Source organism: Heptranchias perlo, chromosome 2 (genome assembly GCF_035084215.1).
Source record: "Heptranchias perlo isolate sHepPer1 chromosome 2, sHepPer1.hap1, whole genome shotgun sequence".
NCBI classification, from domain to species: Eukaryota; Metazoa; Chordata; class Chondrichthyes; order Hexanchiformes; family Hexanchidae; genus Heptranchias; species Heptranchias perlo.
In genome coordinates, this window is record NC_090326.1 from 103077831 (window position 1) to 103149919 (window position 72089).

General features: G+C 43.8%; 1 protein-coding gene across 1 annotated transcript; it reads left to right on the forward strand.

Moving 5' to 3' along the window:
- The first annotated feature begins 371 nt into the window (after window positions 1-371).
- LOC137334130 (protein SPMIP7) lies at window positions 372-54668 on the forward strand. Its single transcript, XM_067998656.1, has 9 exons — window positions 372-1020; window positions 8456-8553; window positions 8692-8768; window positions 40407-40545; window positions 51371-51444; window positions 51758-51799; window positions 51886-51993; window positions 53492-53599; window positions 54545-54668. Exons 1-9 carry the CDS (start codon window positions 606-608, stop codon window positions 54666-54668), a joined length of 1185 nt encoding a protein of 394 aa, XP_067854757.1. The 5' UTR covers window positions 372-605.
- Window positions 54669-72089: the final 17421 nt, after the last annotated feature.

Here is a 72089-nt window from a genome sequence, read left to right on the forward strand (position 1 = left end):
CCTAGCAAGACTCTGTTGTCCAATACGAGCTAGTGACTATCATCCTTGTAAGCAGTTAGGGTGGCCATGGCTAGACAAGCAGTGGGCATTTACCCAGTGTTCTGGGTGGCAAGCTCTGCGGTTTTATCTGTTTAAACTCCAGCAGTACACTTATTCCTGGCCTTTGCCAACCTGTGCCTAAGCTATTTGGATTTAGCTAAGTGGAGTGAGTCCTTTATAGGGAGAGTTGTTGTGCACTCTCTTTTTCTTGCAATAAACCTCAGGTGGTTGAGGTTCCTCTAGTGCTACCGGTTGCCCAGGAGACGGTGTCCTCCCTCCTCACCTGCCTCTTGCGGAGGTTCCTTTATGAGCTCGGTTGCCTAGCAACGACACGACGCGCCGCTTCGCCTCAGCCTGGGTCCGGGGTACAGTCCAGGGACCGTCAGCAACTTTCACTCCGCTTTCGTGGTGTCTTCCCGAGGGAGCCTGAGCCGCGGGAAAGGTCAAGGAAAAGGAAGCGTCGAAACTTGCTGCTGCTGAGTGGACGAGCGGCCGCGCGCGGGTGGAATAAACCGTTAGCCGAACATTCCGAGCGTGACAAAGGGGGAGGGGGAGGGGGAGCAGCAATGGCGCCGGCCGTCAGGCTAGCCCGGCCGGCGAGGATGGCCCAAAACGTGATACCCTACGTGAGAGGGCCCGAGGACCGGCACTTCTTCACCAGCTTCCAAGACCAGAACAACGTCGCCTTCGCCAGGTGGAGTCCGGACGCGGTCGCTCCGGACGACTTGTACCCGCTGGCGCCCCACCGGCATGACGTGTCGTTGCTGGATGCCACCTCCGGCTTCAAGAGCCCGGGCGCTAACGTGGAGGCGGGCACCAAGAGGATCCCCAACCTGCCCTTCTATACGGTGCCCAGCGCGGACGGCAGAGCCCGCACCGCCATCCCCACCGGCATGCGCTCCTTGCTGCAGGAGATGTCCGACGAGACGCGCTGGAACTCGAGATCGGTGTCGGCGGCAGCCCTCCGAGCGAGGGTGGGAGGTACAGGAGGCTGGATGCTGGGGACGGGGGCGGAGGCTGGGGACGGGGGCGGAGGCTGGATGCTGGGGACGGGGGCGGAGGCTGGATGCTGGGGTCGGGGGCGGAGGCTGGATGCTGGGGACGGGGGCGGAGGCTGGATGCTGGGGTCGGGGGCGGAGGCTGGATGCTGGGGGCGGAGGCTGGATGCTGGGGTTGGGGACGGGGGTGGAGGTTGGGGCCTGGGAGTGAGGGGCAGTCTGTTGTATGTGAAGTTCGGGAAGTATTTATCTTCCTGAACGGTCGTTGTCTCATTCACCTCGAACCTTACCCCATTTCTCCAGATGGTGCCTCGTGTTCCCCACATTTGTTTTCAGCCTTCCAGTATTTGAGTTTATATTTATATATAATATGAGAGTTTTGGTTAAAAAAAATAATTCAGTGTTACGTGCAGATAATTATACCCTTAACTCCTATTCCTTTAATTTAGGACAGGGGTGGCCAAACTTTTTGGAGCCAGAAAAGGGGAGAATTGCCTCTGATCCAAGTGTCCTGAGCCATTTTACTGTCATGGCTTCATCCTGGGAATGCAAGGGTAAAAGTGGGACTCCGCTGCCACCGGCTTGACAGAAGTGAGGCCTTTTAGGTTTGGGAGTGCCTCCTTTTACTTTAAGGCACTTTTACCATGATGGACTGTAGTTTCATTGTTTTCATGCAACTAAGGATGTATGTATATAACATTTTCCTTGTAATCTTTGGCACACTTTTTTGTTGAATAGAGTTATGACTTCCAAAAAATTGCAATAATCCTAATAAAATTTGTCCGTGAAACATTGGAACATAGGAATTTCTAGATGAAAAAAGACCACGGTCCATCTAGTTTGCCTTCTACCATCCTGGTAGTTGTATGATACAATGATAATGGAGTTGTTGACTAATTATAGCAATCAATCTCAATCAATTAGTCTACAACAGACCCAGGCATGACACGAGCAAAACCCCAGCAGGGGAGAGCTTTGGGAACCGTAGGTCCAATGTCACGGAGAGGGTGCAGAACATTCTGTGGGGGGGAAGGGGAACAGCCAGAAGTCATGGTCCATGTGGGTACCCTGACACAGGAAAGAAAAGGGATGAGGTCCTAAGGACAGAGTTTCAGGAGCTAGGGAAGAAGTTAAAAAGCAGGACCTCAAAGGTAGTAATCTCTAGATTACCCCCAGTGCCACGTGCTAGTGAGTACAGAAATAGGAAGATAAGGCAGGTTAATGCATGGCATGAGGGAAGAGGGAAGGCTTCAGATTCTTGGGGCAGGAAGGACCTGTTCGAGACAGACAGGTTGCACCTCAACAGAGCTGGGACCAATGTCATCGCGGGGAGGTTTACAAGTGCTGTAGGGGAGGGTTTAAACTAATTTGGTGGGGGGGGGGGGAAGGGCCCCAGGATGTAGCATTAGAAAGGAGAAACAAGGTGCACAAAGGATTGGGAGAGACAGATAGCACTAGGGTAAGAAACAGCACAGTATTAGGTGGGATCAGACTAAGAGAGAATACGAGAAGGTCTAAGATAGGTTTAGATTGCATGTGTGTAAACGCACGAAGCGTGACAAATAAGGTTGTTGAGCTGCAGGTGCAAATAGCCACATGAGAATATGATGTAATGGTGATAACGGAGACCTGGCTCAAAAAAGAGCAAGATTGGGCACTAAATATTCCTGGATACAAGGTGTTCAGGAAAGATAGGGAAGGAAAAAAAGGACGGGGGTGGCAGTATTGATTAAGGAGAATATTGCAGTGCTGGAGAGAGAGGATGTACTTGAGGGGTCAAGGACAGAATCTATTTGGTTAGAGTTAAGAAATAATAAAGGTGGCATTACACTACTGGGTGTATTCTATAGGCTACCAACCAGTGGGAAGGATATAGAAGAGCAAATTTGCAGGGAAATTACAGAGAGGTGCAAGAACTGTTGAGTAGTGTTAATGGGGGACTTCAACTATCCTAATATAGACTGGGATAGTAATAGTGTAAAGGGCAAAGCGGAGAAGGAATTTCTGAAGTATGTTCAGGAGAACTTTCTTGATCGGTATGTTTCCGGCCCAATGAAGAAGGAGGCATTGCTGGATCTAGTTCTGGAGAATGAAGTGGGTCAAGTGGAGCAAGTGTCAGTAGGGGAACATCTAGGGAATAACGATCATAGTATCATAAGGTTTAGATTAGTTATGGAACAGGAGGAGAGGTCCATAACCAGGGGGCATAGATTAAAAGTAATTGGTACAAAGAATAGAGGGGAGTTGAGGAGAAATTTTTTCGTCCAGAGGGTCCAGAGGGTGGTGAGGGTCTGGAACTCACTGCCTGAAAGGATGGTAGAGGCAGAAACCCACATTGCATTTAAAAAGTACTTGGACATGCACTTGAAGTGCTGTAACCTACAAGGCTACGGACCAAGAGCTGGAAACTGGGATTAGGCTGGATAGCTCTTTTTTGGCGGGCACAGACCCGTTGGGCCGAATGGCCATCTTCTGTGCCACAAATTTCTATGATTCAATCGAGAGTAAAAATACCTAATTCGAGGAGGCCCAATTTCAGTGGGTTGAAAATGGATCTGGCCTGGGTAAATTGGAATCAAAGATTGGCACGCAAAGCTGTAATCGAACAGCCTTTAAAGAGGAGATGGCTCGGGTACAGTCTAGGTACATTCCCACGAGGGGGAAGGATAGGCCAACCAAAGCCAGAGCTCCCTGGATGACAAAAGAGATAGAGAGTAAGATGAAGCAGAAAAAGGGGGCGTATGACAGATGTCAGGTTGATAATACAAGTGAGAACCAGGCTGAATGTAGAAAATACAGAGGAGAAGTGAAAAAGAAAATAAGAGGGGCAAAGAGAGAGTATGAGAATAGACTAGCGGCTAACATAAAAGGGAATCCAAAAGTCTTCTATAGGCATATAAATAGTAAACGGGTAATAAGAGGAGGGGTGAGGTCAATTAGGGACCAAAAAGGAGATCTGCACATGGAGGCAGAGGGCATGACTGAAGTACTAAATAAGTACTTTGCATCTGTCTTTACCAGGGAAGAAGATGCTACCACAGTCACAGTAAAAGAGGTAGTTGAGATACTGGATGGGCTAAAAATTGATTAAAAAGGAGGTACTAGAAATGCTGGCTATACTTACTAGATAAGTCACCTGGTCCGGATGGGATGCATCCTAGGTTGCTGAGGGAAATAAGGGTGGAAATTTCAGAGTTGCTGGCCATAATTTTACAATCCTCCTTAGATACGGGGGTGGTGCCAGAGGACTGGAAAATTGCAAATGTTACAGCCTTGTTCAAAAAAGGGTATAAGGATAAACCCGGTACCTACAGGCCAGTCAGTTTAACCTCGGTGGTGGGGAAGCTTTTAGAAATGATAATCTGGGACAAAATTAATGGTCACTTGAACATGTGTGGATTAATAAAGGAAAGCCTGCATGGATTTGTTAAAGGCAAATCGTGTTTAACTAACTTGAATGAGCTTTTTGATGAGGTGACAGAGAGGTTTGATGAGGGCAATGTGGTTGATGTGTGTATGGACTTTCAAAAAGTGTTTGATAAAGTGCCACTCTATAGACTTGTCAGCAAAATTGAAGCCCATGGAATAAAAGGGGCAGTGGCAGCATGGATACTAAATTGGCTAAGTGACAGGAAACAGAGAGCAGTGATGAACGGTTGTTTCTCGCACTGGAGTAGTGTTCCCCAGGGGTCGATACAAGGACCACTGCTTATTTTGATATATATTAATGACTTGGACTTGGGTGTACAAGGCACAATTACAAAATCTGCAGATGACACAAAACTTGGAATTATAGTAAACAGTGAGGAAGATAGTAATAGACTTCAAGAGGATATAGACCGGCCGGTGGAATGGGTGGACACATGACAGATGAAATTTAACGCAGAGAAGTGTGAAGTGATACATTTGGCAGGAAGAATGAGGAGAGGCAATATAAACTGAATAGTACAATTTTAAAGGGGGTGCAGGAACAGAGAGACCTAGGGGTATATGTGCACAAATCTTTGAAGGTGGCTGGACAGGTTGAGAAAGTGGTTAAAAAAGCATACGGGATCCTGGGCTTTATAAATAGAGGCATAGAGTACAAAAGCAAGGAAGTTATGTTGAACCTTTATAAAACACTGGTTCGGCCACAATTGGAGTATTGTGTCCAATTCTGGGCACCGCATTTAGGAAGGGTGTCAAGGCCTTAGGGAGGGTGCAGAAAAGATTTACTAGAATGGTTCCAGGGATGTGGGACTTCAGTTACACGGATAGACTGGAGAAGCTGTGGTTGTTCTCCTTAGAGCAGAGAAGGTTAAGAGGAGACTTGATAGAAAGGTTTAGATAAAGTAAATAAAAAGAAACTGTTCCTGTTGGTGGAAGGGTCGAGAATCAGGGGACACAGATTTAAAAGAACCAAAGGCAACATGAGGAAAAACTTTTTTACACAGCAAGTAGTTACGATCTGGAACGTGCTACCTGAAAGGGTGGTAGAAGCAGATTCAATCATGGCTTTCAAAATGGAATGCGATTAATACTTGAAGGGAAAAAATTTGCAGGGCTAACTGCTTTGCTCTTACAAAGAGCCGGTATAGGCTCGATGGGCCGCATGGCCACCTTCTCTGCTGTAGCCTCTATGATTTTAGGTCAGCGAGCATAGGGGTGATGGATGAACGGGACTTGGTGCGAGTTAGGATATGGGCAGCAGAGTTTTGGATGAGCTCAAGTTTATGGAGGGTGGAAGATGGGAGGCCGGCCAGGAGAGCATTGGAATAGTCGAGTCCTGATGTAACAAAGGCATGGATGAGGGTTTCAGCAGCAGATAAGCTGAGGCGGGGGCAGAGACGGGCGATGTTATGGAGGTGGAAGTAGGCAGTCTTCGTGATGGAGCAGATATGTGGTCGGAAGCTCATCTCAAGGTGAAATGGGATGCCAAGGCTCCGAACAGTCTTGTTCAGCCTCAGACAGTGGACGGGGAGAGGTGGCTAGGGAACGGAGCTTGCGGCGGGGACCAAAGGCAATGACTTCGGTCTGTTAAAACATGCACTCTCTCCATACCGTGTCTACAATGTTTACTATCTACAGGATGCACTACAGCAAGACTACCTCAGCAGCACAAGGGCAGCAGGTGCATGGGACCACCATCACGTTCAGGTTCCTTTCCCAAGTCACACACCGTCCCGACTTGGAAATATATCATCATTCCTTCATCGCCGCTGAGTCAAAATTCTGGAACTGCGCATCTAAAAGCATTGTGGCAGTACCTTCACCTCGTGGACTGCAGCGTTTCAAGACAACACTCAAGAAGCTCGACACCATCCAAGATAAAGCAGCCCGCTTGATTGGCACCCCATCCACCACCCTAAACATTCACTCCCTTCACCACCGGCGCACTGTGGCTGCAGTGTGCACCATCCACAGGATGCACTGCAGCAACTCGCCAAGGCTTCTTCGACAGCACCTCCCAAACCCGCGACCTCTACCACCTAGAAGGACAAGGGCAGCAGGCGCATGGGAACAACACCACCTGCACGTTCCCCTCCAAGTCACACACCATCCCGACTTGGAAATATATCGCCGTTCCTTCATTGTCGCTGGGTCAAAATCCTGGAACTCCCTTCCTAACAGCACTGTGGGAGAACCGTCACCACACGGACTGCAGCGGTTCAAGAAGGCGGCTCACCGCCACATTCTCAAGGGCAATTAGGGATGGGCAATAAATGCCGGCCTTGCCAGCGACGCCCACATCCTGTGAACGAATAAAAAAAAACAAAGACCCACCACCAACTTCTCAAGGGCAACTAGGGATGGGCAGTAAATGCCGGCCTTGCCAGCGATGTCCACATCAGGGGAATGAATTTAAAAAAAAAGATGAAGATGAAGAGGAGGAGGAGGGGAGTCAAAGATTGAATCCATGGGGAACTCTGGAGGTGACTGTGCAGTGCCAGGAAGCAAAGCCATTATTCAGATGCATTGGCTGCAGTTGGACAGGTGGAAGTGGAGCCATACAAAGTCAGTCCCACAAAGTCGGATGACAAAAAAACAGGCAATTGAGGATGAAATGACACCGAATGCTCGACGAGGGATATTATACTACTGTCTCGGTCAATTTACATCATTTTTAATACTAGTCTGTCCAGTGATTATATATCCTTATTGTAACTACAACAAAAATACACATGCTTTGCCAGGTATATATATCAATGTGACTTCCACAATGCTTTGTAACTTTAAAGTTGTGAAAACAAAAATCCGAGCCATCAAATATTTGGAATGGGTGGTTATTACATTCCAAAATTTGCAATAATCCCAGTAACTAACACAAATTAACAAACAAGAAACAGTTAAGCAATGAAACAAAGCTACTACTAATGCTAATATGCTAAGAGATATTCTCACTGTAACGCCGCAAAAATAAGCTTGCATTGCATGCACGGGAATCAATGCTGCTTTTGACATACATTGGGCATGATTTTAGCTGGGAGCTGGGAACCTAGTCCACCTTTAGATATTCACGTGGGGAACCCAGAAGCCAAATGAGTGCATCGCAATCTGCGATCGCAACTCAATTGAAGGTAAGTATTTGTGCTTCCAGGTTTCCCACGTGCCAGGCAACCAGATTGATGGGCTGGGGAGGGAGAGGAGCCACGAATTGGAAAGGGAGGATCATCACTTTTGTCATTTAATTACTCCTGCCCTCCACCCTATTGCAGACCTTCCCTTTTGTCCTTTTCTTGCCCCCTTTTCCCTGGCTCTGTATCTGTTCATCTCTACATCTTCCGGTTCTGATGAAAGATCATCAGTCTGAAACGCTGACTCTGTTTCTCTCTCCACAGATGCTGCTTGACCTGCTGAGTGTTTCCAGCATTTTCTGTTTCTATTTCACATATGCAGTAAGGGTTCTGTTGACAATACATGCAGTGACAATTTTGCTAGGGCCGGGTGGTGGGGGGTGGGGATGAGGGGAAGAAATGGAGAGAGAATTTTGTTATGTGCAGCAGGCAGGGTTAAATAGTGGATATATGAAGATGGATAAATATTGTGGAGTTTTGTTTGATTATGTTTGGGGACAGGAATTGGTTATAATGAACTTTTCCTCAGGTGGTTAAGTAGGTGAGTTAGATTCCATAATAGAGTAAATTGCACATGGCCTGTTAAAGAGTGTGATTGATGGGTTGATTGGCCCTTTTTCATTCCATGTTTTCTTGTGTTCTCTAACCAAGAAAATTAATATGCAGGTTAATGGTTGAGAATCAACTTTTTAAATAATTTAATCAGCAGAATGCTTTTAATAGCTTCCATTCTCAGTGAGCTTCTCTGTTTAACTCTCCCTCAGTTCTAAAATGTAAAGCAAGTCCTCAGACAGAGAACTGAATGAAGTAGCAACACATTAGTAAAGAATTATTGATTAAATCAATTCTAAATTTTTTTGTTAGGTTGGACAAGCCCAGTCCGAGTGACACCATCACCGCACCGAGTTCCTGATTCTCTCAAAACCCATGCATTTACCTTCAACGTGGATCCTTCGGTTCAGGTATGACCAGTTGATGCAGTGTCAGAACACGGTACTGTAATGCAAAGTTTCCTTTTTGTTGGAATGTCAATCTATAATTATTCCTGCAGTTTTTAGTCCTTGTCTTTTAAAATGTGCAGTATCTGTATTGTATCATAGAATTCATGTGATGCAACATCTGAAAGTGCGAGAGATGCAACAGCGAGAAAATATATGTACACATCAGCCACTCAGAGGTGAGGAAATGTCAGTCTGTTTATCTATGATGATAAATGCTGTAGAAACTTTTCTGCTGAATTTGAAATTGTGGGACTGTTTAAATTCTGTAAATGCTCTTATTCAGGAATGTGCAGCAACATTAATGGCAAGCTGCCTTTTAAAAATAAATATATAGTTTACATAAATGCTCTTAGTTCCTCTGCAGTTTTGAAGCACAAATTAAACTAATTCAGTGTATGCCACCTGTGATGTGATTATTCTGCAGTTTATCACATTAGCTTTTCACACTGACCTTTTCAGTCTTCATTGGCCAGCTATCATAAAAAAGATGGTATACAATCTAAAACTAGTAGATATAAGCGAGTAGTGATGTTATAATTTAATCTTGGGATTTAGAAAACGATGACATAAACTATTTGAGCTGAACTAAGATACATTATTTTATCATCTGATGAATCCTTTAATATGTATTACAGCCAGGTTACCACTTCCAGGCATTCAGCGTGGGGGTAATTTTGACTTTGGGCAATATTGTAATACGGGTGATATTGATTCTGCCGCACGTTATACATCTCGACTGAATCGATATCGCCCATTTTACACTATTGCCCAAAGTCAAAATTACCCCCACTGTATTGAAAACGACAACTTATTTGGATTTTTGTAGATTGTGCTTCATGTGCATAGCATACATCTTTTACAACACAACAATTTTGTTTTCCAATTCAAAATATAATTAAGTGGACAGAAGTCCTGATTTTAAAAAAATGAGTAAACTGTGGCATAAGCAGTCACGCAGCCTCCTCATACCTGGCTGCAAATGAGAAAGATATGTGCTGGTATCAGGAGCAAGATGATGGTGAGTGTGCTCCTCACTTTTGTACACAATTCTTTTGGGGCCCATCGTGCACAACACAAACCTAAGTTGGGAAAGGCAGCTCCCTCGAAGGTACCATTTCAAGTACTGTAGACAACTATTGGCCTTTTGCACGCACTCTTTTCATCGTACCTAAGCTGCACAGGAAATGTGTGTAGTTGGCAACCAAGGAACAGCAAACAGATGCTGAGGTATCAAGGCCAAGGTGTTCCTCTGTTTTTAGCAGGTTTCTCAGTCGGTTCATCAGCTCTGTTCTCCTAAGAATACTCCGGCCAGTGTTTCTTTTCTTTCAAATAATGCGGGCACCATGTAATGCCACATCATAAAGGCTGCTTCCTGAATAATGACCACTGATGCACATAATGTTTCTATGGTCAGATACTACCTGAATATTAATAGAGAATAAACCCTTTCTCTTCATGAAGGCTCTGGACTTGATATGAAGAACCCTGATGCCTCTATAGGTATCATGTGTACCTCTTTGCACTCTGGGTATGACCAAAGTGCCTCCAGGATCAGTACACCTGTATTCGTTGGCTCCTCACAAACACCTCTTACTCATCTCAATTATGCGGCATTTCGGGACCCCAAAGGAATATCTATCCTTGTCTCTTTGTTATAGAGCTTTAAGCACAGAGCTTGGTGAGAGTTGCGTGAATCTATTAAGTGGAGTAACTTGCTAAACAGAATGACGATGGGAATTTGGTGAGAGTGGGAATTAGGTGCAGAGGGGGAAGGAGGTGCTAGTATTTTAAACCAAGGGGCAACAGTAAATATATAAATAAATAATCAAAGTAATTAGATCTAAGGGGATAAAATTAAAATTAACTAAATAGAGAATACCAACATTAAAGGGATCTGAATTGCATTAAATAAAAATCTGGTATACCTAAATAATAAATAGGAGTTAAGGGGATACTAAAGTAAAGAAGTTTAAAATAAACAAAAAACAAGACTAGTTAGTTGCAAATTAATCTGAAATCAAGCTAAATCCATCTACTAAGTATAATCTAGATCTCAAGTAATTGTATTATATCTAGAATTAAACTACTACTAATGAATAAATAAAAACTAGAAATGACAGTGCAAGCTATGTATCAGGACTGTGTGTGGACATTGAGACTGCTCTGGATTGCTACATCTGCAGGAAATGTCTCTGCCTTGAGACACTCCCGCTCAGAGTCCTTGAGCTGGAGTGCGAGTAAGAGACACTCCGACACATAAAGGAGGGGGGGGAATTTCTGGATAGTTTTCTCCAGAGCACAGTCACTACTCAGAGGAAAGCATAGGTGCGGGAAGAGGAAAGCGTGACTGTCAGTCAGCAGGGTAGGGGGATCTGAGGGGAGATAGTGGAGGAGGTCCCGCAAACACTGGTCTATCCAAAAGTACAATGTACTTGATTCCTGTGAGGATAAGGAGATAGACTGTGGGGAGGACAGCGACAATGTTGACCTCGGCACCGTGGAGCATAGGGCTGCTAAAGTGGAGGTGGAGCAGAGTAGAAATGTAATAGTTATAGGGGATTCAATAATTAGGGGGATGGATAGCATCCTCTGCAGCTACAATCGGGAGTCCCAAAGAGTGTGTTGCCCACCTGGTGCCAGGGTAAGGGATATCTTGATGCGGCTGGAAAGGAATTTGGAAAGGGAGGGGGAAGATCCAGTTGTCGTGGTCCATGTCGGGACCAGTGACATAGGGAAGGAATGGGAGGAGGTCTTGCTGAGGGAGTATCAGGAGTTAGGAGCTAAATTAAAAAGCAGGACCTCAAGGGTGGTAATCTCAGGATTATTACCCGAGCCACGTGCTAATTGGCATTAGGATAAACAGATCAGGAAGGTGAACACTTAGCTAAAGGAGTGGTATGGGAAGGAGGGGTTCCATTTCATGGGACACTGGCACCAGTACTGGGACAGGAGGGAGCTGTACCATTGGGACGGGCTGCACCTGAACCGGGCTGGGACCAAGGTCCTAGCGGAAAGGATAAATAGGGTGGTAAAAAGGACTTTAAACTAATAAATTGCGGGGAGGTCTCAGTCAAAAACAAGAGTGAAAATTATAGTTTAAAGATTTAAAAAAGGGATAAGAGCAGAGTTCAGGTCACAAACAGTGGTATAGATACTCCCAAGTGAAGAGAATACTAAAATAACTAAAGTAGTTACAGCAGGAGTGACAAATAAGAAACGTGTTGAGTTAAACAGTGTGAAAGAGAGAGCATCAGGACAGGTTAGGGTCTCTTGCCCAAATGAGTTTTATATACTAATGCACGGAGTATAAGAAATAAATTGAGTGAATTAGAGGCTTAAATGCAGCTTAGACAGTATGACATAGTGGCCATTACTGAGACATGGCTGCAAGCTGGTCATGATTGGGAGTTAAATGTTCCAGGTTATAATGAATTTAGAAAGGATAGGGAAACTGGAAGAGGAGGATGGATAGCCTTATTAATTAAATATACTATCACAACATTAGCAAGAGAATCTAGGTAAGGGAAAGCAATCAGCAGAGACTCTTATGGTTAGAATTGAGAAATAAGAGAAGACGTATAACTGTAATGGGAGTCATCTACAGGCCTCCTGATAGCAGCAGTGAAGTGGCAGAATGTATTAATTCAGAGATTTGAGAGGCATATAGCAAAAGCAGAGTTGTTTTAATAGGAGACTTAAATTTTCATACAGATTGGGAAGAGCAGAATAGCTCAAGTCAGAAAGGTAGTGAATTTCTTGAGTGCATTCAAGGTAGTTTTCTGGAGCAATATGTTCTGGAACCAACAAGAAGGCAGGCCACACTAGATTTATTAATGAATAATGAGCCAGACTTAGATAAATGTTCCCTTACTGTTAGACTATTAACTAACAGTGATCATAATATGATTGAATTCAATGTTCGGTTTGAAGAGAAGAAACTTAACAAAGTTACTAAGATTCTAGATTTTGGTAAGGCCAACTTTAATGGGATGAGACAGAGACTGACGACAGCAAACTGGTCAAAATTCGGTCGGGTAAAACTACAGATGAATGGTGGGAGGTGTTCAAAAATGAACATGGGACAAGTATATAATCCTAAGGGGAAACAGCTCTACTTAGCAAATAAAACAGCCATGATCAACAAAACAGATAACATAAAATTAAAGGAAAGAGCATACAATAGTACAAAGAATAGTTTAGTTCCAGAGGACTGGGAGAGATATAAAGAACAGCAAAGGAACACAAAAAAGATAGTAAGAGTTGCAAAAAGGAATACAAAAAGAAACTTGCGAGGGATATCTAGATTAACACACAATGTTTTTACAATTATAAAAGAAAAAGGAAAGTCAAGAGTAATGTGGGCCCTTTAAAAACACATGTGGGTAATATTGTAAATGAAAACAAGGAAATGGCACACTTGTTGAATAATTACTTTGTGTCCGTCTTCATAGTCCTTGATTCATTGTTCGTTTCCCTGGAATGTCAGGGAAACTAACAATGAATCAAGGACTGGAACTCACTAAAGTTAATGTAAGCAAGAAAACAGTATTTGAAAAAATAACGACACTAAAGACTGACAAATCCCCCAGGATCTAATAGTTTCCACCCTAGGGCTTTAAAAGAAGTAGGTGAGGAAATTGCAGCTGCTTTAGCCATAATTCAGGAATTGTCTCTTTAGATTAGAAAATTGCAAATGTAACTCCATTATTTAAGAAAGGTGAGAGAGAAACCAGGAAATTATGGATCTATTATAATAACATAGGTTGAGCGGAAGTTATTGGAATCTATAATTAAGGACAATATGACTGAGCTCATAGAGAAATTTGAGTTGATTAGATTTGCATGGATTTGTAAAGGATAGGTCATTTCTAACGAACCTAATTGAATTTTTTGAGGAAGTAACTAAAGTAATAGACAGGAGAATGTCTATGAATGTAGTTCATATGGACTTCCAGAAGGTATTCGATAAGGTTCCACATGAGAGACTGTTAACTAAAATTAAAGCTCATGGAATTGAAGGCAAATTCTTGACCTGGTTAGGCGGTAGGAGACAGAGTAGGGATAATGGGTATGTACTTGAATTGCAAGGAAGTGACTAGTGGTGTCCTACAAGGATTTGTGCTGGGGCTTCAGCTATTCACTTTTTTTTATTCATTCATGGGATGTGGGCATCGCTGGCAAGGCCCGCATTTATTGCCCGTTCCTAATTGCCCTTGAGAAGGTGGTGGTGAGCCGCCTTCTTGGACCGCTGCAGTCCGTGTGGTGAAGGTACTCCCACAGTGCTGCTAGCTAGGGAGTTCCAAGATTTTGACCCAGCGACGGTGAAGGAACGGCGATATATTTTCAGGTCAAGATTGTGTGTGACTTGGAGGGGGACGTGCAGATGATGGTGTTCACATGCGCTTGCTGCCCTTGTCCTTCTAGGTGGTAGAGCTTGCGGGCTTGGGGGTTGCTGTTGAAGAAGCCTTCGCAAGTTGCTGCAGTGCATCCTGTGGATGGTACACACTGTGCGCCGGTGGTGAAGGGAATGAATGTTTAGGGTGGTGGATGGGGTGCCAATCAAGCGGGCTGCTTTGTCCTGGATGGTGTTGAGCTTCTTGAGTGTTGTTGGAGCTGCACTCATCCAGGCAAGTGGAGAGTATTCCATCACACTCCTGACTTGTGCCTTGTAGATGGTGGAAAGGCTTTGGGGAGTCAGGAGGTGAGTCACTCGCCACAGAATACCCAGCCACTGACCTGCTCTTGTAGCCACAATATTTATGTGGCTAGTCCAGTTAAGTTTCTGGTGAATGGTGATCCCCAGGATTTTGATGGTGGGGGATTCGGCGATGGTAACACCATTGAATGTCAGGGGAAGGTGGCTAGACTCTCCCTTGTTGGAGATGGTCATTTCCTGGCATTTCTGTGGCGTGAATGTTACTTGCCACTTATCAGCCCAAGCCTGGATGTTGTCCAGGTCTTGCTGCATGCAGGCAAGGACTGCTTCATTATTTGAGGGGTTGCGAATGGAACTGAACACTGTGCAATCATCAGCGAACATCCCCACTTCTGACCTTATGATGGAGGGAAGGTCATTGATGAAGCAGCTGAAGATGTTTGGGCCTAGGACACTGCCCTGAGGAACTCCTGCAGCGATGTCCTGGGGCTGAGATGATTGGCCTCCAACAACCACTACCATCTTCCTTTGTGCTAGGTATGACACCAACCACTGGAGAGTTTTGCCCCTGATTCCCATTGACTTCAATTTTACCAGGGCTCCTTGGTGCCACACTCAGTCAAATGCTGCCTTGGTGTCAAGGGCAGTCACTCTCACCTCACCTCTGGAATTCAGCTCTTTTGTCCATGTTTGGACCAAGGCTGTAATGAGGTCTGGAGCTGAGTGGACCAGGCGGAACCCAAACTGAGCAACGGTGGGCAGGTTACTGGTGAGTGAGTGCAGCTTGATAGCACTGTCGACGACACCTTCCATCACTTTGCTGATGATCGAGAGTAGACCGATAGGGTGGTAGTTGGCCAGATTGGATTTGTCCGGCTTTTTGTGGACAGGACATACCTGGGCAATTTTCCACTTTGTCGGGTAGGTGCCAGTGTTGTAGCCGTATTGAAACAGCTTGGCTAGAGGCGCGGCTAGTGCTGGAGCACAAATCTTCAGCACGATAGCCGGGATGTTGTCGGGACCCGTAGCCTTTGCTTCATCTAGTGCACTCAACCGTTTCTTGATATCGTGGAGTGAATCGAATTGGCTGAAGACAGGCTTCTGTGATGGTGGGAATATCGGGAGGAGGCCGAGATGGATCATCCACTCGGCATTTCTTGCTGAAGATATTTGCAAACGCTTCAGCCTTGTCTTTTGCACTCACATACTGGGCTCCGCCATCATTGAGGTTGGGGCAGTTCACGGAGTTTCCTCCTGTTAGTTGTTTAATTGTCCACTACCCTTCATGACTTGATGTGGCAGGACTGCAGAGCTTTAATCTGATCCGTTGGTTGTCGGATCGCTTGACTCTGTCTATAGCATGTTGCTTCCCCTGTTTAGCATGCATGTAGTCCTGTGTTGTAGCTTCACCAGGTTGGCACCTCATTTTCAGATACGCCTGGTGCTGCTCCTGGCATGCTCTTCTACATTCCTCATTGAATCAGGGTTGATCCCCTGGCTTGTTGGTAATGGTAGAATGAGGGATATAGAATCATAGAAAGATTACAGCACGGAAGGAGGCCATTCGACCCATCGAGTCCGCGCTGGCTCTATGCAAGAGCAATCCAGCTAGTCCCGGTCCCCCGCCCTAATCCCGTAGACCTGCAATTTGTTTCCTTTCAAGTACTTATCCAGTTCCCTTTTGAAGGCCAGGATTGAATCTGCCTCCATCACCCCCTCAGACAGTGCATTCCAGATCCTAACCACTCGCTGTGTAAAAACGTTTTTCCTCATGTCACCTTTTGGTTCTTTTGCCAATCATCTTAAATCTATGTGCTGTGGTTCTCGCCCCTTCCGCCAATGGGAAAAGTTTTTCTCTATCTACTCTTTCTAGACCCTTCATGAATTTGAATATCTCTCTATCAAATCTCCTTGTAATCGTCTCTGTTCCAAGGAGAACAGAGATAGCTTCTCCAGTCTATCCAAGTAACTAAACTCCCTCATCCCTGGAATTATTCTAGTAAATCTCTTCTGCACCCTCTCAAAGACATTCACATCTTTCCTAAAGTGCGGTGCCCAGAACTGGACACAATACTCCAGTTGTGGCTGAACCAGTGTTTTATAAAGGTTCATCATGACTTCCATACTTTTGTACTCTATGCCTCTACTTATAAAGCCCAGGATCCCGTATGCTTTTTTAACTGCTTTTTCAACCTGCCCTGCCACCTTCAACGATTTGTGCACATATACTCCCAGATCTCTCTATTCCTGAACCCCTTTTAGAGTTGTACCCTCTAGTTTATATTGCCTCTCCTCGTTCTTCCTACCGAAATATATCACTTCGCATTTTTCTGCGTTAAATTTCATCTGCCACGTGTCCGCCCATGCCACCAGCCTGTCTATATCTTCTTGAAGTCTATCACTATCCTCCTCACTGTTTACTACCCTTCCAAGTTTTGTGTCATCTGCAAAGTTTGAAATTGTGCCCTGTACACCCAAGTCCAAGTCATTAATATACAGCAAGAAAAGCAGTGGTACCAGCACTGACCCCTGGGGAACACCACTGTACACCTCCCTCCAATCCAAAAAACAACCGTTCACTACTACTCTCTGTTTCCTGTCCCTTATCCAATTCTGTATCCCTTTATTCCATGGGCTGCAAAGTTGATGATAAGCCTACCATGCGGCACTTTATCAATCGCCTTTTGCAAGTCCATATACAGCACGTCAACTGCATTGCCCTCATCTACCCTCTCTGTTACCTCATCAAGTTAGTTAAACACGATTTGCCTTTAACAAATCTGTGCTGGCTTTCCCTAATCAATCCACACTCGTCCAGGTGACTGTTAATTCTGTCCCGGATTATCGTTTCTAAAAGTTTCCCCACCTCTACCGGGCCATGAGGTTACAAATTGTAGTGGAATACAATTCTGCTGCTGCTGATGTGCCACAGCGCCTCATGGATGCCCAGTTTTGAGCTGCTAGATCTGTTCTGAATCTATCCCATTTAGCACAGCGGTAGTGCCACACAACACAGTGGACGGTGTCCTCAGTGTGAGGACGGGACTTTGTCTCCACAAGGACTGTGTGGTGGTCACTCCTACCAATACTGTCACGCACAGATGCACCTGTAACAGGTAGATAGGTGAGGACGAGGTCAAGTAAGTTTTTCCCTCGTGTTGGTTCTCTCACCATCTGCCACAGGTCTAGTCTGGCAACTATGTTTTTCAGGACTCGGCCAGCTCGGTCAGTCGTGGTGCTACTGAGCCACTCTTGGTGATGGACATTGAGGTCCCCCACCCAGAGTACATTCTGTGCCCTTGCTACCCTCAGTACTTCCTCCAAGTGGTGCTCAACATGGAGGAGTACTGATTCATCAGTAGGTGTTAATCAGCAGGAGGTTTCCTTGCCCGTATTTGACCTGATCTAATGAGATTTCATTGGGTCCGGAGTCCATGTCGAGGACTTCCCGGGCCACTCCCTCCTGACAGTATACCTCTGGTGGGTCTCTCCTACCGGTGGGACAGGACATACCCAGGGATGGTGATGGAGGAGTCTGGGACGTTGGCTGCAAGGTATGATTCTGTGAGCATAGCTATGTCAGGCTGTTGCTTGACTAGTCTGTGGGACAGCTCTCCCAATTTTGGCACAAGTCCCCAGATGTTAGTGAGGAGGTTGACTGCGTTTGTCATGTCCAGTGACTAGTGGTCTGATGCCAGGTGGTCCGTCTGGTTTTATTCTTATTACGACTTTTTGTTGCGGGATTATACAACTGAGCCGCTTGCTAGGCCATTTCAGAGGGCAGTTAAGAATCAACCACATTGCATACAAGTAGTGTAGACAGGAGCATAAAATTACAAAGAGACATTGATTGATTAAGTGAGTGGGCAAAACTGTGGTGGATGGATTTCAATGCAGATAAGTGTGAGGTCATCCATTCTGGACCAAAAAAGGACATTTCCAAGTATTTTCTAAGAACTAATTGTTCTTAGTGGTTGGTTAGTGTTTCTCAGTGATTAGTGTTTTAGTGTTAGATAAACGGTAAATTGCGTGAAAGCTAAACAAACAGTTTCAATAACTGTAGCTAACATGGCTGGACAGCTGGAGGCCACCGTATGCAGATCCTGTGCCATGTGGGAGCTCCAGAACACTTTGTGTGTCTTGGAAAACCGTATGTGCAGCAAGTGCCGCCAACTGCCCGAGCTCACACTCAGAGGTTTTGAGCTTGAGGGTCAGAACTACAGTGTGTACCAGAAGCTGAGAGTTTTGTGGATAGCACATTTCAGGAGGTCATCACCCCTCAGCTACAACGTGGGAGACTCGGCAGCATGGCGGGGGGCAAAAGAAATGCAGTCTTTATAGGGGTTTCGATAGTCGGGTGATAGACAGACGTTTCTGCAGCCGCCGATGTGAATCCCGCATGGCGTGTTGCCTCTCTGGTGCTAGGGTAAAGGACAGCACTGAGAGGGTGCAGAACATTTTAAGAGGGGAAAGGGGAACAGCCAGAAGTCGTGGTCCACATGGGAACTAATGACATAAGAAGGAAAAGGGTCAAGTTCTGCAGTTGGAGCTTCAGGAGCTAGGGAGGAAGGTAGTAATCTCTGGATTACTCCCAGTGGCACATGCTAGTGAATTTAGGAATAGTAGGATAAGGCAGGTTAATGCATGGCTGGAGCAATGGTGCAGGAGGGAGGGCTTCAGATTCTTGGGGCATTGGGACTAGTTCTGGGGCAGGAGGGATCTGTTCAAGATGGATTGGTCATACCTCAACAGAGCTGGGACCAATGTGCTCACTGGGAGGGTTCACTAGTGCTGTGGGGGAGTGTTTAAACTAATTTGGCAGGAGGATGGGCACCAGGATGAAACATTAGAGAAGAGAAGCAAGGCGCACAGAGCACTGGGAGGCACAAGTAGTATTAAAGTAAAGAATATTTCAGAAATAGGAGGGATTAGATGGGCAAATGCGAGGCAATCTAGGATGAGTTTAGAGTTCATGTGCGTAAATGCACGTTGCACGGTCAATAAGGTTGGTGAGCTGCAGGCTCAAGTCGCCACATGGGACTATGATATAGTGGCAATATCAGAGACCTGGCTCAAAGAAGGGGATGATTGGGTACTTAATATTCCTGGCTACAAGGTATTCAGGAAAGATAACGAAGGAAAGAAAGGAAGGGGGGAGTTGGCAGTATTGATCAAAGAAACTATTATAGCACTGGAAAGGGATGTGTAGTTGAGGGGTCAAAGACAGAATCTATTTGGTTCGAATTAAGGCAAAATAGAGGAGCTATTATGCTACTGGGTGTATACTATAGGCCACCAAAGAGTGGGAAGGAGATAGAGGAGAAAATTTGCAGGTAAATTACAGAAAGATGCAAGAACTATGGAGTAGTGATAATGGGGGACTTCAATTATCCTAATATATCCTCATTGAACCAATCATCCAATAAAACCAGGTAACCTTTGTTCCCACTTTCCTCTCTCCATGAATTTTCCACTCTTCACTTATTCCTACTTAGGATAATAACAGAGTAAAGGGCAAAGAGGGGGAGGAATTCCTGAAATATGTTCAAAAGAACTTTCTGGAATAGTGTGTTTCCAGCCGAACGAGGAAGGAAACCGTGCTGGATCTAGTTCTAGGGAATGAAGTAGGGAAGGTGGAGCATGTTTCAATTGGGGAGCATTTGGAGATCAGTGATCATAATATCATTAGGTTTAGAATAGTTATGGAAACGGGCAAGGAACAATCAAATGTGAAAATGCTTAACTGGAGGAGAGCAAATTTTACTGAGTTAAAATGGGATCTTGCCCAAGTGGATTGGAATCAAGAATCAAACACTAATTGAACAATGAGAGGCCTTTAAGGAGGAGTTAGTTCGGGTACAGAGTAGACACATCCCTACGAGGGGGAAAGGAAGGGCATCAAAAGCTAGAGCTCCCTGGATGACTAAAGATATAGAGATTAAAATGAAACAGAAAAAAGAGACTTATGACAAATGTAAGGTTCATAATACAGTAGAGAACCAGGCTGAATATAGAAAGTACAGAGGAGATCTAAAAAAGGGAATAAGCGGGACAAAGAGAGAGTATGAGAATAGATTAGCGGCTAATGTAAAAGGGAACCCAAAAGTCTTTTATAAACATATAAATAGTAAAAGGGCAGTCAAAGGAAGGGTGGGACCGATTAGTGACAAAAAAGGAGATCTTCTTATGGAGGCAGAGGGCATGGCTGAGGTACTAAATGAATACTTCGCACCTGTCTTCACTAGAGAAGAGGATGCTGCCATTGTAGCAGTAAAGGAGGAGGTAGTAGTGATATTGGATAGAATAAAAATAGATAAAGAGGAGGTACTTAAAAAATTGGCAGTACTCAAAGTAGAAAAGTCACCCGGTCCAGATGGGATGCATCCTAGTTTACTGAGGGAAGTAGGATGGAAATTGCAGAAGTTCTGGCCACAATCTTCCAATCCTCCTTAGATATGGGGATGGTGCCGGAGGACTGGAGGATTGCAAATATTACACCCCTGTTCAAAAAAAGGGGAGCGGGATAAATCTGGCAATTACAGTCCAGTCAGCCTAATTACAGTCCAGTCAGTGGTGGGGAGATTTTTAGAGACAATAATCCGGGACAAAATTAATTGGCAGTTGGAAAATTATGGGCAAATAAATGAAAGTCAGCACGGATTTGTTAAAGGAAAATAGTGTTTAATTAACTTGATTGAGTTCTTTGATGAAGTAACGGAGAGGGTTGATGAGGGTAGTGCGGTTGATGTTGTACATATGGACTTTCAAAAGGCATTTGATAAAGTACCACATAACAGACTTGTTAGCAAAATTAAAGCCCATGGGATTAAAGGGACAGTGGCAGCGTGGATACAAAATTGGCTAAGGGACAGAAAGCAGAGAATAGTGGTGAATGGTTGGTTGTTTTTCAGACTGGAGGCGGATGAGCAGAGGAGCGGCCCATAAAAAGGCGGAAGTCAGGAGTGTAGAATCAGCCGAAGTGGACCTCAAAGGTAGTAATCTCCGGAATACTCCCAGTGCCACGCGCTAGTGAGTATAGAAAAAGGAGGATAGAGCAGATGAATGAGTGGCTGGAGTGATGGTGCAGGAGGGAGGGCTTTAGATTCCTGGGGCATTGGGACTGGTTCTGGGGTAGGTGGGATCTGTACAAGCCAGACAGGTTGCACCTCAACAGGGCCGGGACCAATATCCTTGTGGGGAGGTTTGCTAGTGCTGTTGGGGAGGGTTTAAATTAGTTTGGCAGGGTGATGGGAACCTGAGGGTAGATTCAGATGGGACAGAATCAGAACTGGAGATAGAAAGCAGAAAATTAGTAAGTGACTTAGGAAGGCAGAGGAAACAAAGGTTAGAAAATAAACAGCAAGGGAGTTTGGCAGTGCTTAACGGTATATACCTCAATGCAAGGAGTATATTGAATAAGGCAGATGAGCTGAGGCCACAGATAGACTCGTGGCAGTACGATATCTTAGCTATTACAAGAAACATGGCTTAAAGAGGGGCAGGAATGGCAACACAACGTTCCTGGTTACAAGGTTTCCAGACGAGAAAGAGAAGGGGATAAAAAAGGAGGGGGGGGGTGGCAATTTTGGTTAAAGAAACAATTACATCTGTGAGGAGGGATGATATGTTAGAAGAATCATCAAATGAGGCCATATGGGTTGAGCTAAGGAACAAAAAAGGGGCAGTCACACTACTGGGAGTGTACTATAGACCCCCAAACAGTCAGAGGGAGATAGAAGAGCAAATATGTAGGCAAATTTCTGAGAAGTGCAAAAACAGTAGGGCAGTAATAGTAGGGGATTTCAACTACCCTAATATTAACTGGAGCACTAACGGTGTGAAGGGTATAGAGGGCGCAAAATTCTTTTTTAGCCAGGACATAGCAAGCCCAACAAGAGAGGGGACAGTTCTGGATTTAGTTTTAGAAAATGAGGTTGGGCAGGTGGAAGGACAATCAGTGGTAGAGCATTTTGGTGGTAGTGATCATAATTCAGTTAGTTTTAGCATAGTTATGGAAAAGGACAAAGATCGAACAGGAGTTAAAGTTCTCAACTAGGGAAAGGCCAATTTTACTAAACTAAGAAGTGATTTAGCAAAAGTGGACTGAAAACAGCTACTTGAAAATAAATTGGTGTCGGAGCAGTAGGAGGCATTCAAGGGGAGAATTCAAGGGGTACAGAGTAAACATGTTCCCACAAAGAAAAAGGGTGGGACTGCCAAATCTAGAGCCCCCTGGATGTCAAGGGGCATACAGGGTAAGATAAGGCAGAAAAGGAAATCTTATGTCAGACGCTGAGAACGCAATACTACAGAAAGCCTAAAGGAGTATAAAAAGTGCAGGGGTGAAATTAAAAAGGAAATTTGGAAAGCAAAGCAAGGCCATGAAAAAATATTGGCAAGTAAAATCAAGGAAAACCCAAAGATGTTTTATAAATACATAAGAGCAAGACGATAACTAAGGAAAGAGTAGGGCCTATTAGAGACCAAAAAGGTAATCTATGTGTGGAGGCGGAAGATGTTGGTATGGTTCTTAATGAATACTTTGTGCCTGTCTTCACAAAAGAGAGGGACGATGTAGACATTGTATTTAAGGAGGAGTGTGAAATATTGGATGGGATAAACTTAGTGAGCGAGGAAGAATTAAGGAGATTAGCATCTTTGAAAGTAGATAAATCACCAGGGCCAGATGAAATGTATCCCAGGCTGTTAAAAGAAGCAAGGGATGGTCTCTGACCATCATTTTACAATCCTCACTGGATACAGGCGTGGTACCGGAGGATTGGAGGACTGCTAACATTGTACCTTTGTTTAAAAAGGGAGCGAGGGATAGACCAAGTAATTACAGGCCAGTCAGTCTAATCTCGGTGGTCGGCAAATTATTGGAATCAATTCTGAAGGACAGGATAAACCCTCACTTAGAAAGACACGGAGCAATCAAGGACAGTCAGCATGGATTTGTTAAGGGAAGGTCGTATCTGACTGACTTGATTGAATTTTTTGAGGAGGTAACAAAGAGGGTCAATGAGGGTAGTGTATTTGATGTAGTCTACATGGATTTTAGCAAGGCTTTTGACAAGGTCCTACATGGCAGACTGGTCAAAAAACTACAAGTCCAAGGGAATCCAAGGGAGAGTGGCAAGTTGGATCCAAAATTGGCTCAGTGACAGGAAGCAAAGGTTAATGGTTGATGGGTATTTTAGAGACTGGAAGGCTGTTTCCAGTGGGGTTCTGCAGGGTCAGTATTAGGTCCCTTGCTTTTTGTGATGTATATCAATGATTTGGACTTAAATGTAAGGGGCATGATTAAGAAGTTTGCAGATGATACAAAAATTGGCCATGTGGTTGATAGTGAGGAAAGCTGTAGACTGCAGGAAGATATCAATGGACTAGTCAGGTGGGCAGAAAAGTGGCAAATGGAATTCAATCTGGAAAAGTGTGAGGTAATGCATTTGGGGAGGGCAAACAAGGCAAGGGCGTGCACAATAAATGGGAGGATACTGAAAGGTGTGGAGGAAGTGAGGGACCTGGGAGTGCATGTCCATAGATCCCTGAAGGTAGCAGGACAGGTGGTTAAGAAAGCATATGGAATACTTTCCTTTATTGGCTGAGGCATAAAATATAAGAGCAGGGAGGTTATGCTAGAACTGTATAAAACAACGGTTAGGCCACAGCTTGAGTACTGTGTACAGTTCTGGTCACCACATTACAGGAAGGATATAGTTGCACTAGAGAGAGTATGGAGGAGATTTACGAGGACGTTGCCAAGACTGGAGAATTTTAGCTATGAGGAAAGATTGGATAGGCTGGGGTTATTCTCTTTGGATCAGAGGAGGCTGAGGGGTGCAATTGAGGTGTACAAAATTATGAGGGGCCCAGATAGAGTGTATAGGAAGGACCTATTTCCCTTAGCAGAGAGGTCAATAAACATGGGGCATAGATTTGAAGTGATTGGTAGAAGGATTAGAGGGGAACTGATGAAAAATTTTTTCATCCAGAGGGTAGAGGCAGAAACCCTCAACTCATTTAAAAAGTACCTGGATGTGCACCTGAAGTGCTGTGACCTACAAGGCTACGGACCAAGTGCTGGAAAGTGGGATTAGGCTGGGTTGCTCATTTTTGGCCAGAGCGGACACAATGGGCCGAAGGGCCTCCTTCTTTCCTGTAAATTTTCTATGATTCTATACAATGGTGTTCCCCAGGGGTCAGTATTAGGACCACTGCTCTTTTTGATATATATTAATGACCTGGACTTGGATATAGAGGGTATAATTTCAAAGTTTGCAGATGACACGACACTCAGAAATGTAGTAAACAATGTGCAGGATAGGAACAAACTTCAGGAGGACATAGACAGACTTGTTAAGGGAAGGTCGTGTCTGACTGACTTGAATTTTTTGAGGAGGTAACAAAGAGGGTCAATGAGGGTAGTGCATTTGATGTAGTCTACATGGATTTTAGCAAGGCTGGTGACATGGGCAGACAAGTGGCAGATGAATTTCAACACAGAGAAGTGTGAAGTGATGCATTTTGGTAGGAAGAATGAGGAGAGGCAATAAAAACTAAATGTTACAATTTTAAAGAGGGTGCTGGAACAGAGACCTGTGGGTCCATATGCTTTTTTAACAGCATTCTCAGCTTGTCCTGCCACCATCTTTGAAGGTGGCAGGACAAGCTGAGAATGCTGTTAAAAAAGCATATGGAATCCTGGGCATTATTAATAGAGGCATGGAGAAAATTTTAACAGGGAATTGGGAAGAGTGGGGTGGGGGGGGAGAGGAGGGGGAGAGAATTCCTGACAGGAAACCCAGAAGTCCTTACGATTTTGACGTAAGGATGTCTTTCATTTCTTTTGTCGGTTTCCTGCCGACGTGCCAGCAGATTGACAGGCTGGCCGTCATTCGAACGGGATAACTACCAGGGAGCAAATGCCAGCAGGTAGGTCTTACATGGTGGGGGGAGGGGGAGGATCGTCAGGGGTCATTGGGGGTATCGGTCATCCGGGGGAGACATCGGGGATGGCGGTCATGGGTGGGGGGGGGGGGGGTTATCAGGAGCTCAGTCATGGGAGTCGGAGATCGTGAGGGGGTGAGTCGGAGGTCATCGTGGCGGGGGGGGTGAGTCGGAGATGGTCGTGTGGGGGGGTTGGTCGGAGATCGTCGTTGGGGGCGGGGGGTTGGTCGGAGATGGTCGTTGGGGGGGTGGGGGCGGTCAGAGAAGGTCGTGGGGTTGGGGGGCGGTCGGAGATGGTCGTGGGGTGGGGGGGGGGCGGTCGGAGATGGTCGTGGGGTGGGGGGGGGGCGGTCGGAGATGGTCGTGGGGTGGGGGGGGCGGTCGGAGATGGTCGTGGGGTGGGGGGGGCGGTCGGAGATAGTCGTGGGGGGGGGGCGGTCGGAGATAGTCGTGGGGGGGGGGGCGGTCGGAGATAGTCGTGGGGGGGGGGCGGTCGGAGATAGTCGTGGGGGGGGGGGGCGGTCGGAGATAGTCGTGGGGGGGGGCGGTCGGAGATAGTCGTGGGGGGGGCGGTCGGAGATAGTCGTGGGGGGGGGCGGTCGGAGATAGTCGTGGGCGGGGGGGGCGGTCGGAGATAGTCGTGGGCGGGGGGGGGGGGTGGCGGTTGGAGATCGTCGTGGGGGTCTAATTGGATAGCTCTTTCATTATTAGCCGGCACAGGAACGATGGGCGGAATGGCCTCCTCCTGTGCTGTACCTACTGTGATACTATGAAAAGCTAGGAACAGTGGAGGTCCAAAGAAATTTAGGGGCCCATGTACACAGATCACTAAGATGTAGTAGTCAGGTACAAAAAATAATCATAAAGGCTAATAGATGTTAGTCTTTGTAACTAGAGGTCTAGAGTGTAAAGGGGAGGATGTCTTGCTACAGCTATACAAAGCCTTGGTTCGACCACGTCTAGAGTACAGTTCTGGGCACCGCACCTTAGGATATATTGGCCTTAAAAGGAGTGCAGCGCAGATTCACCAGAATATTACCAGGGCTCGAAGGGTTAGATTATGAGGAGAGATTACATAAACTTGGCTTGTATTCCCTGGAGTACAGAAGGTGATTTGCTTGACGGTTTTAGGATTTTGAAAGGAATTGATAGAGTAGATAAAGAGAAACTTTTTCTGCTGGTGGGATAGTCTAGGATGAGAGGACATAACCTTAAAATCAGAGACAGGCCATTCAGGAGAGAAGTTAGGAAACACTTCTTCACACCCAGGGTAGTAGAAGTGAACTCTCCCACAAAAAACAGTAGATGCTCAATTAATAATTATTTTTGCTAGCCAAGGTTATTAAGGGATATGGAGCCAATGCGGGTGGGTGGAGTCAGGACACAGATCTGCCATGATCTCATTGAATGGCGTATCAGGCTCGAGGGACTGAATGGTCTACTCCTGTTCCTATGTTCCTATATTCAAAGTCAGCCTAGCAGTAATCAAGAATATTGAAGAAAAGTACTGTTGGGGGAGAAATAAAAATACAAAAATGGAGGATAACCCAGAAAAAACAACTAATGCATGGAGCAAATTGCAACAAGTTAAACATAATACAAAAGTCTTTTTAAAAAGTTACCTTCTCCCTTTAAGAAGACTACTTCGGCAGGTCAGGTTACAGAACTGCTGTGTGTCCAGTTTTTACAGGCAAGGCTTGTGTTGTGGGCAGAGCCTTGACAAAAGATGTAAAATTGGGAGGCCCCAATGAAAAGGGAATTTTAATATTTAAATGAGGCTTTGTATTATTCGTCTCCAATTTTCATGACCAATTTTCACAGTCACTACCTGAAAGGCCCCACCAGTGGTGCAGGAGGCTCACAAAATAAGGGCTATAGTGTATAAATGCCCCAAAATGGTTATTGTGGCGAGCTCCACAAGATATATATCTACATCCTAATATAAATAATGATATTTCAAATATCCTTTGCATATGAATATAAAATACCTACATGGTACTGTAAATAAGGCTCCTTGAGATAATTCAAGATGGGACCTGAACAAGCTGAACTGGAGTATTTGCAGCCTTTCATGGAAATAATGCTCAGAATTTGCACTTCAGAGACATACAGGATTAAAGTGCTTCATATGTATGAGGTGGCAAGAGTTACATCCACACTACTTGGACATGCATTTGATTATCTAAGCAGATGTGACTTCAGATATCCTACTGACGACATTTTCAGTATAATATTTATGTAGGTGCATTAGCACTGATATAGCTTCAGATTATATTTCTTTTCAGTACAAGAAGAATTAACATTTGTTGTACCATAACTTGTATCGATGATAAATACACAATGAAAAATTGCACTTACAAATATGAAAAATTTTAAACTTAGGTTTTCAATGGTTGATACTTTTTATCTATCATTTTCAAAAATTCCAAACTTTATTAGATCATAGTGAAGTGATGGACACAATTATTAGCAACAATGGTGATAGCAAACAATGTCTTTTTAAAAAAAACTGAAATATTACAATAGAATCTTTAGGTTATGTCCTGTTTGTTTTTTAAAATGTGATTTATTGGCAATAATTAAGATGCAGGGATGTATCAGTTTTTATCTTTATAGCAATTATTTTGTCTCTGTACTAAATTTACTGATGAAACAATCAATGTTTTTTAAAATTCCATTGTATGCATTCTTTTTGTTAATTACATGGTATTGTTTAATTATGTGCACCCTTTTCGCCAAACCCCATTTAATATATAGTACATACCTCTTTTTACATTGTGCCCACTAGATGGAATTGTACTCCATGCTACATGAATACAATACAGAAAAGAAATAAATCATAGACATGCTGAGCTTGAAATCTTAAATAATTATTTATTGCTCATTTTTTTCCTCTTGCTTTTCTGAAGATACTTGGGGGGTTAAATTGGATAACCCCAAAAACCGGCCGCTATTAACCCGCGCCCGGTGCTTCCTGTGCAGGCAGGATGAGACTTCGGTCCGCCCTAAGGACTTAACTTCAAGTAGTGTTGGAAATCAGCGTTGACACGAGGATTCAATGCAAAATGCATGTTCCACCAGCAGGGGGAGCCCCAGTCTCTTAAAGGCAGGCTGTCTCTTAAAATCTCTTAAAGTTGGCTGGTACCTGTTATTTGCTGAAAATAACAGTCTACTGTCTGCACGGAATCTGAACAGAGATCAGACATCGCACATGTAAAACACAGATGCAGGTCCTGTCCCTGTGTTTACAAACTGATGAGTTATGTTAAAACAGTGAATAAAGGTTGCATACTACTAAATCCCACATCTTCCACTCTGCATACCAGACCACACCAATCTGCCGATCTGAGTTTGTACTAGGCCTGCAAGAGTGCTTGCACCAAGGCTCTCTGCTGATGCAAAAGGTGGACAGAAGGAGGGACATCCTATATCAGCAGGGGCGGACAAGAGGCCTTCCAGACATTTGCCCAAAAGGCAGTGGGAGGTAGCGGGGGATGAAGTCAATGCCAGGCGCACAGCACCACCAACATGGATGCAGTGCAGGAAGTAGTTCAGTGCTTTGACACGAGTGATCAAGTGAGAGAGGTCAACTGTCAAGTGGCGTTTCCTACCAACTGCACCACTAGTCACATCCATTGCTCCATGCACTACACCCCGCCATCACCCATATACCAACAAACTCTTTCAATCAGCACTCAACTCTGCCAATCAGATGCTTCCTCTCACCCTTACACGTTACCACTGTTGCAAGCCGCACACCCGGAACTCACAGGCCACACACACATTGGCAGCTATTCAACCATGAAAGGCACATCACCCAGACACACGTCCCGCTTCCTTGCAGGAGAAGGTGACGCATAATAGGAGGCAGCAAATGGCAGTGACATATAGCCCCTCGAGCCTTTTCTGCCATTCAGTGAGATCATGGTTGATCTATGACCTAACTTCGTATACCCGCCTTAGCCCCATATCCCTTAATACCCTAGGTTCACAGAAATCTCTCAATCTGAGATTTAGAATTCACAATTGAGCTAGCATCAACTTCTGTTTGCAGAAGAGCATTCCAAACTTCTACCACCCCTTGCGTGTAGAAACGTTTCCTAACTTCACTCTGCACGTCCTGGCTCTAAATCATAGAATCATAGAAGTTTACAACATGGAAACAGGCCCTTCGGCCCAACATGTCCATGTCGCCCAGTTTATACCACTAAGCAAGTCCCAATTGCCTGCACTTGGCCCATATCCCTCTATACCCATCTTACCCATGTAACTGTCCAAATGCTTTTTAAAAGACAAAATTGTACCCACCTCTACGACTGCCCCTGGCAGCTCGTTCCAGACACTCACCACCCTTTGAGTGAAAAAATTGCCCCTCTGGACCCTTTTGTATCTCTCCCCTCTCACCTTAAATCTATGCCCCCTCGTTATAGACTCCCCTACCTTTGGGAAAAGATTTTGACTATCTACCTTATCTATGCCCCTCATTATTTTATAGACTTGTATAAGATCACCCCTAAACCTCCTACTCTCCAGGGAAAAAAGTCTCAGTCTATCCAACCTCTCCCTATAAGTCAAACCATCAAGTCCCGGTAGCATCCTAGTAAATCTTTTCTGCACTCTTTCTAGTTTAATAATATGTTAGGCTATGTCCCCGCGTCCTAGTATTCAAGTATAGGAGACCTCCAAAAACAGTTACAAATGCGTCAGTAGCCAGAAGCAATAATCCAGCAACTAACCTGTAAATCCTGCGTGGTCCCTTTAAATTGCGCTGGTGGGGGGTCCTCCAGGCACTCTAAGACACGTTCAGATGGTTGTGGTTAAGACTGTGCATTGAGTTGAGCGTTAAGTCCCAAAATGGTGTCTATCGCTTTAAATCAGCATTGCACACTGATTATATCCATTTTCTCCTTATTTTACATGCTGCTGGCATCTGGTATTTGTGCATGCGCTACTACCTATACCAAGATGGTATCCGGCGCACGTCACACTAGACATGTGCGTGCGCAGCCAAAATGCTATCTTGGCATTTCAAGAGGCCACATAGCGCCTAAACAACAGGCATCACACGGCCCAATTTCTAGCCCTTGTTATTGTTGCACAAGTGCAAGCAGCCCTTAGTACTTCATCCAGGCATCCATTTTTCATGTGTAATTCTGGACAGGTTGGGTTAGATCTTCTATTCTCCCTCTGCCAAATTTTTGGCATAATTTGGGCAGGTTGGTACGTGAAACGGCTTGGGGACAAATTCCTCTGTGTCCTACCCATTTTTACTTAATTTCAATTTTACGCTGCAAAAGATTTCAGCATAAGAAACAATTGCCTGTTTGCTGGTGTAAACACTTCATTTAATGCACAGCAAGAAAAAAAACTTTTATTTGTAAGCACCTTTCACATCTTCAGAATGTTCCAAAGTGCTTCACAGCCAATGAACATCATGCATCACATTTTCTGTTAATATACATTATTTTAAGGGTTGCTGTATAAAACAGAGGTCCTCAATTCCACTGTACAGAGGCTAAGGCAGAAATGATTATCCATGGTCACAGTGCATTAATGTAGAAAGTGCCAGCAAATCTCTGCAGAACTGGTCAACTTGATTTAAAAAAAAAATTTCTTATTTTTATTGTCTCAAAGATGCACCATCCGCTCTACTGCTGCTACCTGTTTTATAAATTTTCGAACCCCTACCCATTGCTGCTTGGCATGATGGCATACACAATGGGAATTCTCTTGTAGTTACCTACAATGAGGAAGATCAGGAAAAGCATAGGGAAAACAGGTGGATAAGTCTACACAGGAGCACCTGCTAACTTTCTGGTAATATCCATCCTCTAGAAGTTACAGACTCCAACAATCCTTTCTGCACCTTGTGAAAAGCAGTGCCTAAGGAGACTACACTTCCCCAAGGAACCCATCCAGGAGTTGTGCCACACGTTGGAAGTAACTTGCGCTCCAACTCCACTACTCTAACCACATTGTCAAACTGGCCATTGCATTCAATTTTCTTTGCTTCAGGATCCTTTTAAGTTGCTACAGGGGATCCATGCAACATATCTTTTGGTGTGCATAGATGCATAGGGGAGGTGACTGACACTTTGTTCACTCGAGCAAGAGACTCGGATGGAGAAAAAGCATCAACATGAGCGGACTGTGAGATTCTTTAGACTGGTAGGATTCTTCAGAGTTCAAGTTATTGTCGATGGTACCTATGTGACGTTTGTTGACGCTGTGTCATACATTAACAGAAAAGGGTCCACCCTATAAATGTGCAGCTAGTGTGTTACCGTTAATGTATAATAATGCATATCTCGTTGGATTCTTGAGGATAAAGGTGATCTCTTCTTTGTGTTGGCTGATGACATCTGTGCAGTTCTCCGGGCTCCTACTGGAAGAAATGTATAATAAGTTAATAGAATGCTGAAGACTTTAAATTACAGGCCAGCACAAGTACCCAGAATTGTGGTTGCGTGTTTCTTGCTGTGCACTTTTGCTTGGGACAGAGGTATCATCATGTAGGATCCAGAAACGGAAGGGAATGAAAGGCAACAAGATGAAGAGGTTGCTCATTAGCAGTAAGAGCCAGAAAAGGCTGCCAAGGAGATCCCTCTTCCAGCAGCCAGAATGATTCAGCCTCATTATGTACACCTCCTGAGCCCCAGTTTGGAACATTGGACAGTCACTCCATTGAACATGTCCCCCCACCTTTCCCTGACAATGCAGCCTGAAGTACTGTCTTCTATATTTAAAAAAACACAGCTCCCATTTCTCAGATCTTCAACTTCCACTTCCAAATAGAAAGAAAAACTGTCCAAATGTCAATTTCAGACAAAAAGAATTCATTCAGTGCCCTTACAATCTCTGAATAATAATTTTTTCCCCTACAGTGTTTCCCCTTGGCGCCATTATGTGCTCTTGTAACTATTCCTAATCTAATGCTTCTTTTAAGTGCTACCTGAGTAAAGCATCTGAAGTGCCTGGCTGTGCACTATCTGTATGAACCTCCTGGGCCTGTGGTGGCCTTTTTCTGTGATAACTTACATCCTAAGAAGAAAGAGCTGCTGGCTCCATTGTTGTTGTCTGGACAGCCTGGCCCTGCCCTCTTACAGCCACTTGTGCATGCATCTGAGGGGACTGAAGAGAGGGCTTGCTTGACTTACTGTCGACAGAAACAACAGGATCTGCCTGGAGCTGCCACATACTCCAACATGGCCTCAGTTCTGTGAATCCATCCCTGGTGGTGCTGCATATGCCAGCCATTAACACTTTCAGTTGACCAGTCAGGTGCTGCTCACTTTGAGAGACTGTCCACAGTGCCTCCACGTAAGTGTGATGTGCAAGCATCCTTCTTTTAAAAATTGGACCACAGGTCTTCAGCCAAGGGCAGATTGTGATCACTGCTACATTCCTGTTTCATTAGCCCTAAAATTGACATTGGTGACTTCCAAATTGTGATTTCACACTGTAGGCTTGACCGTAAGTAATTATTTAATGCTCAGCAGATGGCCAAGATCAAAATTTAAGAGAACTCCTTGACCTCGAGAAGCATCTGTCATTTCAACCTCTGCTTTATGGAAATCTGGGTCAAGGTATTACAAGGCTAGAAGCAGCAACTCTTTTTCAGTTAAGCATAAATAATTGGGTAAAGCACATCGAGGCAGGTCGGGCAGGTAGAATCACACACCTGCTATAAAGCCCATCCGATTGTCCATCATTTAAAATAATGGATGGAAATTTGAGCAGGCTTCATTACCGGTGTGTGATCCTCACCACTCAAATTTCCTCTAGGCACTTACCCAGGATTTATTCATACCAAGCACTGTGGTGAGGGCGATATTGCCAGGCAAGGCCAACCTCATGAGTTTTTTTGTTTTTGATAGGTCACCATAGTCTCCTTTAACAAACTATGGACTAGCCACTGTGCATTGGTAATGGCAACTTTTATCTCCACTAGGTTCTTGGATCCTTACAAGCCTAACTTCAACAGATGTACACTTGGTTAGACTACAAAATACCATGGCAATATCCTTGAGGAATTGTTTTCCTGGACAATATATAGCCGTAACTCTCATATATGTCTGCGTTTGGAATTAAATACTGTCCAGGATGTTGGTTAATAATTTAAAACATCTTGCAAAAAGTCTTTGCAAAAATATTATTGTGCCATATATCCATGTTCAAAACTATCTTGATCTAATAAATATTATCCAGTTCAAATATTATCCAGCAACCCCTCAAATAATGAAGCAGTCCGAGCCCGCATGCAGCAAGACCTGGACAACATCCAGGCTTGGGCTGATAAGTGGCAAGTAACATTCGCGCCAGACAAGTGCTAGGCAATGACCATCTCCAACAAGAGAGAGTCTAACCACCTCCCCTTGACATTCAACGGCATTACCATCGCCGAATCCCCCACCATCAACATCCTGAGGGTCATCATTGACCAGAAACTTAACTGGACCAGCCACATAAATACTGTGGCTACAAGAGCAGGTCAGAGGCTGGGTATTCTACGGCGAGGGACTCACCTCCTGACTTCCCCAAAGCCTTTCTACCATCTACAAGGCACAAGTTAGGAGTGTGATGGAATACTCTCCACTTGCCTGGATGAGTGCAGCTCCAACAACACTCAAGAAGCTCGACACCATCCAGGACAAAGCAGCCCGCTTGATTGGCACCCCATCCACCACCCTAAACATTCACTCCCTTCACCACCGGTGCACTGTGGCTGCAGTGTGTACTATCCACAGGATGCACTGCAGCAAGTCGCCAAGGCTTCTTCGACAGCACCTCCCAAACCCGTGACCTCTACCACCTAGAAGGACAAGAGCAGCAGGCACATGGGAACACCACCACCTGCACGTTCCCCTCCAAGTCACACACCATCTCGACTTGGAAATATATTGCTGTTCCTTCATCGTCGCTGGGTCAAAATCTTGGAACTCCCTTCCTAACAGCACTGTGGGAGAACCTTCACCACACGGACTGCCGTGGTTCAAGAAGGGGGCTCACCACCACCTTCTCAAGGACAATTAGGGATGGGCAATAAATGCTGGCCTCGCCAGCGACGCCCACATCCCATGAACGAATAAAAAAAATATATAAGGTAGAGTTAACAAGAATGTCACTCCCATTCTTTTACTGTTTGTGTAAATGGGAATAGCACAAACTAAACTGTAGGCCATGTGACTTTGGGTTCCACTCCACAAGAGGCATCATTTACAATATTGTCCACTGCCTCTTGTGGAACCTAGCATGTAGGTATCGAACACTTTTTCAACTTACTGACTTTGTTGCATACTTTTGAGTGTAGGCCTTACACTGGGAATCTCAGCAGTTTATTCAGAAGCAGTAACTTCCAAAGCAAAGTTAATTCATTATGGAGCACTTCCATGTGCTGGTGAACTGTCATTGAGAGAATTCAACTATGTGCACATCAATTTTCCTGCAGTCATAAGAGTCCCAAAAGTAAACATTTTTAAGCTTATAATGTAACAACCTCCTTTCCAGAGTGCAACATTACTAATGACATTATTTACCATGATTACCCATAACTAATGATGCTTCCCTTTTAAGCTCAAACCTAGGAGTATCCTATATCAGTGATTTGCGTCATCAGTCACATTTTGCTCTGGAATCAATCAAAGTTTTGTTAGTCTTATCTTTTAAATATGTGACAAAATGAAGCACTTTTAAGATTATTTTTCAGATTCTTTATTGATGGCTACAATTCAAAAACAGGGTTAACATCAATTAGTGCTAGCTATTTTCTGTAAACTAGGGGGATTTAAATTACTGCCTAGATTTAAATTACTGCGTAGATTTAAATTACAGCCTAGCTACTTACACTCCAGGAAAAAGCAGGGACATTCACTCCAAACAAATGCCAGGCAATGACCATCTCCAACAAGAGAGAGTCTAACCACCTCCCCTTGACAGTCAACGAGATTACCATCGCCGAATCTCCCATCATCAACATCCTGGGGGTCACCATTGATCAGAAACTTAACTGGACCAGCCACATAAATATTGTGGCTACAAGAGCAGGTCAGAGGCTGGGTATTTTGCGGAAAGTGACTCACCTCCTGACTCCCCAAAGCCTTTCCACCGTCTACGAGGCACAAGTCAGGAGTGTGATGGAATACTCCCCACTAGCCTGGATGAGTGCAGCTTTAACAACATTCAAGAAGCTCGACACCATCCAAGACAAAGCAACCCAATTGATTGGCATCCCATGCACCACTTTAAACATTCACTCCCTCCACCACCGGCGCATTATGGCTGCAGTGTGTACCATCTACAAGATGCAATGCAGCAACTCACTAAGGCTTCTTCAACAGCACCTCCCAAACCTGCGACCTCTACCACCTAGAAGGACAAGGGCAGCAGGCGCATGGGTACACCATAGTCTGCACGTTCCCTTCCACGTCACACACCATCCCGACTTGGAAATATATCGCTGTTCCTTCATCTTCGCTGGGTCAAAATCCTGGAACTCCCTACCTAACAGCACTGTGAGAGAACCTTCACCACACAGACTGCAGCGGTTCAAGAAGGTGGCTCACCACCACCTTCTCAACGGCAATTAGGGATGGGCAATAAATGCTGGCCTTGCCAGCGACGCCCACATTCCATGAATGAATTTTAAAAAGGCAGCGACATGCATAGTTCTGGAAGTCCTTGAAATGCACGGTCTCATTGCACATGGAGGGGGGCCTCTCTGACAGGTCAAAGTATTTGCCATAGATCAATAAAACTAACTACCTCGTAGATTTTACGTGCTAGGTGATTGACATTCTGGGGTAGTGATTCTTGATTGACAGCTAGGACTGGGGTGAAGATTTAGGATCAGGCCTGTGAGTAGGGGCAGGACCAATGATTCTTTATAGTCCTTTTAATGGAGAACTATATGGTCAGAGGTTTCCAATTACAGGTTTAAAGCCAGCAGAAAGTATCCCCCAACCCCTTCCTCTTCCCCCTTTTCCTGTACCATTTAGTTTATATTGCCCCTCCTCATTCTTCCTACCAAAATGCATCATTTCACACTTCTCTGCATTAAATTTCATCTGCCATGTGTCTGCCCATTTCATCAGTCTGTCTATATTCTCCTGAAGTCTGCTACTATCCTCCTAATTGTTTTCCACATTTCCAATTTCTTTGTCATCTGCAAACTTTGAAATTATGGCCCCTATACCCAAATCCAGGTCATTAGTATATATCAAAATGATCAGTGGTCCTAATACCTGGGGAACACCACTGCATACTTCCATCCATTCAGAAAAACCACAATTCGCCACTACTATGCTTTCTGTCTCTTAACCAATTTTGTATTCACACTGCCACTGCCCCTTTAATTCCATAGGTTTCAATTTTGCTAACAAGTCTATTATGTGGCACTTTATCAAATGCCTTTTGAAAGACCATATACACCACATCAACTGAACGACTTTCATCAACCCTCTCCATTATTTTGTTGAAGAACACAGTCAAGTTTGTCAGACACGATTCACCTTTAAGAAATCCGTGTTATCTTCAAACCTTCAAACATGCTTGACCTGATTACAGGACTTGGTCTTAACTCCCCATGCCATGAGAGTGGCTACTAGTTATACATTAAAATTACTGAGTGGGTCATAACATTTTATTAGAATTGAGCCTGTAGGTGGTGCCGTGAGATCATGTTATGTAACAGGGTAACTCGAATGGAGTCTGAGGTAACATTACATGACTGCCCAACAAATAATGTTTAAATTTAGTTTTCTTTCTACATGTATTCCTAACCTCTTTTGTTGTGCTACACTAATGCCTATGTTCAAAGTGTCCCATTTATGGGGGATTTGGACATGACTAAGTCAAGCTGTAACTAATGAAAATAATCAAAAAGTAATTAGCAATTTGATTAGTAATATGTAAAGAATTCCCCGATTCACTTTGGACCCTTAGTTCCAGTTTAGCATCTTGAGTCTTACTGTTCCTGCTCTCCTATTCTTAGTGGCCTTCTATTAATTAACAGAATCTAAATCAACATCAGCACAACAGTATTTTAAGTATATCAAAATATCTCAGTTGAGTTTTGCTAAAGATTAGTATAACTAAATTGCATTGAAATTACAAGATTATACTACGGCTTAGAAAGACTAAACTTATCAATAATATAGTATTTTGTTCTATCTTAACTAACCTTGCATGTACGTTATTTTTCTATATTGCTATACTGATATTTTCCCTGCTCAGAGACCGATGATTTTAACTGAGAGAGATATACCTTGTAGTTTTACTTCTGCTTAATTAAACATTTGACCATTCTTAACCATCTAACTTTCATTCAGCACTTTACTGATTTTGAGAGCCTGCTTCAAAAAACTCTTTACAACTTCAACCTTTTGATCTTTCCAAACTTTCTAATTTGGCTGGGCAAAGCATAACCTTTCTATATTACCAAGGAAATCATAGATTAAGAGAACTTAACCATTAGTGATCAATAAGATGATCAATTCAAATACATGGACCCTTTTTCAAGGTGTCATTCAACTGGACAAATGTGTATCAGGAACTGTAATTGTCATATCTGAAATAATTTTAAGAACTATAGGATTTCAATTAAGTATTACACTTCTTTCCATTTTCCAGTGCCTAAATCACAATTGAGAGACTCCTTTTCTGATATTCGACTCGCTTGTTATTGGTTTGAAGATCATAACACATTAATCAGTCTACTGGTCTTCAGTTTTGCTCATGAACAGTTTGACTAGCACCAAAGTCTTAACTGGAAACACATTGGCCTGGAATTTGCTTCAAAAATAACGGAGAGTTGAACAGCGCTCACCATTATTTACGGGCAAATGGAAGAGCATGCGCAGTCAAACGGAAGTTGCTCTAAGCTATTCCATGCTCGTTTGAAAGCTGCATGGGGAGGACAGCTCACCAGCTAAATGAATGGACCAGCATGAATTTGCTGTCCTACACAGCTGGAAACGAACTAATCTCTCCATAAAAAAAGGAATGCTGGGGATTTTTTTAGGTCTAAACTAACTTTTAATGGCATGGTAAGGCTTAATGATTGCCCAACAACCTCCCTGGCACTGAAAATTAACTTTTAAAAACATGGAGTCTCATTATTTGCGATTTTAATTGTTGTTGGACATTTAGAGAAAAAAATGTAATGTTTTTTTAACTTTTTCTTTCTGTCTCTTTTATCTCTGCTTTTTTAATTCAATATTTCTTACCCTCTCTTTATTTCGCTTTCTCTAACTGATTTTACATTGAATTTACTGTTGTAGCTTTCACTTCCTGGTTCTGACTATGTGGCTTGTCAAGGATGCTTCAAGCTGATTGGTTGAGGGGAGAGAGCAATCCTTTCCCTGCTCTCACAGCTGACAGAAGCCTGGGAGAGAATGCTGCACTTTTTGCAGTTCACCATTGAAGCAAGTTGTCACCCAAAAGCCTGTGAAAAGTTTGTGGGTGAGTTTATAACGAGTGAACAACGGACAACATTCGTTCGCTGCTCAGCTCAATTTCCGGGTTGATATTAGGATGATTAAGTCCCTAACTGTCTAAAATTTTACAGCATGCAAGGATTCACCTCTTTGGTTTTCTCAGAATGCCCAGGATGACTAGTCTTCCTACAAATGTTTTTGTACAGTTTTTGTACAGTTCACCAGACCAGGTGCACACAGTTTAACTTCCCATCCAAAAGGCTGCATCTCTGACAATGCAATCCTCCTTCAGTACTGCATTAAAGTATCAGCCTAAATTATGTGTTCAAGTTCACAACCTATGACTCCCAGGTGGCAGTGTTTACTAACTGAGCCAATCTGACACTTACTGAGGAAATTTTTATATAGGGAAATAAAACATTTTAAGGGTGTTATGGACTTAATCATCCTAATATCAACCCGGAAATTGAGCTGAGCAGCGAACGAATGTTGTCCGTCGTTCACTCGTTATAAACTCACCCACAAACTTTTCACAGGCTTTTGGGTGACAACTTGCTTCAATGGTGAGCTGCAAAAAGTGCAGCATTCTCTCCCAGGCTTCTGTCAGCTGTGAGAGCAGGGAAAGGATTTCTCTCTCCCCTCAACCATCATATACCACAAGGCTGTAATACAATCTAAAGGGTGCAGGTGATGTCTTAAACTTATTTTATAGATTCAGACACAGATGGTTGTTAAGGAGAAGGAAAGAGACAATAGGAATTGATAAGACCTGACATTGCAATTATATAAAGGAAGAGAGTAAAAGAAAGTGAGGAGAAAATATAGTTACATTTTATGCCACATCTGGCCTGTGAAACAAGAGTTTGTTTTTATTATCCTGATATGAGCTTCCCACTGCTATGAAATGGACCCTACTTATCTTTCTACACTACCAAAGGGTCAGTCGGTCTGGCTGTAGCTTGTTACTCTTCTTCCTGCCAGTAAACCTATTTCTCTCTATCCAACCACTCTCCCTCACTATTATGATGCCTCTCAATACGGTTCTTCTGCACTTTTCCCTTTTCACAACCTTCTGTGTCAGGATCTACTAAATCGATTTCACCAAATCTTTACATCTCAATCACCTTCTTTCCTCAGTTTTCAACAGCTAATTGGAGCACAATGTTGGGTAGCCCCATTCTATTTTCACAGTTGAAGAAAATAGGAAACTATATTAAGCCTGTGCCTATCTGTGCCACTAACTAACATCAGACTTCTCCTTAAAGTTGAAAATATTAAAGAATAATAGCTTTATTTGAAAAAAGGTAACGTTGCGTGGTATAAATCAAAAAAGTGATATTTGTAGAAGTAAATTTTAAACTACATAACCTATAACTTTTATTTTGTTTTAGATTATGGAGTTTAAAGTTTATTTTACATATATTTGATATCACTTGGTTTATTTTTCAATAATTCACAATTCCTCATTTGCTATATAACCAATGCATACTAGGAGATTTCATACCAAACGAGGCATATCACAAAATTCTACTTTTCAGGTGTTTTGAGTTTTTTGAAACCCATCAGAACATTCTGTAGCTAAATTTATAGAAAAGATTGTGCTACTGTTTCCAGACATCTAATTGGTCCATAAAGTGATTAGCTCCCACTTTGCAGCCTGTTCCATTTGCTGCTATTTATTGCTTCTCAATTGTGAGTTATTTGGTGAGTTTCACCTATTCATATTTATCAGACCTTGATGTGAACTGTGACATACATTTTTCCCAAATGCATAGGAGTTATGAGGAGGTTAATTGGGACTGTAAGTTGGCACCCAAAGTCAAACCAGCAGATACAACTCAGGAGAAAATAGCAGACCCCATCTCACGACATTCTACTCTAAAAAGATTCGATCCAAGTCCTCATATGTGGCAAGTAAGTATTTACATGTTTGTATGCGTATGTAGTAAAGCTTCAGAATGGAAACCTTCAAAATATATTCACATAACTTGTTTTTCATTCCATAAAAAGAGTGCAGGTTTTTTTACAGGCAGTGTTCCTACAGGGCAGTTCTGGGGAAAGTGTATGGTAGTTGTCCAGAAAGTACTGGTAAGAGTTTTGTTTCCTGTTTGGAGGTGAGCACCTTAAAAACCTGAATTAATCCTGCAAGAGGCTTGCAGTTGCAGTGCCCAATGCAGGTTACCTTTTAGATTCCCAGTGTACCTAGATTATTTGGAGGAGGAAGCAAATGAACAGGAGGGAACCTACCTGGTGCTAACCAGTGTTCAAGGATTAGTGGCTCTGTAGAACATTTTTAGACTATACTGAGCAGTATTCTACCTGGGAAGTGGTAAGGGAGCTTTGTGGCCTACAAGAGCATGACTTCTGCTCCAATCCATGGTAAGAAACAGTGAAAGTTATCATTGCATTGAACTTCTTTACATCAAGGTCATTCCAGGCTGGCAGAGGTGAGATATTGAACATCTATCAGTCATCGGTGCATAGGTGCATCCAGCAAGTGATAGATGCCCTGTTCACACAAGACAATAATTGTATTAAGTTCCCTATAGAAGTCTGGGATATCCTGGCTAGAGGTCTCATATTCTACTGCATAGCAGGATTTCCCAGTGTGCATGGGGTTATTGATGGAGCCCACAGGCTCCTCCTGGCAGTAGTACCCACTATCTGAACAGGAAGATGTATTATTCCATCAATGTCCAGCTGGTGTTTAACAATCAGGTCTGCATTATGCAAGTGGCTGCCAGACACCCAGACAGCTGTCATTAGGGTTCTGAACCTTTGGAATTCTCTACCCCAGAGGGCTGTGAGTGCTCAGTCGTTGAGTATATTCAAGACTGAGATTGTTAGATTTTTGGGAATCAAGGGAAATGGGGATAAAGTGGGAAAGTGTAGTTGAGGTAGAAGATTAGCCATGATCTTTTTGAATGGCGGAGCAGGCTCGAGGGGCCTTATGACTTACTCCTGCTCCTATTTCTTCTGTTCTTATTAGAATTCATTCTGAGGCAGTCATCTGTACCCCCCCCTCATTTTTGCAAATTAAAATAAAGTGTTGACTCCTTGTCAATTAAGGGTACCCACTGCTACCTTGGCTACTCACTCTTTCGCATCATCCTAGCATGCCCGCTAAGAGAAGATATAACAATACCCCTGGCCCTCCACATTGGCATTCTGAGACAGTTCTTATGGTCTTTGGACAGGTCAGGGCGTTATGCTGCAAAAGTCTCCTGCATCATAAAAACACATAGAAGTTACAATACAGAAACAGGCCATTCAGACCAAGCATTCCATGTCAGTGTTTACCCTCTACATGAGCAAATAGTTCTAATAAGATTTACCCACTTTGTTCCCATATCCCTTTAACCCTTATACTATATCCACCTATCCATTTTAATCTTGAATGTTGACATAGTTTCTGCCTCAACCATTAACCCTGGAAGTGAATTTCACAGCCTCACAACTGTCTGTGTGAAGAAGTTTCTCCTGCCCTATTATTTTGACTCTTTTCAATTTAAACTTGTATCTATGACTCTTGTTCTTAACCCCTTAACTACTGGAAACATGCTTGTTGCATCCTTCACAATATTATGGGTGGACATAAAAGATCCTATGGCAGTATTTCAAAGAAGAGCAGGGGAGTTCTCCCCCATGTCGTGGCCAATATTTATCCCTCATCCAACATCAGTAAAACAGATTATCTGGACGTTTATCACATTGTGGGACCTTACTGTGCGCAAATTGGTTGCCTTGTTTCCTACATTACAACAGTGACTGCACTTCTAGTAAGAAAATACTTAATTGGCTGTGAAGCGCTTTTGAACGTCATGAGGTCATGAAAGGCACTATATAAATCTTTCTTCTTTAGAGTCATAGAGTTATACAGCACGGATAGAGGCCCTTCGGCCCATCGTGTCCGCGCCGGCCATCAAGCCCAGTCTAATCTAATCCCATATTCCAGCATTTGGTCCGTAGCCTTGTATGCTATGGCATTTCAAGTGCTCATCCAAATGCTTCTTGAATGTTGTGAGGGTTCCTGCCTCCACAACCCTCTCAGGCAGTGAGTTCCAGACTCCAACCACCCTCTGGGTGAAAAAGTTCTTTCTCAAATCCCCTCTAAACCTCCCGCCTTTTACCTTGAATCTATGCCCCCTTGTTATAGAACCCTCAACGAAGGGAAAAAGCTCCTGAGTATCCATCCTATCTATGCCCCTCATAATTTTGTACACCTCAATCATGTCCCCCCTCAGCCTCCTCTGCTCCAAGGAAAACAAACCCAATCTTCCCAGTCTCTCTTCATAGCTGAAGCGCTCCAGCCCTGGTAACATCCTGGTGAATCTCCTCTGCACCCTCTCCAAAGCGATCACATCCTTCCTGTAGTGCGGCAACCAGAACTGCACACAGTACTCCAGCTGTGGCCTAACCAGTGTTTTATACAGCTCCATCATAACCTCCTTGCTCTTATATTCTATGCCTCGGCTAATAAAGGCAAGTATCCCATATGCCTTCTTTACCACCTTATCTACCTGTTCCGCCGCCTTCAGGGATCTGTGAACTTGCACACCAAGATCCCTCTAACCCTCTGTCTTGCCTAGGGTCCTCCCATTCATTGTGTAGTCCCTTGCCTTGTTAGTCCCTCCAAAGTGCATCACCTCGCACTTTTCCGGGTTAAATTCCATTTGCCACTGTTCCGCCCATCTGACCAACCCATCTATATCGTCCTGCAGACTGAGGCTATCCTCCTCGCTATTTACCACCCTACCAATTTTTGTATCATCAGCGAACTTACTGATCATACCTTTTACATTCATATCCAAGTCTATAAATGCAAATTGTTTGTGTAATTTATCAAGAATTTTCTCAACCACCGCTGGATTCACCTCCTCTCCAAAATCTTTCTCTTTAGTGAAGGCTGATGTAAAGTACTTATTAAATACCTCTGCCATTTTTTGATCATCATCCATAAATTGACAATTCTCTCATCTCAGGAGTCCCACCTCACTTTTAATAGTTCTCTTTGTACTGATATACTTGTCAAATACTTTACCTCTCCTTTGGTGTATTTTAATTTTTTTCCCCTCACACTCCCTCTTAGCTTTCCATATCCCACTCTTAAATTTTTTTAAGAGTAAACTTGCAAGGAGAGTAAACTTGCAAGGAACATACAAGTGGACTGTAAAAGCTTCTACAAATATGTAAAAAGAAAAAGATTAGTGAAGACAAATGTAGGTCCCTTACAGTCAGAAACGGGAGAATTTATAATGGGGAACAAGGAAATGGCAGAGCAATTAAACAAATACTTTTGTTCTGTCTTCATGGAAGAGGACACAAGTAAGTTCCCAGAAATGCTAGGGAACCAAGGGACTCGTGAGAAGGAGGAATTAAAGGAAATTAGTATTAGTAAAAAAAAATAGTGCTGGACAAATTAATGGGACTGAAAGCCGATAAATCCCCAGGGCCTGATAATCTGCATCCCAGAGTACTAAAAGAGGTAGCCATGGAAATAGTGGATGCATTAGTTGTCATCTTCCAAAATTCTATAGATTACGGAACAGTTCCTGCAGATTGGAGTGTGGCAAATGTAACCCCACTATTTAAAAAAGGAGGGAGAGAGAAAACAGGGAACTACATCAGTAGTAGGGAAAATGCTAGAGTCTATTATAAAAGATGTGATAACAGGACACTTAGAAAATATCAACGGGATTAGACAAAGTCAACATGGATTTATGAAAGGGAAATCATGTTTGACAAACCTACTGGAGTTTTTTGAGGATGTATCTGGTAGAATAGATAAGGGAGAACCAGTGGATGTGGTTTATTTGGATTTTCAGAAGGCCTTTGATAAAGTTCCACATAAGAGATTAGTGTGCAAAATTAAAGCACATGGGATTGGTGGTAATATACTGGCATGAATTGAAAATTGGTTAACAGACAGGAAACAGAGAATAGGAATAAATGGGTCTTTTTCGGGGTGGCAGGTAGTGGCTAGTGGGGTACCGCAGGCATGAGTGCTTGGGCCCCAGCTATTCACAATATTTATCAATGATTTGGATGAGGGAACCAAATGTAATATTTCCAAGTTTGCTGACGACACAAAACTAGGTGAGATCGTGAGTTGTGAGGAGGATGCAAAGAGGCTTCAAGGCAATTTAGACAAGTTGAGTGAGTGGGCAAATACTTGGCAGATGCAATATATTGTGGATAAATGTGAAGTTATCCACTTCGGAAGGAAAAACAGAACCAATTTCCCAAAGTGGTCCTAATACAAGCGCAGGAACCCTATTTAAATATTTTAATGAGCCCAGCGTTTATTTCAGGCAGCCACCAGGGACACCTAAGAAGCACCTTAACCAACATGGCAGCTGTTGCACTTCATGTACATTTCCAGCACAGCAAAACCGGTATGTTGAACACCCATTTAGCGGCAGTAAACTGGGAGAAATGCTATTGAATTTCTACCCCGTCATCTCTTTTAAAAAAATAAATTGCACTGTTTCTTGTGTGCCAATTTCTCCTTCCACTTCACCTCAGCTAGCTCGCTTCTCATCTTTCTAAAATCTGCCCTATTCCAATCTGGTTTTCTAGTTTTTGTACTGGCTTTTTCGCTTTCTAGTTGGATCTTAAACCTTATCATATTATGGTCACTACTACCAAGGTGCTCACACACATTTAACTCATCTACCTATATCATTACTCATAAACAGGTCTAACAGCACTCAACCCTTATAGGACTGCTAACATTCTGCTTGAAGAAGGAATCCTGTACATATTTTAGGAATTACATTCTAGTTTTCTCCATCTACTCCCTTTCTGTCCCAATCGATAAGTGGACAGTTAAAATTCCAAAACAATAATTTTGTTATTCCTACTCATCTCTCTAATCTGACTGCAGATTTTTTCTCCCATTTCCTTCCCATAATTTGGAGGTCTATAATACACCTCTACTAATATTTGATCCCCAACAATATTGGCCAATTGAGCTATTTAAACTACTTAAGGATGTTAAATTTTTGTGGTTTGAACTATACAAGCCATTTTAACTGTTTCTAAACATGTCTCCATTGGCCTCTGAAACACACCATGGAAACAGAGGCGAGTTGCAGCCAGCACCCATTTGGACCTTTAAATCAGTGATTGACACTTGTGAAGAAAAGGTGAGTTTTTGCAGCAGGGCAATCAGTTCTCTCAGACAAACCTTTGGCTGGGAGTTCTTTGTGTTTAGACTGAGATTTCTTTGTTCACACTCAGAATTCTTCACATATTCACCTACATTTTGGACCCCCTCAAACTGACACCATCAGGATGGGGGTGGGGGGGGGGTGCGCAATGGATTTATTCAGCAGTACAGCTGAGGAAGAGGCACATTACCATCCGCGGCAGGCACGGCATGCAGTTCTGGGAGTTGCAGCTCCACAAGACAGAGGTGTGCCACAAGGACCGACAGAAGAGCAGGAGGGGACCAATGGAGGGGCCAAGGTCGCAGGAGGCGCTACTCACGTGAGAGGCAGAGGCTGAGCTTCCCGGACCCCTCCGAGGAGCAGTGCCTATGAAGGCTAAGATTGAGTGGCCAGGTCATGACAGACATCTGCTGGCTCCTTCATGCAGAGATGCTCATGGCTGGCCCTAGTGGCCACGCATTACCCGTCACAGTTAAAGTCACCAGCGCCCTCGATTTCTTCGCCTCCGGATGCTTCCAGGGTGCAACCGATGACATCACCAGGATCTCTCAGTCGCCTGCACATAAGTGTATATGACAGGCCATGGATAGCTTGTTTGCTAAGGCATCCGACTACGTCAATTTCCCCATCGACATCAGCCATACAGAGATGGCAGTGGGTTTCCACTCTCTGGCTGGCTTCCTATGGGTACAGGGCGCAATTAATTGCACACACGTAGCAATCCGAGGACCTGCACATGAGCCAGGATGGTTCATCAACCGAAAGCGGCATCATTCCATCAACGCACAGCTGGGTGTGCGACGACTGGGAGAAGTTTCTGCAGATGTGTGCCATATTTCCTGGCAGCTTCCATGATTCCTTCATTTTGCGCGAATCCAACATCCCAGCCCTCCTCCACGCACAAGACAGACTTAAGGGCTGGATCCTTGGAAACAAGGGATACTGCCTGCAGACATGGCTCATGACACCTCAGAGAAACCCCACCAGCGAGGTACAGCGACAGTATAATTGCAGTCACATCACCACTAGGTCTGTCACTGAACAAGCCAAAGGAATGCTCAAGATGCGCTTCAGGTGCCTGGATTGATCTGGAGGATCACTTCAATACTCACTGGCGAGGGTGTGTAGAATAATAGTTGTGTGTTGCGTCCTGCACAAGAGAGAGGGTTACAGGTGGATAAGGTCCCATTTGCTCATGAAGTATCCGCATCTGCCATCAACATTGAAGAAGACGAGGAAGAGGAGGAGGATGATGATGGGCAATCCATTGGCAGAACAGCGGCACTGATCGTGATGCCAGGGAGTCACTCATATTTGATAGATTCTCATAAGGAGATTTGCAAAGTGAAGATAGTGAAGTACTCAGACCACCTGGAATGATGACCACCAACACCAGTTTCCAACCCCCCCAACGTTTGCACAAAACAGTCCTACAACCACACATACACCCATTATAAACGCACCCAATAGGTGGCATCAAGTCTTGCCGTTCATGATGAGGTGCATGCAAGGGCAATTTCACAAAAGGGACTCAAGAATGGACAAGACGTGGCAGTGGTGGTGACAAGTATGACATTATGGACATAAAAAAACCAGAAATGAAAAACATGACATTTAGTCACACACCCTTGTGTATACCGTTGGTGATCACAAAACCTTTGCCTTCCTCTTCCTACTACTTCTACAAGGTGTATCCCTTGTGGCATCAGCAGAGGTGGTGGCATGTTGCTTAGGTCCTTGCCCTGACTGCTGAGATGCTCTCAGCCTACGCCCTCTGAATTCTGGAGCCCGTGAGAGCCTCGCCAAAGACTGCTCCACCTGCACCTGTGCAGGGGCAGTCTCGGCTATCGGGAGATGGGGCAGCATTGCAGGTACCGGTTGAGTGGGGGGCAATGGGTGAGACGTGGGGGTGCTTTGAGTGGAGTCCCCACTTCCATGATCCCTTTCGCCATCATCCCTCTTCTGGGCCAGGGCCATATCACTCCTATCACTGCTGCTAATGTATCCGTCTGCCTGTTTAAGGTGGCAAAATGTTGGTCATCCTGAGCCCACACGGCCGTTGTCAGGGCCTGAGCGGACTCGTTTGTGAGCCATGCTTGAAGATCAATGAAGGCTGCCATTCTCTCCATCGCAGACGTTCCCGCACTTACCTGCGCCACCAGTCCACTAATGCTGGAGATGGATTCCTCCATCCTCTATACTATTGTGGAGCAAGAGCGTGGCACGTCTTCCAGTACATCGCAAGGGTGAATCTGCACCTCGATCATTCTCCTTTTCAAGGATGGCCCCCGAGTATGCCCACCGACGTGGTCTCTCCACAGCTGCCCCTGCCACCAGTGTCTGCTGGTGCTCACTTGGGTGTGGTGAATCATTAAGTGACAACCCAACTAACTCTAATAGGACCCATCGAGGTTTGAGTATCTGCGCTGGTGCATGGCTCGCAATGATGTGGCGGTGCGCCCTCAGAGGCATGGAGCTCCTCTGAGGAGTTGCCCTCGTCCACATCATCTGCCTGTTCAGCACTCTTTGAAGGCCCTGGAAGAGAACATACAGCAATATTAAATTTCATCGCAGAAGTGATGTTGCGATGAGCATACTGAGGTGTTGCAGCAGGTCAATCATTGATAACATCAATTCACGTTGTATGTGAGGGATGTTAAAGTTCTGTTACCAGACGTTTGCGGGGTGCATCTCCGATAGCCAGGCATTCCTGCGTCTGGCTTAGTTCCAACGCCTCCTCCTCCGCCTGTGTCAGGGGCGCTATTTGTGGTGGCCCCCCTCCAGTCCTACTCCTTTCCCTTGCATTTTGCACTCTCTTCTACAAAGGGAGAAAGAACAGACGTATGAGTGAGTGAGGCTGACAGGGTCACCCGATGGATACATTGCTTTGAGTAAGGCTGCCCATGAAAGAGATGCTTCAGAGGGAGACTATCAGACAGATTCATGACATTGCACAGGTTTGGGGTAAGTGGGAGTGGTGGGTTCACAAACGGGGAGGTGAGGAAGTTTGCAGAAAGTGAAGGTAATAATGAGACTTAAGTGGGTATGAGGAGTTATGTGATGGAGTAAGCTTGGCAAGACAGAGTGTTGGGGGGGGTGGGGTGATGTACACCACAGGATGTAGGTGAATCATTAACTATACTCACTTTTCCTGACCTGGTTGGGTCATTAAAGTGCTTCCTGCACTGCACCCACAACCTTGCCACAGTGCTCCTGCTGCTCACCTCCTCTGCCACCTCGAACCAGGCCTTGGTGGCAGAGGCAGGGCACATCCTCCTTTCCCCCGGGTATAGGACTTCCCGCCTACTCCTCACACCGACCATTAACAACTCAAGTGAGAAGTCAGTAAAGCGGGATGCTGCCTTTGTAACAACAGCAATTGTACTTCAAAGTAATTAATTATATGTGAAGCACTTTGGAACATTTCTGAAAGATATGATAACATGCTGCACACATGCAAATTCTTTCTTCCTTTCATTTTTATTAAACTAATGAACCCACCCTTCAAATCTCTTTGAATAAAATTTGTTACTTGGAAGACAGCTTTGATGTAGCATTGTTTTGGCTTGCGGGGTTAACGAACTGTAGACCTTAGTTGTAGGTTAACTTTATTTGATTTTTCATGAAGACATAATAGTTCTTACAAATCACCCTAGTTTCCTCCCTGGTGATATGCTAGTTTCATTTAAATGAGGATTCTTTTCCCCCATCATTTTATCTGTCAATTAGATAGAGAACATAGTTCCACTGCGTGGATGTTCACAGAGTTCTCTTTTTTTTGTTCACTGAACTCATTAGTTCAAGAAATTATAGCAATTATTTGTGTATCTAGGATTGCAACGGGATCTTGATAAATTGGGCCAGTGGGCCGATGAATGGCAGATGGAGTTTAATTTAGATAAATGTGAGGTGATGCATTTTGGTAGATCGAATCGGGCCAGGACCTACTCCGTTAATGGTAGGGCGTTGGGGAGAGTTATAGAACAAAGAGATCTAGGAGTACAGATTCACAGCTCCTTGAAAGTGGAGTCACAGGTGGATAGGGTGGTGAAGAAGGCATTCGGCATGCCTGGTTTCATTGGTCAGAACATTGAATGCAGGAGTTGGGATGTCTTGTTGAAGTTGTACAGGGCATTGGTGAGGCCACACTTGGAGTACTGTGTACAGTTCTGGTCACCCTATTATAGAAAGGATATTATTAAACTAGAAAGAGTGCAGAAAAGATTTACTAGGATGCTACCGGGACTTGATGGTTTGACTTACAGGGAGAGGTTAGACAGACTGGGACTTTATTCCCTGGAGAGTAGGAGGTTAAGGGGTGATCTTATAGAAGTCTATAAAATAATGAGGGGCATAGATAAGGTCGATAGTCAAAATCTTTTCCCAAAGGTAGGGGAGTCTATAACGAGGGGGCACAGATTTAAGGTGAGAGGGGAGAGATACAAAAGGATCCAGAGGGGCAATTTTTTCACTCAAAGGGTGGTGAGTGTCTGGAACGAGCTGCCAGAGGCAGTAGTAGAGGCGGGTACAATTTTGTCTTTTAAAAAGCATTTGGACAGTTACATGGGGAAGATGGGTATCGAGGGATATGGGCCAAGTGCAGGCAATTGGGACTAGCTTAGTGGTATAAACTGGGCGACATGGACATGTTGGGCCGAAGGGCCTGTTTCCATGTTGTAACTTCTATGATTCTATGATTCTATGATTATGGTAAGAGAAGTCTATGCCACACAGCAGCAGATAGCTAAATGTTTGGTAGAGTATATTCTTCCCAGTTACCATCTGAATGATAGGAATCGCAGAGGTTCAGTTAAGCCTGTCCCACTTGTTTCATTACCACTTTCTGGATTCCTTCAACTTGCTTCTATTGACAGTGCCTGTACGAAAGCTATGTGGAGTTCACCTAGCATGTTTATCAAACATTACTATTTAATTTAAGTACTGCACTCGACAAAAGTTTTTGGCTGAACTGTCTTAGCTCTAGGGATTGGAGTTCTTTAGCTAGGTCCTCCTTTCCCCTGAGTTGCTACTACTTTGGCACGCTTCGTTCAGCGTGTGAAGGATGCCAGAATGAAGATGAAAAATGGTTTGCCTGCCTTGTGGAGTTTTCTTCATTCTCTTAATGATTGACATCCTTCACACACATGCATGTACACATGCATACACACAATCAAGTTCCTACAATACGTGAAGGATGCCTATCATTTGAAGAGTGAAAATCCTATAAGGGAGGTAATCTATTTTTCCTAAATTATAAATGAGAGCTGATGTGAGCTGACCCAGGAGCAGAAGACTTGTTTTCCACTTTTCAGTATATTGATCTGGTACATTTAGGATCATCTAGTTGTACAAGAATTGAACTGAGTCCAAATCTGTTTGTTTTTACTTACTAGCTCCATTGGGCTGCTAAGTTCAGAACACTTGCAACTAATTTGTGTAAACTGTAGACACAGCTCATTGTTGAGGAGTGTTCATAGCACACTTTCCTTCTACAGTAAAAGGTAGTTAGTTAAAAGATTAAATTATAGACGTGGAAAGTTTATTTAGTTGTTTATCCTTCTTCCTAGGCTGTGAGTGGGATCGGATTCTGGGACAAATCTCAGTCTCGACCCTCAAGTGCTATAGCTAAACCGATCAACTTGTGAGTATTTCTCTTCTTACCACGTATTAAAATCAATCCTACTTCAACTCTCAAACCAATCTATTGCACATGATTCTAGCAAGTATTTTCAAGAAAATTACATTTACTTTTTTGTATGTATTGGATGTTATATGTGTCAATAGAATGTGTGGTTTATTGAAAAATAATTTTGTAAAGACCTTTCAGTTATTATTGTACTTAAATTTAACATAATAAAGGAACTCTAGAAATGTGGTTGGTTACGTGAATAAAGCTGTTTAAGAACCTGATTTTACTGCATTTCTGCAGAAATAACTAGTATTATCTTTTACAGTACAAGCCCTTTTCCCAGAATTCATCAAATTCCACTGTATAGGTGAGGCACCTAGTTCTACAATGATTGCAGAGTATTTTCCTGATGGTGGACTCAAAGTAACACTGCTTTCACTTTTTCTTTTGTAGTGGTTCTATTGGTGGTAATAATCTAGAGGATGTGGATAATCCTTACACTGAATTTACCCCCTTCACTGTTCATCGAACCCAAAAGCCACGACATACAGATACAACTCAGTACGTATCCAAAAATGTCATACTTGAGCTGTGGAAAAGCTGTCTTTACAGTAGTTCTACTGTGTTGTACCAAGTTACTGTTAAATCCGTTAAGTAGTCTGGAAGCATTACTTTACAATTTCAAAGGTGTATGAGGGATTCAGCATTTGTTTATTTAGGTGATAATTCTATCTGCCTGGGACAGTACATGGCTACATTGGTGAAAGAAATAGAGAAATTTAAGATATTTTTAGACTGCGAAGTAATATCTAGCTTTCTAATTTTTATTCTCACTATTTCCTTCCTATTTCTTGAAGATATGGTATTAAATGCATGAGCATCATGTCTGAACTTTTAACAAATCTGCTGAATTTTTGGAAAACAAAAAGGATATTTTAACATTAGTCATAGAGTTATACAGCACGGATAGAGGCCCTTCGGCCCATCGTGTCCGCGCCGGCCATCAGCCCTGTCTACTCTAATCCCATATTCCAGCATTTGGTCCGTAGCCTTGTATGCTATGGCATTTCAAGTGCTCATCCAAATGCTTCTTGAATGTTGTGAGGGTTCCTGCCTCCACAACCCTTTCAGACAGTGAGTTCCAGACTCCAACCACCCTCTGGGTGAAAAAGTTCTTTCTCAAATCCCCTCTAAACCTCCCGCCTTTTACCTTGAATCTATGTCCCCTTGTTATAGAACCCTCAACGAAGGGAAAAAGCTCCTTAGTATCCATCCTATCTGTGCCCCTCATAATTTTGTACACCTCAATCATGTCCCCCCTCAGCCTCCTCTGCTCCAAGAAAAACAAACCCAATCTTCCCAGTCTCTCTTCATAGCTGAAGCGCTCCAGCCCTGGTAACATCCTGGTGAATCTCCTCTGCACCCTCTCCAAAGCGATCACATCCTTCCTGTAGTGTGGCGACCAGAACTGCACACAGTACTCCAGCTGTGGCCTAACCAGTGTTTTATACAGCTCCATCATAACCTCCTTGCTCTTATATTCTATGCCTCAGCTAATAAAGGTAAGTATCCCATATGCCTTCTTTACCACCTTATCTACCTGTTCCGCCGCCTTCAGGGATCTGTGAACTTGCACACCAAGATTCCTCTGACCCTCTGTCTTGCCTAGGGTCCTCCCATTCATTGTGTATTCCCTTGCCTTGTTAGTCCCTCCAAAGTGCATCACCTCGCACTTTTCCGGGTTAAATTCCATTTGCCACTGTTCCGCCCATCTGACCAACCCATCTATATCGTCCTGCAGACTGAGGCTATCCTCCTCGCTATTTACCACCCTACCAATCTTTGTATCATCAGCGAACTTACTGATCATACCTTTTACTGATCATACCTTTTACATTCATATCCAAGTCATTAATGTAGACCACAAACAGCAAGAGGAAAATATACCCATTTGCTCACCACTTAAAGAACTATTTTCTTAAGTTTGATTTGATTCTGTTTCAGTTTATTCTTCCAGCAGCATTGCTACTTATTGTCTATATTATTTTCCTATCTTCAGTTGCCCAAATATACCTGGTTATACAGGTAAAAGTCAATGGACTGGCGCAGAACCTGATAAATCCAACTTTTCAAGAATGTTCCATCCACCTCCAGAACGAGTATATGGGTAAGTGTACTCTTACTGATGCTATTTATCATTTACATAAAGGCAAATGATGAAGTGCCAGGAGTGCCACAAAAATATTTAAATGAGCTGGCTTCACAACATGATGAGGTCAGCTCAATGCATCTATGTCAAATAGAGCTGAACTTCCATAACAATGTATGGTCAGCTAATTTAAATATTTTTGTGGCGCTGCATATGCATTGAGAGCACCACAGAGTTGGGGGCCAGAATTTTGGACACCAGCTGCTATTGAAGAACCTTAAAAGTGCCATCACTTTTTAAATAACAAGCCCCACCCCCTTAACACGTACACATACCATAATTAAAGCTAACTCTAAAATCCAAATTGTTATTGCCTTTAAATGGGAATACGGGGGCATTGCACGTACCTACAAACTGTGTGTTTCGACACAAGTTGGTTTTCCAAAGAACAACATCGCCATCTACAGATGGAAAAGTTGAACTTCATGAATACAAGGCTTTCCAGAGACATCAAGGTCATGGAACCAACCATTGTCAATGCTGCTCCGTGATTGGTTGACTTAACTTGAATTAATTTAAATCATATCTATCTTAAGACTCCAATCTCACTGATGATACTGATTTAAACATCAATATGGCAATCTTACCTAAATGTTATTTTAAGACAAATCAGTTTTTGACTTTTTTTTCCTTCTTGATTAATATGATTAAGGTTTACTGCAAGAAGTGTAAATGCAAGCCCAGACCACCAAACTGCACATTGCCAAACATTCTGAAAAAAATATATATTAATCAGTATACATTCAGGTTTTTATGCATTTCCTTTTTATCTTGTGCCAAAGTTCCTGTTTTACAGAGCTAATAATTTACAGTACTAATAAATACTGATGAGAGTGCAGGGAGAAGGCTTGAAGTGCAGTGCAAAGGTTCATCACAATCATAACTTGACCTTTTTTTTTCCAGAATTCCACAAGGCACTGAAACACAGTCAAAATATAGGCATCAAGCACCCTTTTCTAAGATGGTGACAACAGTTTCACCTTACAATCCCTTTCATCCAAAATCATCCAAAGCACTTCGTTTATAAATAAATAAATATAAGAAATTATATCTGCATGTGAGATCTGTGTGAAAACTGTGATTGCATATAGATTTATTCCTTTTTAAAATCTAGAATATGAAATGAATCTTTTTATAAACTTCCCTTTTTTGCCCCATCAATTTTCTCCCCTCTTCTCCTGAAGACATTGACTTTTGCCAGGTTATGGTTCTACAGTTGCAGCAGCACTATGGTGTATTACCCAATGGCCATGTATGAGCCTGGACAGTGAATATTCGGCAGATTATTCAACAGTTGGAGACATCAAAACTGAGCCTGATTTTCAAATCCATATATGCCTATGTTACAGCAGGAGCCATTGACTAGCTAACAGAAGCAGGGACCCTGTCTAAATTAAACAATAGAGACATTGGACCGGGTCTTGCTGGAAAAATAATGGCATATTAACGACACAAACCGTTATTAATGTGCAAATCGGCCAGCAAGTTCAGGGCATTAAAAGATACGCCGTGAGTTGTGAATCTCCAGAACCTGCTGGTCCATTTCCATCGCTCCGCTGTTTGCTTCACGCAAATGGCAGCTCGCCCTTAGCCTCCCTGTTATTTTTAAGAACTTGCTGAATTTGCACATTAATTGCCCATTAAACCCGCAGCAGAAGTTTAATTCTGGTAATTAGCAGCATAAGTACCTTTTTAATGACATGATAATTGTTAAAGCAATGCCAATCAACCTCTCTGGTCCAGAAATTGAACAATTTAAACTGTGGAATTTCATTCCTTCAGGTGGTAAATTGTTCTTAGAGAGTTAAAACATTTTAAATTTTAAATTTGTTTACTTTTCCATTCTGTCTCTTTTTTCTCTCTCTTTTAATGCAATCTTTCTTTCCCTCTCTTTATTTCTCTTTCTGTACCTGATTGACTCTAATTGACCCACTCTAATTTACCCACCTCAGTAGATCCTCTGTTTCTTTCTCAATCTTTCAATCTCATTAGCTAAGGAGATACGCTGTTGGTCTCACCGTTCATTGAGGTCCCAGATGCCCCGTTGTCCTCACCACAGCATTATCAGCTTGCACTTTAGCAAGTTATGGTGCAAGAATTTTTTGAGCTGAAGGTGCAGAAAAAAGCGTAACAGGGCATGCTATGAGAAGCCCCGCTCCAGCAAGATCTGGCCCATTGTGCTTTGCTCTTTTTTGGGGAAATTGAATGGCGTAACAGGCTGTATTGGGAGACACCTTTTATACCCCAATCCTCCTTAGATATGGGGACGGTGTCGGAGGATTGGAGGATTGCAAATGTTACACCCCTGTTCAAAAAAGGGGAGAGGAATAAAGCCCAGCAACGACAGGCCAGTCGACCTAAAGTTGGTGATGGAGAAACTTTTAGAGACAATAATCCGGGACAAAATTAAATGGCACTTGGAAAAATATGGGCTAATAAATGAAAGTCAGCACAGATTTGTTAAAGGAAAATCATGTTTGACTAACTTTATTGAGTTCTTTGACGAAGTAACGGAGAGGGTTGATGAGGGTAGTGCAGCTGATGTTGTGTATATGGACTTTCAAAAGGCATTTGATAAAGTACCACATAATAAACTTGTTAGTAAAATTAAAGCTCATGGGATTAAAGGGACAGTGGCAGCGTGGATACAAAATTGGTTAAGGTACAGAAAGCAGAGAGTAGTGGTGAACAGTTGTTTTTCAAACCGGAAGCAAGTATACAGTGGTGTTCCCCAGGGGTCAGTATTAGGAACACTGCTCTTTTTGATATACATTAATGAACTGGACCTGGGCATAGAGGGCATACTTTCAAAATTTGCAGATGACACGAAACTCAGAAATGTAGTAAACAATGTGGAGGATAGTAACAGACTTCAGGAGGACATGGACAGACGAGTGAAATGGACAGACACATGGCAGATGAAATTTAACGCAGAGAAGTATGAAGTGATGCATTTTGCTGGAAGAATAAGGAGAGGCAATATAAACTAAATGGCACAATTTTAAAGGGGTTGCAGGAACAGAAAGACCTGGGATTGCACATACACAAATCTTTGAAGGTGGAAGGACAAGTTGCAAAGGTTTTTTTTTATTCGTTCACGGGATGTGGGCGTTGCTAGCAAGGAGAGCATTTATTGCCCATGCATAATTGTCCTTTAGAAGGTGGTGATGAGCCGCCTTCTTGAACCGCTGTAGTCCATGAGGTGAAGGTTCTCCCACAGTGCTGTTAGGTAGAGAATTCCAGGAATTTGACCCAGCGACGATGAAGGAACGGCGATATATTTCCAAGTCGGGATGGTGTGTGACTTGGAGGGGAACGTGCAGGTGGTGTTGTTCCCATGTGCCTGCTGCCCTTGTCCTTCTAGGTGGTAGAGGTCGCGGGTTTTGGAGGTGCTGTCGAAGAAGCCTTGGGGAGTTGCTGTAGTGCATCCTGTGGATGGTACACACTGCAGCCACAGTGCGCCGGTGGTGAAGGGAGTGAATGTTTAGGGTGGTGGATGGGGTGCCAATCAAGCGGGCTGCTTTGTCCTGGATGGTGTCGAGCCTCTTGAATGTTGTTGGAGCTGCACGCATCCAGGCAAGTGGAGAATATTCCATCACACTCCTGACTGGTGCCTTGTAGATGGTGGAAAGGCTTTGGGGAGTCAGGGGGTGAGTCACTTGCCGCAGAACACCCAGCCTCTGACCTGTTGTTAAAAAAGGTGGTGAAAGCAGATTCAACAGTAACTTTCAAAAGGGAATTGGACAAATACTTGAAGGAAAAAATTTTACAAGGCTATGAGGAAAGAGCAGGGGAATAGGGATAATTGGACTGCTATTTGAAAGAGCCAGCACAGGCACGATGGGCCGAATGGCCTCCTCCTCCCATGATACTCTGATACTTGTAATTACAATTACAAAGAATGTACAGCACAGAAACAGGCCATTCGGCCCAACAGGTCCATGCTAGTGTTTATGCTCCACGTGAGCCTCCTCTCACCCTTCTTCATCTAACCCTATCAACATATCTTTCTATTCCCTTCTCCCACATGTGTTTATCTAGGTTCCCCTTAAATGCATCTATGTAAGTCGCCTCAACTACTCCTTGTGGTAGCGAGTTCCATATTTTTACCACTCTCTACATCTTCACTACGTCTACCCTATTAAACCCTTTTATAATCTTAAAGACCTCTATCAGGTCACCCCTCATTCTTCCCTTTTCTAGAGAAAAGAGCCCCAGCCTATTCAGTCTTTTCTGATAGGTATGACCTCTCATTTCTGGTATCATCCCAGTAAATCTTTTTTTACACTTTCCCCAGTGCCTCCATATCTTTTTTATAGAGTGGAGACCAGAACTGTTCTCAGTACTCCAAGTGTGGGTCTAACCAAGGTTCTGTACAAGTTTAGCATAACATCTCTGCTTTTCAATTCTATCCCTCCAGAAATGAACACCAGTGCTTGGTTTGCTTTTTTTATGGTCTTATTAACCAGCGTCACTACTTTTAGTGATTTGTGTATCTGTACCCCTAGATCCCTCTGCCCCTCTACTCCATTTAGACTCTCATTATCCAAGCAGTATGTGGCCTCTTTATTATTTCTACCAAAATGTACCATCTCACACTTACCTATATTGAAATTCATTTGCCAATTGTACGTCCATTCTGCAAGTTTATTAATGTCGTCTTGTATTTTGTCGCAGTCTTCCTCAGTATTAACTATACCCCCCAATTTGGTGTTGTCCACAAATTTTGAAATTATACTCTGATTCTCAAGTCCAAATTGTTTATGTATATGGTGAACAACAATGGTTCCAGCACCAATTCCTGTGGAACACCACTTTCCACCTTTTGCTAGCCTGAGTAACTACCTTTAACCCTACTCTGTTTTCTGTCTTGTAGCCAGCTTGCTATCCATTCTGCTACTTGTCTCCTGACTCCACTTGCTCTGACTTTAGTCATGAGTCTACCGTGTGGTATGTTATCGAAGGCCTTTTGAAAATCCAAATATATTACATCTACTGCATTGCCGTTGTCTACACTTTCTGCTCCTTCTCCAAAGAATTCAATAAGGTTGATAAAGCATGATTTTCCCTTCTAAAATCCATGCTGACTATTCTTTATTAGATTTTCAGTTTCTAGATCTTTATTACATCTTTAAGTATGGATTCCATTATCTTTCCTAACTGTTAGGTTAATTGGTCTGTAGTTCCTGGACTTGTTCTATTTCCCTTTTTAAATATAGGAATCACATTAGCTGTCCGCCAGTCCTCTGGCACTATTCCCTCTTCTAATGAATTTTTATATATATGTAATAATGCCTCTGCTATCCCTTCCCTAACTTCTTTTAGTATGCACGGGTGCAATCCATCTGGACCAGGGATTTTTATCCTCTCTAAGTTAGATAATTGATTAGTCTATCAATTATCTCCCCCCTTTCTATCTTAAATATCTTTACATCTTTTTCGATCTCTTCTTCCAATGTCATGCTCACCATATTAGTCTCCCTGGTAAATACTGCCAGGTAATGAAGATGAATGGCTAGTGGATTTCATTGTACATGCAGGTAAAATTTTTAATTCTTTGAACTTGTATAGTTACAACTTTGGTGAGTGGGCCTTGGCTGCTTCCCTATAGAGAGACATGAAAAATGAATTGCTGAATCACTTCAAGCTGTATTTGTACAACAATGATTTGCATTTATATAGCAGCTTTAACCTTAAACATTCCAAAGCACTGCGCAGAGAAGAAATGGATGCAGAGCAGTGGTAATAGGTAGGTGAGGTGACCAAAGAAATATGTTTTGAGGCAGCTTTTAAAGACAAGGAGAGAGGTAAGGATTTTGAGAGGGACTTCGAGGGAGTAGGATTAAGATGACTGAAGGTTCTGTCATCAATTGCAGGGTGGCGGTGGGGGGAGGAGTGAATGCGCATGAGGCCAGAGTTGGAGGATTAAAATGCACAGGTCAGGTCATAAGGGCAGCAGAGGTTACTGACATGGCTGGAGCGAGGCCATGTTAATAATTTTGAATTCAATCTGTTAGGAGACGGAAGCAATGGAAGTTGATGTGGGAAAGGATGTGGCAATGGAGTTTTGGACAAGTTGGAGTTTATGTAGGTGGCACTCAAGAGGCCAGTGCAGAGGGCATTTGAGAAGTCAAGCCTTGAGATAACAAAAGCTTGCATATAAATTTTGCATTGGTAAATTTCTAATAATAGATCACCTGTCTGTGCCCTGGGATTATAGACTGATATTTACTGCAGGGTGACCTCGAAATGGGGAAAGAAACCATACTGAAAGTGGGAACAGCATTTTTTTTGAAGAACAACTTTATGTAGGGCTATTGGCATAAAGAGGGGTTTAACATGGAATATCATAGAGCGTATTAATTTTGAATAATAATTTTTCTAACAATTTCCTACCTCCCAGGATTTATAGTTGGGAGCTCCTCAGATTCTGTTCACTGGTTGGATGATAAGCTGACTTTGCTCAACAGAATTGCTAAGTTTTGCTTGGCACAGAATAATGAAGATTCTCATTAGGCATTTATGCCAGCCTGATGTGAGTCACCAGCGTCACTGTCTGTTAGGTCAATAGGTGCAAGTATTTGCTCTGGAATGCAAAAGAAATTAATAATTTTGCACCATTTATACTTAACTATTTGCTGCAGTGTTGACAACAATTTTTCACTGAATATGCTAACAAAGAGGAAATGACATTAGTGACAGAAGTCAAGAGGGATATTATAACAGTTAAGATAGAAAAAAAGAAGATGCTAGAGAAAGCAGCCAAATTTAAGGAGGACAAAACCCCGAGTCCAAGCAGATTGCACCCGCGGATACTCAAAGAAACTAGGGAGGAGATAGTAGTGACACTAGTATCCATGTACAAAAATTCAGTAGAAAAAGGAATAGTGCCAGAGGACTGGCGAACACCAAATGTAATTCCTTTCTTCAAAATGGGAGATAGATAATCCAGGGAACTATAGACCAATTAGAATAAGGTCAGTGGAGGAAATACTAGAATCTTTGCTAAAAGATGAGATAACAGATAACAATAGAGCTATAGACAGAGAATATAATAAAAAATAGTCAGCATGGACTTCTGAAAGGAAGGTTATGTTCAACCAACCATATTAAATTCTTTGAAGAAATAACAAAGTAGACAAGGGCAGTGCAGTGGATGTGATCTACATGGACTTTCAGAAGGCCTTCGAAAACATGCCACATCAGACACTCTCAACAAAAGTGGTTTGTGGAGTTGGGAGCCAGGTAGCAGAATGGATTGAATGATCGCTACAAAACTGAAAACAGAGGGTAAGAGTTAAGGAAAGTTTCTCAGATTGGCAGAAAGTGAGAAGTGTTGTCCCATAGGGATCTGTGCTGGAGCCACTGCTGTTTACTATATACATAAATGATTTGGACTCAGGAATTGGAGGTATTGTGTCAAAATTTGCATATGATACCAAATTTGGGAAGGGTGGCGCAGCTAATAATGTGGAAGACTGCAATAAAATAGAGGAAGACATAAAAAGGCTTGCCGATTGAGCAGATAAATATCAAATGAAATTCAATATAGCAAAATATGAACTGGTTCATTAGGAGGAGTAAAAAAGAGGCCACTATTCCTTGGGAGGTATGAAACTAAATGGGATAGAGGAGCAAAACGATCTGGGAATACAGTTACGTAAATTGTTAAAAGTAGCAACACAAGTTAATAAAACCTTGAAGAGTGCAAACAAAATGCTGGGGTTCATTTCTAGAGGGATAGAATACAAAAGCACAGGGAAAATGTTAAATTTATATAAAACCTTGGTTCAGTCACACTTGTGCACAGTTCTGATCTACATATTACATATAGGATATTAAAATCTGGAGAAAGTGCGGAAATGTTTTACATGGATGTTACTAGAATTAAGATGAAGTATCTATCAGGAAATCCTGAAAAGGCTGGGGCTCTTTCTTCGAGAAAAGAGAAGATTAAGAGGAGACCTAAGAGACATCTTTAAAAGTTTGATAGGATGGACCTGGAGGAACTGTTTCCATTTGTGTGTGAACAAGGAGGCATAAATATAAGATAGCCACTTACAGATGAAATAAAGAATTTAGGAGGAATTTCTTTGCACAGAGACTGGTGAGAGTGTAGAACTTGTTGCCACATGGAGTGGTTGAAGCACCTGTATAGAGCCTTGGTCAGACCCCATCTGGAGTACTGCGTTCAGTTTTGGGCACCGCACCTCAGGAAGGATATATTGGCCCTGGACGGGGTGCAGCCCAGATTCACCAGAATTATACCGGGTCTTAGAGGGTTAAATTATGAAGACAGATTGCATAAACTTGGTTTGTGTTCCCTTAAGTATAAAAGCTTGAGGGGAGATCTGATTGAGATGTTTAAAATGTTAAAAGGATTTGATAGGATAGCATATCATAATATCATAGTAGGTACAGCACAGGAGGAGGCCATTCGGCCCAATGTGCCTGTGCCGGCTCTTTGAAAGAGCCATCCAATTAGTCCCATTCCCCTGGGTAGATACAGAGGAACTATTTCCTCAGGTGGGGGAGTCAAGAACAAGGGGACATCATCTTAAAATTAGAGCTAGGCCATTTAGGAGGGAAATCAGGAAGCGCTTTTTCGCACAAAGGGTAGTAGAAATCTGGAACTCTCACCCCTAAAAGGCTATGGATGCTGGGTCAATTGAAACTTTCAAGACTGAGGCCGCTAGATTTTTGTTAGGTAAGGGTATCAAGGAATATAGATCAAAAGCGAATAAATGGTGTTGAGGTACAGATCAGCCGTGATCTAATTGAATGGTGGAACAGGCTCGAGTGGCTGAATGACATATTCCTGATTATATGGTTCAGAGTTGTGACGGGGCGGAAAGCTGATTGGAGAGATTAAAACATGGAGTTGTGGAAAATATGAACACGAATTTGGGAGTCAACAACAAGTTCAAGGACTTTGGAGAAGAAAGGGAGAACAAGGACAGAGGAGTTGAACTTTTTTTTTAGGGGGAGGGTGGGGGATGCTGACGACAGCTTTGAAAGGGATGGGGATAGTCGCTGAGGAGGGGGAGCAATTTACAATGTCAGCTGGCATGGGGGCCAGGAAGAGAAGTTGGGTGGTCAACAGTTTAGTGGGAAAGGGGACAAGGGAGCAGGTCTTGGATCTCTTGGACAAGATGAGTTCAGCAACAGCAAGGGCATGAAGAGAGATAGGAAAGAAGCTAGAGAAAGACGTGGGTTCAGGGCTATGGTCGGGGGAGCTTTCGATGAGGTATGGGTTGGTGGGCAAGGGGAAAGAAAGGTGCAGCAAAGGCAGCTGGATCTCTTGGACAAGATGAGTTCAGCAACAGCAAGGGCATGAAGAGAGATAGGAAAGAAGCTAGAGAAAGACGTGGGTTCAGGGCTATGGTCGGGGGAGCTTTCGATGAGGTATGGGTTGGTGGGCAAGGGGAAAGAAAGGTGCAGCAAAGGCAGCTGAATGAATGGTCTCAATCTTAGTGACAAAGAAGTCTATGAGCTCCTCGCAATTGTTGGCAGCGAGGGTGAAGGGAGCAGGGAGTGGGGTATAAGGATATGATTTGTAGTGGAGAAAAGAAGCCAGAGGTTATCTTTGCATTCCAGAATGATCCTGGAGTAGTGAGCTGTGGAAGAGAAGAGCATGGCTCGATGGTGCTTGATGTGGTCCAGCCAGATCTGGTGATAGATAGCTGGGCCAGTTGTGCGCCAGATATGTTCAAGTCTACACCTCTTGGACTTGAAGGAGAAAAGATGAGGACCATACCAGGGAGAACAACCAGAATGGGAAAGAGTAAGTATTTACTGAGGAGAGTGGCATCAAAGATGGAGATGAGGGAGTGGTTGAGCAGATTGACAACATAAGTATTGTTAGAAATGGAGAGCCAAAGGCTAGACAGTTGGGAGTTTGAAAGTGCAGTTGTAAGTGACTTAGGAAGAATTTTTTTCCAGAGGCGGAGGCAGAAGGAAGTGGATTTGGAAAGGTGTAGGGGATATGAGTGGTGAGGGATACAAGGAAGTGATCAGAAATGCCTTGTCTGTGATCGAGAGATGGGAGTAGACAGGCCATGTGAGTTGGCAAGTCCAAGGGAGTGGCCGTGAATATTTAAAGCATTTTTAAATACTGGACGTAAGCCAGATTGTACTACACTGGGTAACTCATTGAGTGATTCGGATGTCACACACAAAAGTCCTGAGATATGTTGTGTCCTGTATTATTCTTTATAATATGTAGAGGTTGAATTTGTGGGGATTGGTGGTTCCATTTCATATTTGGTGAGAGTTTTCTTGCTTGCAGCAAACAGTGATCGATGGCAGGCCCTGATAAATGGTGATTTGAACTGGTGATATTTTACCACATGATTCTTTTTTTTTTATTCGTTCTCGGGATGTGGGCGTCGCTGGCGAGGCCAGCATTTATTGCCCATCCCTAATTGCCCTCGAGAAGGTGGTGGTGAGCCGCCTTCTTGAACCGCTGCGGTCCATGTGGTGACAGTTCTCCCACAGTGCTGTTAGGAAGGCAGTTCCAGGATTTTGACCCAGCGACAATGAAGGAACGGCGATATATTTCCAAGTCGGGATGGTGTGTGACTTGGAGGGGAACATGCAGGTGGTGTTGTTCCCATGTGCCTGCTGCTCTTGTCCTTCTAGATGGTAGAGGTCGCAGGTTTGGGAGGTGCTGTCGAAGAAGCCTTGGCGAGTTGCTGCAGTGCATCCTGTGGATGGTACACACTGCAGCCACAGTGCGCCGGTGGTGAAGGGAGTGAATGTTTAGGGTGGTGGATGGGGTGCCAATCAAGCGGGCTGCTTTATCTTGGATGGTGTTGAGCTTCTTGAGTGTTGTTGGAGCTGCACTCATCCAAGCAAGTGGAGAGTATTCCATCACACTCCTGGCTTGTGCCTTGTAGATGGTGGAAAGGCTTTGGGCATTGTCGGGTAGATGCCAGTGTTGTCGTTGTACTGGAACAGCTTGGCTAGAGGCGCAGCTAGTTCTGGAGCACAAGTCTTCAGCACTGCAGCTGGGATGTTGTCGGGGCCCATAGCCTTTGCTGTATCCAGTGCACTCAGCCGTTTCTTGATATCACGTGGAGTGAATCGAATTGGCCGAAGACTGGCTTCCGTGATGGTGGGGATATCGGGAGGAGGCCGAGATGGATCATCCACTCGGCACTTCTGGCTGAAGATGGTTGCAAACGCTTCAGCCTTGTCTTTTGCACTCACGTGCTGGACTCCGCCATCATTGAGGATGGGGATGTTTGCAGAGCCTCCTCCTCCCGTTAGTTGTTTAATTGTCCACCACCATTCACGACTGGATGTGGCAGGATTGCAGAGCTTTGATTTGATCCGTTGGTTGTGGAATTGCTTAGCTCTGTCTATAGCATGTTGCTTCCGCTGTTTAGCATGCATGTAGTCCTGAGGTGTAGCTTCACCAGGTTGGCACCTCATTTTTAGGTACGCCTGGTGCTGCTCCTGGCATGCTCTTCTACACTCCTCATTGAACCAGGGTTGATCCCCTGGCTTGTTGGTAATGGTAGAGTGAGGAATATGCCGGGCCATGAGGTTACAGATTGTGGTGGAATACAATTCTGCTGCTGCTGATGGCCCACAGCACCTCATGGATGCCCAGTTTTGAGCTGCTGGATCTGTTCTGAATCTATCCCATTTAGCACGGTGGTAGTGCCACACAACACGTTGGATGGTGTCCTCAGTGCGAAGATGGGACTTCATCTCCACGAGGACTGTGCGGTGGTCACTCCTACCAATACTGTCGTGGACAGATGCATTTGCGACAGGTAGATTGGTGAGGATGAGGTCAAGTAGGTTTTTCCCTCGTGTTGGTTCGCTCACCACCTGCCGCAGGCCCAGTCTGGCAGCTATGTCCTTCAGGACTCGGCCAGCTCGGTCAGTAGTGGTGCTACCGAGCCACTCTTGGTGATGGATATTGAAGTCCCCCACCCAGAGTACATTTTGTGCCCTTGCTACCCTCAGTGCTTCCTCCAATACCAGACTCAACTTACTCCAATGTATGGGGAATAGAATGCCCTGTGTATAATAGAACCATAGAAAAGATACAGCACAGAAGGGGGCCATTCAGCCCATCATGTCCGCACCGGCTCGAAGAACAACCAAGTGCCCATTCTAATCCAACCTTCCAGCACCCAGTCTGTAGCCCTGCAGCTTACAGCACTTTAGGTGCAGGTCCAGGTACTTTTTAAAAGAGTTGAGGGTCCCTGCCTCTATCACCAATTCGGGCAGCGAATTCCATACATCCACCACCCTCTGGGTAAAAAAGATTTTCCTCATGTCCCCTCTAATCTTTTCGCCAATCAGCTTAAATCTATGTCCTCTAGTTCTTAACTTTCCGCTAGGGGAAACAGGTATTTCCTGTCTACTCTATCTAGGCCCCTCATAATTTTGTACACCTCAATCAAGTCTCTTCTCAGCCTCCTTTGCTCCAAGGAAAACAACCCCAGCCTATCCAATCTCTCCTCGTAGCTGCAATTTTCAAGCCCTGGCAACATTCTTGTAAATCTTCTCTGCATTCTTGCCAGAGCAATTATGTCCTTCCTGTAACGTGGTGACCAGAACTGCGCACAATACTCCAGCTGTGGCCTTACCAGTGTTTTATACAGTTCCACCATTACATCCCTGCTTTTGTATTCTATACCTCGGCTAATAACGGAGAGCATTCCGTATACCTTCTTCACAACCTCATCTACCTGTACTGCCACCTTCAGGGACCTGTGCACATGCACTCCAAGGTCTCCCACTTCCTCTACCCCTCTCAATATATTCCTGTTTACTGCGTATTCCCTTTTACTGTTTGCCCTCCCTAAATGCATTACCTCACACTTCTCCAGGTTGAACTCCATTTGCCACTTTTCCGCCCACTCCACCAACCCATTGATATCTTCTTGGAGTCTACAGCTATCCCCTTCACTATCAACTACACGGCCAATTTTTGTGTCATCTGCAAATTTGCCAATCATGCCTCCTACATTCAAGTCCAAGTCATTAATATATACCACAAACAGCAAGGGACCCAGCACTGAGCCCTGTGGCACACCACCGGAAACGGATTTTCGTTTGCAAAGACATCCATTGACTTTTACCCTTTGTTTCATGTTACTGAGCCAATTTTTGATCCAATTCACCACATTTCCTAGTGTCCCATGGGCTTTTACCTTTCTGACCAGTCTGCCATGTGGGACCTTGTCAAATGCCTTACTAAAATCCATGTAGACAACAATAGAGTTCCATTTTTATTGAATACTGGATTGTTTTGTACAGCTGTTATCTTGCAACATCGCCTTTGTCAGTAGTCTGTCTAATGGGGGGGGGAGAAAGAATTACCCCTGAGAATCTGCCAACCTTCATTTATAGTTTCAACAAATCCTCCCTGTTTTGAAAGAATATCAGTCAAATCCTTGGATGTAAATCCTGTTTTCCTGCTCCTCCTGGGAGTTGATATACTACAACTGAGGTTTGAATTTGACATGATGTGCTATCGCCACTGTGATATCCACGTTTCCTCAATTTACTTGAACTGTCTTCAGTTCTTAGGATTCATTGCATAGTACCTGTCTGATCAAGTCACTGGGGGTAATTTTGACTGGGCGATAGTATAAAACTTCAGTCAATGGAAATGAAAATCGGAAGAGATGTATACCAGGTGGCTGATATGATATCACCCACTTTACACTATCAGCCAAAGTCAAAATTACCCCCTCTGTGTTTATGCTCAGGACCTACCTTCTCATACCACAGTCGGGTGCTCTTCAGTATTGTATAATTTTAACCCCTTGATTTTAAGACAATTTTAAAATCTTGGTGTTATATAGAAGCAAAGAACTTTTCAAATGATCTTAAGAGGACTTGACAATATTAGAGACCATGAGAGTGTTACAATAAGAGGCTGCTATATTTAATAAATCTCTAAGTTTCTGCAACAATCAGAAAAATTAGTAGTTTCAATTCCCTGCATAGTTGCCCAGGAATAAGGAGATCCTGGAACAGTTTACCAGTAAAATAGTGAGTGAGTGAGGGTTATATTTGTGTAAAAGGGAATAAACCTTAGCTTACAAAAAGAACACTGGATAGATTTTGCCAGCAATTGATGTCCTAAAGGATGGACCAGGCATTATCTCCTAATCATTCTAAGGTATTCAGTGTTTCATATTAGTCTATGATAATATTGATGCTGAATTTCTCAAAGCCTGCAGGCCTGTCATAAGTTAATGGAGTGAGACTTCTGCCCACTGGCCACAAGTGCCACTGACCATGTTGGAATTCCAGGGGTTAGGATATTTGCATAAAGTGGGTGTATCAGTGCACCTAGGATGCCTGCTAAGTAGGGGTAGGAAATAGTATGTCAACCAACTGCTGGGCCCGAGTGCTGGCAGGTGCGAATGAGAAAACTTGGTGGAGGAAAGAACGGGCCCTTCTCCGAGAAGGCTGCTTTCCCGACAGCAGCCAACTGCTTTGCACCTGACTGCCATAAGGAAATTGGCCTTTTCATATTTGGTGAGCCCCACTTCCACCATCTGGCAAGTTCTGTATGCCTACTTCATGCAGACGTACATGATGCTGGGGCACCAGAGGTGGAACTTATGGGAATTCTGCCAGTTGATATCACTCTGCCACTCCCACCTATAGCCTTTACATAAGCAGCAAAGGGAGCAGATACAAGAAATGCCCACCCCACTTCCAGAAACTACCAGCACATCTGAAGCAGGGTAGAGACCTCGTGTAAATGGATCCCATCCTAATTTCCACCCAGATCCCACCTGCCCCAATAACACCCCTAGTGCTCCAAGTACACCAAGGAAATTCAAGGCCAGTATGTTTCCCAAGTGATACTGTACAATTGGACCATAACCTTGTTGGTGTATATTTGCAGTTGTTTTCTTTAAATTGTGTTCTTATCAGCTCCTTTGCTGATTAGAACAGTGGCTAGGAATGTATTATTTTGAGAGTCAGACTAAGCTGTGATAGTTGTACAGTGCTTTTTTCTCTTTTTCATATCATAGGGAAAGGGAAATCTAAGGTAATTATGGTAAATCAACAGGAATCAACCTTTTAGCATTTTGAAAGATTAAGTGCCTTTGTTATTCACTTCAAGAGCCATTATAGCTTTAGGACAAAAGGTTATTTGAGATTAATTAAGGAACTGCTTAAAACAGCAGAATAGGAAAATTAAGATAATGGGGTTATTTTTAAAAGATGAGACATGCACAATTGTGAAAAAAATTATGAAGAAAATATTCTGAATTTATTTTAACGGTATGCTTAAATATTTGTTTATATAATGGTTATATCCTTGAACATATATGCACATATACATTGTACTAGTTGATCTCCCTTGGCGTGCACACAGGGAATCTAGACCAAGTATAGTATTCAGGTGAAATACTTTTGGAGGGCGGGTGATAATTGGACCAGGGCATGCAGACAATATTCCATCCTCATTTTAAACTCATACATTCTGTGCTTATATTTATATTTCCATTATAAATTAATAATGGAAACTACCCATGTAAACTTATCACACAGTAATTACATCCTCCTACCAGTAGTGTCGCTGCAGCAGCTCCACTGGCAGGAGTGTGCAGTTATGGTATGGCAAGTTTACATGGGCAGTTTCCGTTATAAGTTTGGACATCATGTAGGGTTTTTAATATTCTCTCTTTACTCTTTAGGGTAATCAGAGGTAAGATCAACCAAGGCTTTAAACTTTTTTAACAATTGGTTTTATTAACATTAAAATACAAGTTTTACAGAAAGAAATTCATATATCCTTAATTAGATGTACAATTCGACCTTAGAATGACCAGTTCTTCTGCTTTGGGATACTGAGAAGTTAATTCTCCATCAACATTGTATGTGGTGTTCTTCTGGACTGTCTCTGGTTCTTTTCTTGTGGACTGTCTCCTCGACCTTACTAAAATAGCTGGTCTTATACCCTTCTTGCTGGCAAAACATGCTGTTGGTACTTTTCCACACTCTCTTTCCCATGCTTTAAAACAAGTTGATATTACAGCATCTGATGTTTTCAATAGCTTCTCACAGACTTTCAAGATCTAGCAGCTGTCTTACCTTTAGCCTCCTAGACAGTCTGCTGCATAAAGACTTTTCGAGCATGATCAACCTTCCCAGCATGCCATTGAACAGTCAGTTTAAAAGAAGAACATAAGAAATAGGAGCAGGAGTAGGCCATACGGCCCCTCGAGCCTGCTCCACCATTCAATAAGATCATGGCTGATCTTCGACCTGAACCCCACTTTCCCACCCAATCCCCATATCCCTTGATTCCCTTAGAGTCCAAAAATCTATCGATCTCAGTCTTGAATATACTCAACGGCTGAGCATCCACAGCCCTCGGAGTCCCCGGTGGCACCCTGGAAGGATGCGGAGGGATCGAGAATTCCAAAGATTCACAAGCCTCTGAGTGAAGAAATTTCTCCTTATCTCAATCCTAAATGGCTGAACCCTTATCCTGAGATCATGCCCCCTAGTTCTAGGGCACGATTTTAGGAGGGAGGCGGGCTGGCAGCGGGAGGTCGACTGGGCGCGTGGGTAACGCATCCAGTGAATTCGGGGTGCTCCGCACGCGATCGCAACGTAATTTAAGGCACTTACCTTGGCTTCCGGGTTTCGCGCTGGAAAGCTGCGCAGCAGGTGGACTGCGCAGCCACATCATCGGCTGTCAGCTGGAGGAGCAATATTTAAAAGGGCAGTCCTCCACTGACTGATGCTGCAGAAAGGAGCCAAAATTACAGCATGGAGCAGCCCAGGGGGAAGGCTGCTCCCTGGTTTAATGATGCCTCACTCCAGGTCCTACTGGATGGGGTGAGGAGGAGGGGGAGGACAGAGATCTTCTCCCCGGCGGATGGGAGGAAGTGGCCTGTCTCTGCCACCACGAAGGCCTGGCTCGAGGTGGCAGAGGAGGTCACCAGCACCACCAACATATCACGCACCTGCATACAGTGCAGGAGGCGCTTCAATGACCTAAGTAGGTCAGCCGAAGTGAGTACACTTACTCATTCCCCTACACTCCGTCTGCCAAATCACCGGCCCCACCCCACATCTCCTTCTGCACTGCCAACACTACTCTATCACATCACTCCTCACACCCACTCAAAGCTCATCCTCATCTTACCTGCACTTACTCACCTCGCCAGTACTCATCCCACCACTACCACTCAACCCAATCCTCATACAATCTCATGGCTCTATCTCATACTCACCCTCTCATGTATCTCTTTCACGGTCAGCCTCACCCAACCTGCCACTACCTGTGCTGCAGCCACAGGGCATGCATCACAAATGTGTAGTAGGAAGCATAAGGCAAACGTGTCGTGAGCATGAAGGGGATGCACAAGGATGTTTGAGGGTTTGTCATGGTTTTTACTTATATTTGATTTCTGATCAACTCACATTACATATATTGTCACCACTACTGCCACGTCTTTGCAAATCTTGTTTGGTTTGTGCAATAATGCCCTTTCCTGAGGATCACTATGAAGACCCACACCTGATGCCACCCATTGTGTCACTGCAGAGTAGGTGTAGTTGTATTTGCAGGGCTCTTTTTTGCAGACGACTGAGAGATGTCGGCAATGTCCCCGGTGGCACCCTGGAAGGATGCGGAGGAGAAGTTGTTGAGGGCAGTGGTGACTTTGACAGCGACAGGTAAGAAGATGGTGCTCGGGCCAGCTGGGAGCAGCTCGGCATGAAGGAGGCTGCAGATGTCCACGACTACATGTCGAGTGACCCTGAGCCTCCTTGTGCACTGCTGGTCAGAGAGGTCCAGGAAGCTGAGCCTCGGTCTGTAGACCCTGTGGCGAGAGTAGTGCCTTCTGCGATGCATCTCTCTCTGCAGTTGCCCTCCCTCCTGCTGTGCAGGTGGATGTGTCACAGCACTGTGTTGTGGAGCTCCACGTGTCAGAGGTGGACGGCGTGGCCGGCGAGGCAGGTGATGCTGTTCGCCCTCCGAGGAGGTCATGACTGCAGCAATGGCGGCCCCCATCCGGAAGATGTACGTTTGAGGGGGTCCACAAGGTAGGTAAATGTGTCTGCACACCGGAGATTGCAAGTTTGTGAATTTTATTGTTAGGAGGAGGGTGGTGGAGGCCAAACTTTGTCCAAAGTGACAGAGTGGCCTCCTGCAATGAGTGAGGGTCTCCCCCCCACACCTGTCAAATGGACCTTTGCAGCTGCCATAGGCTGGTGGCTGCAATACATCCATTTCAACTGGGAGTGTTTCCCCCAGTACGGGAAACGCGCTCAGTTGAGTTTAAAATCCCACCCCTCCTAAATTATCCTACAAATCAGGTCTGCAAACGACCTGAACTATCTAATTAATTGGTTTAAGTGGGATCCCGCCGGCAATTATGTCCCACATACGGGGGCTGCGCGCACATCACTGGGGAACCCAGAAGTGGGCGGGCTCCGGACC

What these genes read in the sequence shown, in the direction of transcription:
- LOC137334130 (XM_067998656.1), top strand. Translation starts at nt 606, where the DNA reads ATGGCGCCGGCCGTCAGGCTAGCCCGGCCGGCGAGGATGGCCCAAAAC. An exon ending in TACACATCAGCCACTCAGAG is followed by an intron (nt 8,769 to 40,406) that starts GTGAGGAAATGT and finishes CCAAATGCATAG; the next exon opens with GAGTTATGAGGAGGTTAATT. An exon ending in CGACATACAGATACAACTCA is followed by an intron (nt 51,994 to 53,491) that starts GTACGTATCCAA and finishes TCCTATCTTCAG; the next exon opens with TTGCCCAAATATACCTGGTT.